The sequence below is a fragment of the Ictidomys tridecemlineatus genome, chromosome 1, assembly GCF_052094955.1.
Source record: "Ictidomys tridecemlineatus isolate mIctTri1 chromosome 1, mIctTri1.hap1, whole genome shotgun sequence".
NCBI classification, from domain to species: Eukaryota; Metazoa; Chordata; class Mammalia; order Rodentia; family Sciuridae; genus Ictidomys; species Ictidomys tridecemlineatus.
Window position 1 is genome coordinate 79,609,278 of NC_135477.1, and position 72,089 is coordinate 79,681,366.

A 72,089-nucleotide genomic window follows, 5' to 3' on the forward strand; every position below is an offset into this window, starting at 1 on the left:
TGGGCACCACCCTGATGGGGTTGCTGGGTACCTTCAGTGCTCCGTATATTTGTGCTTTTGAGCCCCGGAGCATTGGGCCCCCCTGTCCATTTTTTGGCAACGGAGCCCGATCCCTTTCTCCATGATATTGTTGATAAACACCTGGTCCTTGTTCGTTTTTTGATAATGGAGTACCCTCTATGGTGGTTTGAGAACGGCATTAATTAGCCCAATGTCTTCCTCTACGGCATTATTGATTATACCTTAAAATTTAAAGATCCTGGTTTTAATTTCACCATATTCCTATTTTTCCAGGAATGAACTAGTCTATGTCTATGACTTAGCCTGGACAAGGAGAAAATGTTCCAAATCATATATTCTTTAGCTCTGAGAAATAATTAGTAGATTAATTTATTGCTATCCAGGAATTTTAACATGTATGATCTATAGGCTACTATCTGTTTTCATCTCACAATATTATACTCTTTTTCATTTGACAGTCATTTTATGAAAAATGGTAATATAATTTTGTGAAATCAGAAATTTATCTATCTGTTTTTGCTAATGGGAAGGAAGAAATTTTAAAAAATAAATAATTTTTATCTTGAAGATTTCCTTGATCATAATTTCTTACCCCCAAACTCTTCCCCTGGTGATAAAGCACTGAATACATTTGCTATTGCAAATGTGTCCAGAGACTGAGGACATATACAGGAGTGTAAGGAGAGTTGCAAACATATCCAATGGAAAAGTGAAAGATGAGACACTGACAGAGTGAAAATTTGTGCACAATGTGGTATCAGAACACAAGAAGTATATGCTGTGGAAATAAAAGTAAAATAAATCTTTAAGAGCAGGAGCTAGAGTGGCACTTAGAGTGTTGCTTTTCTCAACACTCATGAGCCCCAAAAGATAAACAGAACTAAAACTATAAAAAGAGAAATACAAAGAAACTTCACAAAACTTGGTGTTGTTACACTGAAAAGGAAAAATTATAACAATTTATAGCATTTCCTCTATATAGAACAAAGTGACAGTCAGACTATATGCCCATGACAGAAAGAAATGGACTATTGATCTTGTTTGTAAGTCCTCTAAACAACAGGATTAGATAAGCAAACAAAAGATTGTGAAAATAGTTCATCTGGAGATTCAACCTGTAGCATAGATATTGGGTACTGAAACAGTAAGATGAAGGGAATGATGACTGTGAACAGAGAATAAAAGGGAGGTAAAAGATGCATAATGTTCAGGATAGGCTATTAATGTGTTTCTTATGTGGAGCCAAAAGTCTGCTCTCTGTTAAACTGAGTATAAAAAGCATGCACTTTGGTATTTATTTTTACTTCAAGATATAAACTATTGCATCAGTTCCCTGTGCCTAGTTCATACATATGATTTAACACATAGCAGAAGATTAGTTTCTGGGAAAAATTCAGAATGAATTTTATTTTTTGGCAGAAAATGAACTCTAATCCAGAAAGTACTTAAAACTTCATATCGGTGTCTGTTTATAGTCAGCTCATAGAATTGCTATTACATAATGCACATTTTCAGCTGAAGGAATACTTATTTCCACCTCAACTGTTTAGATCTCAGTCCTGTTTCTGTACAATTCCTCTGTGTTGGGAAAATATTTATAGTGTGAGTCATCAGTCATTCTGATTACTTCCAAGTGTACCCTAACTCAAAAGTGAGCAAAAATAATACATCATACATGACAAATTTAAATTCAAACTATCTGAAAGAACTCCTACAATAGTTCAATTAACCTGTGGGTATTTATGTAAGTTTTGTAATTTTGTTAGAAGAGGTATATAAACCATAGTATTTGGAAAAAAAGAGTCATTTAAGACAGATCAATGGAGAGCAGATTTGCAGACAGACATGGATTATTTTCATTTACTGTTGAAAATCACAATATTTTCTCATTAATTTTAAGCATTATGGTGTTTTATATATTATTTTCAGTAAAAGAACATGAATGTATTTAATTTGTTTCATTAAGGTCTTAATGGGATTATTTATTCTCTTTAAAATTCAATGTTTATGGCAAGATAAGAACTCTATTGTGCACATTGAATTTGATCAGTTTCTCTGTGTTAGTATGTTTACTACATATGGAAGGTCCTCAACTTTCACCATCAGCTTTTTCAGAGCTTGTAAAATTCTGGAAAACGTGGCTTTTATAACTCAAGCTCACACTAACAGGAGAGTAATTGATTAATTCATGGAAAAAAAACAGTATTGCTAAGCATATCACAGTACTTGTTTTAGTTGGCTTCCATATTATCATCCCCAGTGGGAAAACTGCTTAGTAATCTCTTTAAAATCAAACTTTTTTTTTTCAATTGATGAATGTGCTCTCAACATTAAGCGTTCCACCATGCATTTCAACAAGGTGTGATATCTTCCTCAGTCACTTTTTTTCAAGGGAATTTGCTTACCAGAAAAACAGGAAGATGTGTGCTCACGAGTATGATAAATATTCTCCTTTAAAATATATTAAAGACACCACAATAAGATTTTGGTTTTTCTAACTATTCTATTTCAGGAATGGTTCACAAATTTCCCCGTTTTGTGACCTCTATCACTGTACAGCATTTAATGTTACTTTTTTTAAAAATTTCAGCATTGACTTATGCCATTATTACCAATAATATATTATGTTTTATACCAAGTATTCATTGGACTCCCCGATACAAATGGCTAATGGGCAAAATGTGTCTGAAATCTGTATATAGAGTTTTCAGAATATATAGAAATTGTCAGATGGAATGTTGAGTTTTACTTTCTGAGTTATTAGAAACTGAAATAAGACCTTCAGACTCACAACATTGTATCATGGATTGTATCTATCTGAATAGAGACCCATACATTTGGTTCCCACAGGGTGACTATATTGTTACTATGTAGAACCTAGAATTCTCAACCCAAAATTCTTTTTGTGAAGATTGATCATAAGTTCATGGACAAACAACAATAAATATAATGTACATGCATACGTGCTTTATTTTTTTTCTTTCTGATGAGACAATACATAGCTTTAGTCAAGTTAGTTAGCACAACAAAATGTAAGAATCATTGTTTGGTATCCAAACACAAGAAGTATTGTTAATTAGCTAACAAGTGGGATAGAAGAGAGCTTTTAAGGCCTTTTCTATAAATAGGTAGCTCAGTCTACACGTACGAGAAAGTAAAACACAGTTGTGTCAATGAGGAGAGCAAAAATGCATAAAACTCTTGCCTTGATATAATTTCTATCAACAGAAAATTGAATCTGAGAAGGAACTCATACTAGTAGAGCTTATTATGCGAATCAAGTATGGTGGGGATGACTGGGGATGGTGGCTCATGCTTGGAATTTCAGTAATTCTGGAGACTAAAGCAGGAGAATCACAAGTTTTAGACTAGCCTCAGCAACTTAGCAAGGACCAAATAACTTAGTGAGAACTTGTCTCAAAAAAAAAAAATTAAAAGACTGGACACATAGTTCAGTGGTGAAGTATTTCTTGGTTAAATCCCAGGACCCAAAATAAATAAATAAATAAATAAATAAATAAATAAATAAATAAATAAATAAATAAGAAAAAAAAGAAGGAAAAAAGAAGAAAGGAAAAAAAGGAATGGTGGGGACTAACTATTTGAAGTTTCAAACTTTCATGCTACCACCTAATTATGTTGGACTTCTTCTTAATTAAATTCTAAATGCCAATCTTATTAGTGAGAACAGTCTTGATTACTTCATTTTTCCCTCTGAGTGATAGGAGTTTCATATACCCAACAAGGTAACCTAAACCAGAGTACTCCTGTTCTTTCTGGCACAAGGTCCGCAAGTTAATACAGTTGAACACACTTGGTAATTTTTCTTTATCTTGGCACAAAAAGTTGGAGATTTATTGTGACTGTATGTTTTTGCACCTACATCTATTAAGAAGTAAAAGAGAATCAAGAAAAATTTAACATTTGAAATATATAATTAAAAATTATTTGGAGGAGGACATTGTGATATGCATGAACTTGTGAGTTTTTGAGAATAATAGACTTTCTTCAGTTAATTACCAAAGAACTGTTTCTAACTTATATAATGTAGCTTAGCTCTAACAAAGGATTTCTTTCAGAATATTCTCCGATAATCTAGTGAAGTGTGTGAAAATGTATAGTTATTTCTCTTCTAGCTGTTTGGAGTTACACTTGAGTGCTCTTTTTCTAAAACCAATATTTTTCTTTACTTTTCTAAATAAGATAAAATGCATAGATAAGACTTCTCTCAAAAGTGGTTATATTCATGATTTCAAATTTTAGCATTGGAAATCATGGTATTCTCAGATCTGAAGGTATTGGGACCGTGAACATCTAGTGTGTTCGGGTCCCTAGGTAAGGGTCGTGAAATCACCGGGACACAGGGGATGCAGAGCCAAGGCAGCAATTGCAACTGCATGCTGAGGTTTATTTTCAAGTTCATTTTATATTCTTCTTCTAACAAAGCAAGCAATACTTCAGTAACATTTCATCTACATTGCCCAAATATCATGTCTCAGTGGGTACAGAGAGCTAAATTCAGATTGTTCCTGTTCATTTGATAAGTACCCTCCCAAAATTCTTTGTAGACATTATCTAATCCCCGAATGTACTGTTCCCAGGTCCAGTATGCAGGAAGATTCTTTCTCTAGGCCAAACTATGCAGAGCTTGTGGTTTGCAATAAGGGGAAGAGAACTTTTCTTTCTCCTAGCTGAGGCTTGCCTTAGCTGACCTAAATCACAGCCACAGCTATTTGCAAAGTGTCAGGCTGAGGGAGCTAAACTCTGCACACTTAAATCCCAACAATTCCTTCTTTTTTCTTTTGTTTTTCTAAAACAGCTTTCCACAAAGTTAATATAGAGTTTTAAAATGGTCTTATGCACATGCAATATATAATTACAAACAGGATAATAACTAAGCATAACACTATTCTCACTCCTCCAGCCGTATGGGTAAGACTTTGAGCAACTCCTTTGGGATCTAATCCCTCTAACTGTTTTAAAAACAATTCAGCTATTTGTGCAGCATCATCATGTTGAAACCCTTTTCAATAAATTTCAAATATATCCTTTTGTAAAGAATCAATCATTAATCGAGCTGTTTCATTACCATCGAGATAATTTTGTATGGTACTCCATTCGTGTAAGCTTTGATTATATTGTATATTAGTTATACAAAAAGAAGTTGAATTCCAGCCACATTTTAATCTAATTTTCTGTTCTAAGGTGAGTATCTTTTTTCCTTACCAATTAACTGTCTGCTTTAAAATATCTATTTGAGTTCAAAGTCTAGAATCAATTTGAGCTTGGGATAGCTATAACTCATGTGAATCTTAATGCCATTCCTCAACAAAACGTTTTGTTTGTAAAGAAGTATGTAAAGCTATCCCTGAAACTGTAGCAACTGTAGCCACTGCTATAAGACTTAGAATTACAACAACTAAAACTCCCACAAACCGTTTAGTACATTTCAACAATCATCTAAAAAATTCCAGAATCAAAGTATTTACAGGATCTTGGGACCATGGTCTTTGTAAGTTCACAGGAAGCCAAATGTGAGAGTGCTGTTATAACAGCACAATGGAATAACCAGAAGAAATAGAAACAGATGTATTAATACAGGTATACTATTTGCAATTAAAGCATAAAATTCCCTCATCAAAAGTAACATTTTCAATTATTAACAGATATGGCATGGGCACGAATGCAGTTATATTATATTCTTTAAATACAGTAAAATTATAAGAAGCAGCAGATTGACTAGTCCCAGAGAAAGAGCCATTAGACAAAATTACAGGTTTAGTTGCAGCAGCAATCTTCCATAAATGTGTTTGTAAATGACGAGGGTACTTCACTGAAGCCAAATGTGGGTCAGCAATTCTGCCATCACCCCAGGCCATCAATTTGTCATTCCAAATGGTTTCATTCCATCTCTCTTTTGGCGGGATTCTATATGTAGAAGATAAATCACAAGCAGTAATATTCCATTCTGAACAATTTTTTAAGAACATCCCATAAGGACCCCACATGATAATATCCTGAAATATCTTCCCGAATTTACCTAAACATTCCTGCCATATGAAAGGGGAGTATCTCAAGTCCTGATAAGTAAAATCAGGACACTCGGGGAACATAGAGTATTTTTGTTCAGTTATATTATCCCAAGTCATATTCATAGACCATGCAGACAGCTGTTGTAAACGGGTTCGAGAACCATTACTCCAATTTCCAACTAATATCCAATGTTGCCAATCTAGTTGTAAGCAAGGAGGAACACCCAAGCATATAGGTTTACTGTTATTATACTTATAAGTGAAATTAAATGGTGTTCCATTATTCATATTCATATATGTTAAATTGTTCCAAGGGGGAGATAAAAGAGCAGGAGAAGTATATAAGGTAATATGCATGTCACCCCAAGTAACGGGTTCCAGCAAAGGTGGATTGGGAATATAGGCCCAATAGTGAGTATTATTATTTTGTACCTCAGAAGCGGAAGAAACTCTCAGTAATGCACACATGGCCAGAAATAAATTTTCTGGGGTGCAACTCTTCCCCGTTCGTTGCAGCACCTTTTGCCCTTTCCCACTCAGCTTTTTAATTTGACCCCACGTAGGTAAGGGAGAGAAATTTGGACGTCGACGACGTCTGGCCCCAAGATGAAGATGCGCCATTGCTGCCACCAGAACATCAAGCTCAGGATCTTGATTCCTCGGCTGGGGTAGTGGATAGGGTGCCTCCCTTGGTGCCATTCTGATTGTGACAGGTTCGGATCCACTGACCTGGGAGCCACTGCCAGTGTCCATTTTCTTTTGAAACATAAGCATAGCCCTTTCCTCTATAAAGTATAATCCCTGGCTGCCATTCAGCATCTGCCGCAATTATATCCAGATTGGTTCATGAACTGCTTCTAAGGTTTTTTGCTCAAAATGTCGTTCTGCTTTTGTCAATATTTCTCCTTGTGAAAGATTAAGAAAATTTAAAATGAATAAGGCTTGATGTAACAATGCTTTAGGTTGATTTTGTAAATGTCTAAACAAATGCATATTTAAATCTGTCATTTTCCTCTTTTTTAATTTTTTAATTTGTGTTTTAAGTGTAGCATGTACACGTTCTACTAAAGATTGCCCTTGTGGATTATATTCTATTCTGGTTAGATGAACAATATCATATAATTTGCAGAAATCTTTAAATTTTTTACAAGTATAAGCCAGACCATTATCAGTTTTAATCATAGCGGGAATTCCCATAATAGCAAATGTTTCCACTAAGTGTTGAATAACTTAATGGGTGGTTTCTCCAATTTGAGCGGTAGCCAAAAAAAATTTTGAGTATGTGTAAATAGTAACATGAACACAAGAATAGCGTCCAAACAAGGGAACATGTGTAACATCCATTTGCCATAATTTATTAGGTTGAATCCCTCTATGATTTACTCTGGAAGGTACAATCCTAAGATGTAAAGGTCAAGAAATTGGGCAATTTTTAATAATTTGTTTTGCTTGTTTATATGAAATCCTATATTTAATGTGTAAATGTCCGGCATTAGAATGAAACAGATTATGTTCTTCTTGAGAAGTTTTGAACATCCCTAATTTGTCTACCTGAGCATTACCATATGTCAAAAATCCTGGTAATTTAGAGTGTGATCTAATATGATCTATAAATATGCGAGCATTATGAGTTTGTAAAAGTTTTTGTAAAGTAAGAAAAAGATTTTGTAGAGCAGGTTTATTAGAATAGGCTACTGCAGTAAATACATTTCTAACTATTCCCATTGTGTATCCAGAGTCAGTAAGAATGTTAATATCTTGATTATCAAAATCATTTAAAACTTGAATAACTGCAAATAATTCATTTTGTTGGACAGATTGATAATTTGTCATTTGAACCCAATATTGATTCTCTGTCAATAAGCACTTTTAGTTTTTGATCCATCAGTAAATACAGTAACAACATTGTCTAAAGGATATTCACTAGTAATATTATTAATTACAAATCGTTGATGTTTTAAAATGTCCCATAATTTGCCGTAGGGGAAATGATAGGAAATACCTTCGGTATATTCAGCCAATGCTATTTGTAGCATTTCAGTCATTTGTACCAAGTAAGTCCATTGGTCTTTAGGTAATGGAGTAATTATGTGAGAAATGTCATTGCCTGTCAGGGTTATACTTCTCTGTCTTCCTTGTTCAATTAATAATGTAATCTGGTCAGCATATGGCATAATATTTTTAGAGAATCTATGTTTTGTATAAATCCTATTTCTAATTAACTTACTTATTTTATCAAAACATTAGATAAGTATAATGAACCGTGTTAGCCATTTTGTTGTTGTTGTTGTTGAAGAAAAGTCCTAGAACTAAAGCATATCAGTCATTAACATGTTAAAGATGTCTTATTTTTATCTGTTTACCTAATTTAAATTGAACCATTTAAATTAGTGAATTAAAAATATTTGGATCCATTTTTTTTAATTTTTATGAGTGCTCTTTACATATATATCAATCTTTATATCATGTACATGATATATGGACATATGCAAAAGCAGACATACAACGTATAATACAAATGTGCACACATAACACAATAAAGGCCTTGTAGCTATTTTAGGTGAAATTTCCATTGTAATATTTAACTATTTCACAGTTGATCAAAAATAGAACTGATCAGAAAAACATCAACTTAGGTCTGTAGGGTCAAAATTATGAGCTCAAAAAATACAGAATCTAGGAAAAAGCAAGAATCCTAGAAAAAATGACCGGTCAGTAATTAGAAAGTATCATAAAATTTATTTATATATTTTATTTTATTTTTTATAATTCCTTTTAAAATGACCTGTTTTTCCACAATTCAAAGAAGTTTTTGATTTATTGGTTTTAAGGGCTTCAGCCATGGCTGCAGTAAAAACAGAAACTTTGATGTTCAATTCCTCCCACTCCAGCACAAGCTTACACATATTTACTCAATGAGGCGTTTTTCTTTTAATTGCTCATGAATCTCAGGAGGAATATTAATTTGATATTGAGTGTCATCATACATACCAGTGCCAGGTAACATAGAGTATCCTATTGCACGAATAACAGGGTTTTGACTGTTACCATTTTTTCTAGCCTTAGCGGGACATCCTTCTAAAACCCACATGTGTCATTGAAGATATTCAGGTTCCCGTAAAAGAGCACGGCCCACAATCTTCCAATCCTCAGGAGCAAAATTATTGTAATGAGTAGCAAAAGCATTAAGCGATTCTTTTACATAATGAGATTGAGGTCCATACGTTGTCACTGCCTTTTTAATCTGCCAATATGATCAATATCAATCCCCTCATACCGAGGTGGATGTGCCATTCCATTAGCTGGGTCAGGCCTGATTATAGGAAAAGAAAAGAAGGGAGTTTCGTCCTCATCGTCAGAAGGCTCTGAGTCCATTTCCTGGACAGCTTTTAAAGAAGCTGCCAAAAAAGGGTTAATTGCCAGAGGGGCAGAGGGCCTGGTTCCTGATAAAGGCCTAGAGTCTTCTTTAGCTTCTAATTTATTGAGATGTTCCAGAACCTCCTCCATCACGAGTTTGAATTGCTCTGAGACGGAACGATCATCAATCTTCGTTTCTACTTTCGTTTTCTTTTCTGTCACATTACCAATTAAATCAGCAGAAATTTGTGAAGAATTATGAGTCAATTGTTGCATATCTTTTACTACCTCCTCCTTTTCACTAATATCCAGAGGGAGATCTAGGATAGAAGGAGCTAGCTCCTTTTGAAAATTGCCATCATATCTTTTACTACCTCCTCCTTTTCACTAATATTCAGAGGGAGATCTAGGATAGAAGGAGCTAGTTACTTTTGAAAATTGCCAATCAACCTTTCTTCCTCCATAGCTTTAAATATTGTACATAAAATAGACCAGATAGACCAAAACCGAATCGGAATTTTTTTTGCCTTGCCTCATGGCCTTTTCAACATTATGACGAACCCGTTTCCAATTATCCACATCCATAGATCCTTCCTCTGGGAACCAGGGATTCCATTCCCTGACCACCTTAAGACACATCTCTATATCAGAATGAGAAATAGTAATACCATAGATGGCAAGTGAATGCCTAAGAATACGTAAAAAAGGAGAAGATGAAGATTGTCCCATCACCCTGTAATATAAAGAAAAATAACTCATCCTTCCTGACAACCCAGCAAGGTGCCTGTTCAGCACGCCAATAGTGAACGTCTAGTGTGTTCGGGTCCCTGGGTAAGGGTCACGAAATCACCAGGACACAGGGGATGCAGAACCAAGGCAGCAATTGCAACTGCATGCTGAGGTTTATTTGCAAGTTCATTTTATATTCTTCTTCTAACAAAGCAAGCAATTCTTTAGTAACATTTCATCTACATTGCCCAAATATCATGTCTCAGTGGGTACACAGAGCTAAATTCGGATTGTTCCTGTTCATTTGATACGTACCCTCCCAAAGTTCTTTGTAGACATTATCTAATCCCTGAATGTACTGTTCCCACGTCCAGTATGCAGGAAGATTCTTTCTCTAGGCCAAACCATGCAGAGCTTGTGGCTAGCAATAAGGGGTAAAGAACTATTCTTTCTCCTAGCTGAGGCTTGCCTTAGCTGACCTAAATCACAGCCACAGCTATTTGCAAAGTGTCAGGCTGAGCGAGCTAAACTCTGCACACTTAAACTCCAACAGGGACATTTTTCCAGTTTTGTTTATATCAAGCTCAATATTCGAGTAGTTGAATTTTCTCATTTGTAATTCAATCGTTAATATTTTAGGGAAAAAATCTTCCCAGACATTAAAGAAGACAATATACATATGACATGTTGTTTTATTTGTTCAGTAACATGTTCAGTCTTGTTTAAAAATTTTTGGCTTATATTTTATATCCCAATACTATTTTTAAAAGTTGCTAAAAATAATCATAACATTTGGTGTACAAAATAACATTGAGATTTACTTAAAGGAATGACATAATATATTTTCAATTTATTATAATTATTTGTATAATAATTTCATTTGGAGTACATAATCCATTCTATTTCTTAGCAAATTTAAAAATAAATCAAAAGAATTTAGGTAGCCCCGCCCCCATCTCTAAGTGATAGGTTCCAAGACCCCATGGACTCCTCAAAATGCTGAGAGTACTGAACACTATATATATTATGTTTTTTTCCTATATAAACATACCTATGATAAAATGTAATTTATAAATTACTAACAATTCCAGATTAAAAAATATAATAATAAAATATAAAATATAATGTTATAAAAGTCATTTAAAACTTACAGATTTATATTTTTTGAAATCTTGTAAAACAATATACAAATTGTTTTTTTCTAATAGATAATTGTTGACTATAATAACGAAATTACTGGAAGCAAAACTGTGGATAAAGGGGGCTGTAGTCACTCTGTATTCATTAATCTGGTGAAAATGTTATAGAATTTTGTGAAACTATATTTCTCAAATATGCGTATGAAATTGAGTCAGAGTTACATATATATCTTTTTTTAGAATATATTTTTTCCTATGACACAATATCATATGAAATACAGCAAGAAAGTATTATAGTATAAGAATTCCAAATTTATACCAGAATCTCTCTCTCTCTCTCTCTCTCTCTCTCTCTCTCTCTCTCTCTCTCTCTCTCTGTATATATATATATATATATATATATATATATATATATATATATATATTAGTAGTAAACACTCTTCAGAGATAAAAGCCAACTTTCCCTCTGGAGTAAAAGGCCAACATGTCTATTGATTGTTTATTATAAAAGCCTGAGGATCTTTAAACTCATGGTTTTTCTCCTGTAATATTCCATACTAGATAGACAAGTGTCACAAAGCACTTTTTGTGTTATCTTGTAAGAATTAGAGTTCAAGAATTTTGTGCTTGTAAAAGACAGTAGTGTATCCATTATTAATATGAATATAAAGTCCTGTGTTTCAGTGATCAGGATGGATATTCTGCCCCATCCAGGTAATATGGCAGGTTAAACTGTTAGTATATGAGAAGGTTGATATGTCAGATCCTTCACACTTCTTGATAATCCGCTTTAACAGACCCAGACACACATTCACAAACACATATCATGTTGAAAGTGGCTCTCTACAGTTGATGCTAATACTTTGAGGAGGGAAAGAGGGGTGGAGGAGAATGAGATCAAAGAAAGGTTTTCCATAGTTGATGCTAATACTTTGAGGAGGGAAGGAGGGGTGGAGGAGAATGAGATCAAAGGAAATTATAAATGAGGGCCCCATTTCCTGGTATTTGTAATGCTGTTTCTTTAAATTAGCTGAGTAAAATGGGAAATTATGATCTTAGGTTTGGACAAATGACTATATGGCTTTTTTCTATATTTGTGCCCATTTTTTAAATTTACTTATTTATCATTATAGGCATCATTTCAACATTCCTTAAACTATTGTTGAAAGGTGCTATTTTTATATTTTATTGATGATTTATAACTATACATAAAAGAGGGATTTGTTTTAACATATTAGTACATGCACATAATTTGCTCAACCTCCTTTCCCAATACTTTTAGACTTATTTTAATATTTTATTACAAATCAAGCAATATGATAAAATCCCATATAGATATTGAATTACAGTATTTAACAAGGGGATCCATTTACCTATTATTTCATTCATTAATTATTGTATTCTCTATTTTAAAGATAATCCTTTCAAAGTATATCACACATATAATCAAATAAAATTACAAGAATTATCTTTCTAGGTAAGTTATTTCATTTTTAGGCAAAAAATAAAATAGATTTATTTTTAAAAAGTCTACTTTATCTTCAGTTCTTCCTTATAGCTTCTATTTATGAAATTTTATTTTATTACTGTGTTTATGTATTCAAGATCTTATACTATATTTACATATATAACTGTGGTCTTGTGCATACACACATACACACAGACACAGACACATACAGGCAGCATCAGGAATCATAAATGTAATTTCAAATGAAGAATTTGCAATTTGCTAATCCTATAATCTTGCTTAAAGATCAGAGCTCTTCTGACCCTTATTTGTTTCAATTATGATACTGGAATAAGAATTCCTGCCCTTTATAAATGTTGAGGTTATTTAGAGGATTAATTGAGTTCATTTGTATGATTCTTCATGAGTGTTAAAGTATGATAAAATATAGCAGTTTTTAAATGCTATAGTCATGTTCCCTTGCTTTTATCAATCTCTCCATTTTCATTTTACTTCAGACAAAAAAAATCGTTTAACTAACCATTCATTATAAAAGCAACTTTAATATCATCCCACCATCCTGATCTTTCTCCTCTCACTATGTTGAGCAAAGGACATCTCCTTCCTAACACTACTTAAAATATAAACTAAATGCAATTCAAGGACAGGAAAAAAAACATAATATGAATAACCCACATTAAAAGAATGATAATCAATCATAAAAGGACAAATGCATTTATAGCTCCTTTTTCCAATTACAAAGAATAAAATATTATTTTAAAATATATCAAAGTGTTTTCAGTCTTGAATTAAAGTGCAAAAAAAATCAAAGACTACATTCAAGTGCCCTCAAAGATCTAAGAAAACTTTTTTAAGATAAAGACAAATGCAAAAACATGACAATAAATGTAATTCAGCAAAGAAATGAGTGCATTTGAGAATAATGGCTTTTGTGTCCAAGCCAGGTTCATAAATTGCCTCAGTTTCTATCCACTGTATACTTTAATGTTTTCTATAGTCTCGTGGTTACACGAGGTACTTTCAAAGTATTAAGCCTGAAGACTTCCAAATAAGTTAATGGTATAACTTCACACATACTCCTTTATACAGACATATTTCAAAGTTGTAATGATATATGGAAATTTTTATAGCAATGCCAATTTATTTATCTGTGGTTTACAGTGGATACACTGGATAATTTTTTATTCATCATTCTACAGAATTAATTTCCAAAAACTTTCTCAATTTTTCTTCAGTTTTATTTTAAATAATTGAAAATCTGTGCTGAAGATCCCTAGAACTGAGAAAATTTAATTTTTCTTTCTAAAGAAATTCCATCTATCAACTATCAGTTATCAGATCATTTCTTAGTTTTAGGTTAAATATGAATTAGCAGGCAATTTATTGAATTTGACTTGTAGAAATGTGCACAAAAATTTTATGTTACTGTTAAAAGTAACATATTTATGATATTTTAGCCACTGAAGTTTGGAAGAGACACCATTTCTTCTAATAATTTCCATGAACTAAGCCCCTCTTTCCTTTAAACTTTTGAAGTGCAATCTCTACACTTCACAGAAAAATCTTACAGCAGCTCCCTGAATAGGAATTAGTTGTATCCTTCAGTGTGTGTGAGAGCACTACATTTGTGAATCCTATCTTTGGCTAAATGTCATCTGAGTTTAAAAATAGTTAAATGGAACTCTTTTACTAATTTTTCTTTTGCTATGCATTTTTCATTTATTCTTGAAGACAGGTCATGTGTTATTGATCTTTTTTTATGGAAATCAAGTTTATGTGCTCTATATATCGTTATAAGGTTCAAGTCTATACAAATCTAGATATCTATTAAAGTGAGAATGAGTACCATGGAACATTATTGTCTTTAATAAAACCAGTTTGATATTGATGTACATTAGTAAGTTTTTAAATTAATTGGCCCAGTATCCTATTCTAGGATAGGCCACTTTATTCAAGGTGTCAAATTTTCCTAATTAAAACAATGGTGTCAATTAGGCTTATACTTTCCAAACTTAACTTTTTAATGTTCCAGTCTTATCATTGTTGAGACATCCACAGTTATTGCTTATTTGGTTTACTTAGTATTTATTTAATTAACTCATTTTATTACATAGGGGCTTAAAATGGATATTATAGTATCCTAAGTGGAAAGCTAGTATTAATTTTTATTAATAGAAAGCAACCTAAAAATATAATTAAAACAGCTGGATAACCTTGCACAGGCAAGACTTATTGTGTTGTTTGATCTCTTTTTGGGAAAAAGGGATATTAGCTCCTATTAGACAAGTGACAAATATGACTTGAATCAAATCATCTATTTTCTAAACATAATCCAAACACTCAAAATGGAGTTAAAAAGAAAATAACTTATTTTCTGGCATGAATTCAAAGCAATGTCTATTAGGAGAAGGCATTAGGCACCTGCCCGAACACTTTCTCAGGTTTACTCTCTGTCATGGCCAATGCTATTAGGAATTTTAATTGCAGAGACACTCTGATCATACTAATTATAACATTAGCACTGATAATTATTTAGCTAAAATATATTGAGTTCTTTAATGCCAGGTAATTATCAAAGAATTTCATATGCTTTTTGTGTTAAATCCTCATGACTACTGTATGAGCTAAGTACTATTTTAGTTCACAATTAAGGAAGACACACTGAAGTTGCAATTCCATGGAATAGCACAAGAAGGAAAAAAATTTTCTTTTTTTTTCAATTAAGAAAATTAGTAGTATTTTACAAATGTAATTTGCAGAAGAAAAAGAATACAAATTAACTTAATAATAGACACAGTTCTGAGTGTGTTCTCAAATCACCTTGGAATTAAGATTTTTAAAGTGTTTGGACCACGTATTGAAGCCAAGGGTACTTAAATACTGAGCCACATTCCCAGTCCTTTTATTTTTATTTTTATATTTTTATATTTTGAGACAGGGTCTTACTGCCTTACTGAAGACCTCCCTGAATTGTTGAGGCTGTCTTTGAACTTGCAATTCTCCTTCTCAGCCTCCAGAACTACTGGGATTACAGGCGTGCGCCACTGTGCCAGGCCCTAAGGTGTTGTATTTTTGAAGTCATTCAAAAAGCATGAGAGTTACTATATTTCTAGAGCTTAGCATAATGTATGACAAATAATAGGAGAGCAGATAGGTGACAAAGGAGGGAACAAATCAAAAAACTGAAAAAGAAATATCTAAGTGAAGATTTTAAAAAAGACATGAACAGCATGAGTAATGTCAGAACATTTGGAGTCAAGAATTAATCATGATAATATCTAGACTGTGATAAGGAAGCTAAGCCCTTTGATCATCAGTTTTTCAAGACTCTAAATCTTTCCCTTAAGCATTGAGAATGCCAAATCAATGAGTTTCTTTTTAACAGTGATAAAGGTTGAGTATAGTGCTGGGAAGCATAAGCAAATTAGTCATCTACAAGAATGTTTTATTGTGTATTACATGTCTACCATTATCCCTGTATTGAAGTAAATTATAATTTTGATTTATATATTGTGGATGAATTGTGAATATGGCCATGAGATGAGTTTGATTTAATTTTCTTGTAATACAAATGTTATAACAATGGAAATAGGGTTTCTGGATCTTAACCCATCAACAAAACAAATTGATGGAAATTTATTTTTCATTATGTTTTAGCTTCATTTATATTGACATGACTCTATATAGTGATCTCTGTGAATAGACTAGCCACAATTTAGCACAAGGCTATTTGATCTGGGAGCATATATTAGAATATAGATAAGCTGTGGAATTCCAACACAGCTTTGTATCTGAAGACCTTAGAACTTTTTCAATATTCTAGAAATATAAGATGACATTATCTGCAAAGTTTCCCAATGTTCTGTTAAGAAGGAACACCCACATTTCTTCATCTCTGAACCACATATCATTTAACACAGAAATAAAATATACTTTTGATATTTTAGTTAACTTGGAATTTTTTTGCCAAGTTTTGCTAATTATAAACCAATACTTCTCCTCTTTCTGGATATTACATATCCAGAATTTGGACAAAAAAATTTGAGGATAAGAAACAAAATCTTTTATGAATTAAAATGAAAGTAAATAATTAAAATATGTTACAGATTATTCATAAATATCTTAAAGTCCTTCCTTTATTTACTGTCTTTTAAAAATTTTTAGACAGGGATCTAATGAGGTTATTCACCTGCTTCCTTAAGAAAGGATAAAACATCAAATTAGAAGTAGCTAACATTGCTAGAAGCTGGTATTGTCTCAGAGTGAGGACTGTCTACATGTTGCTAATATGATCAAAGTGTTTTATATTCCCTATGTAATTTTACACTGATTGTGTTAGAATCATGTAGACAGTAGTCATGCTGAGATGGTGCCAGCTGAGATGTTATTCAAAAAAACCTCATCAAATTTGAAGCAGTAATTTTAAGGGTGGCAATTTGCTATAAAAAAAACTTTCGCTTCAAACAAGAGACAAGTACCTTGAAAGGATGAAGACCTATTATTCTTATGACTTAATCTGAAGCACAAATAATGAGTGAAATTTTTAATACATAATATTTTTATTATCTTTTTTACTTTTTTATTGGTTATTCAATACATTACAAAACTCTTGACATATCACATTTCATACATTCAATACAATTGGTTCTGAACCCCCATTTTTATCCCAAATACAGATTGCAGAATCACATCATTTTTACCCCAAATACAGATTGCAGAATCACATTGATTACACATCCACATTTTTACATAATGGCATATTAGTGATTGTTATATTCTGCTACCTTTCCTATCCTCTACTATTCACCCTCCCCTCCCCTCCCATCTTCTCTCTCTACCCCATCTGTTGTAATTTAATTCGTTCCCTGTTTTTTATCCCTTCCCCCTCACAACCTCTTATATGTAATTTTGTATAACAATGATGGTCTCCTTCCATTTCCATGCAATCTCTCTTTTCTCTCCCTTTCCCTCCCACCTCAAGTCTCTGTTTAATGTTGATCTTTTCCTCCTGCTCTTCCTCCCTGTATGTTCTCAGTTGCTCTCATTATATCAAAGAAGACATTTGGCATTTGTTTCTTAGGGATTGGCTAGCTTCACTTAGCAAAATCTGCTCTAATGCCATCCATTTCCCTGCAGATTCCATGATTTTGTCATTTTTTAGTGCTGTGTAATACTCCATGGTCTATAAATGCCACATTTTTTTTTTATCCATTCATCTCTTCTAGGGCATCTGGGTTGGTTCCACTGTCTAGCTATTGTGAATTGTGCTGCTATGAACATCGTTGTGGCAGTATCCCTGTAGTGCCTTCTTATAAGGTCTTCAGGGAATAGTTCAAGAAGGGCAATAGCTGGGTCAAATGGTGGTTCTTTTCCCAGCTTTCCCAGGAATCTCCATACTGCTTTCCAAATTGGCCGCACTGATTTGCAGTCCCACCAGCAATGTACAAGAGTACCCTTTATTTCACATCCTCTCCAGGTCTTGTTGTTGTTTGACTTCATAATGGCTGCTAATCTTACTTGAGTAAGATGGTATCTTAGGGTGGTTTTGATTTGCATTTCTCTGGCTGCTAGAGATGGTGAGCATTTTTTCATGTACTTGTTGATTGATTGTATGTCGTCCTCTGAGAAGTGTCTTTTCAGGTCTTTAGCCCATTTGTTGATTGGGTTATTTGTTATTTTATTGTTTAATTTTTTGAGTTCATTGTATACTCTGGATATTAGGACTCTATCTGAAGTGTGAGGAGTAAAAATTTTTTCCCAGGATGTAGGCTTCCTATTTACCTCTTTTATTGTTTCTCTTGTTGAGAAAAAACTTTTTAGTTTGATTAAGTTTCATTTGTTGATTCTAGTTATTAACTCTTGTGTTATGGGTTTCCTATTAGGGAATTTGGAGCCCGACCCCACAGTATGTAGATCAGAACCAACTTTTTCTTCTATCAGGTGCAGAGTCTCTGATTTGATATCAAGCTCTTTGATTCATTTTGAGTTAACTTTTGTGCATGGCAAGAGAAAGGGATTCAGTTTCAATTTGTTGCATATTGATTTCCAGTTTTCCCAGCACCATTTGTTGAAGATGCTATCCTTCCTCCATTGCATGCTTTTAGCTTCTTTATCAAATATAAGAAAGTTGTAATTTTGTAGATTGGTCTCTGTGTCCTCTATTCTGTATCATTCGTCCACCCGCCTGTTTTGGTACCAGTACTGTGCTGTTTTTGTTACTATTGTTCTGTAGTACAATTTGAAATCTGGTATCGATATACCTCCTGATTCACACTTCCTGCTTAGAATTGCTTTTGATTTTCTGGGTCTTTTCTTTTTCCATATGAATTTCATGATTGCTTTATCTATTTCTACAAGAAATGCCGTTGGGATTTTGATTGGCATCGCATTAAACTATAGAGAACTTTTGGTAATATCGCCATTTTGATGATGTTAGTTCTTCCTATCCATGAACAGGGTATATTTTTCCATCTTCTAAGGTCTTCTTTTATTTCTCTCTTTAGGGTTCTGTAGTTTTCATTGTATAAATATTTCACCTTTTTTGTTAAGTTGATTCCCAAGTATTTTATTTTAATTTTTTTTTTTTAGGATTTTGTGAATGGAGTGGTTGTCCTCATTTCCATTTCAGAAGACTTGTAACTGATATACAAAAATGCCTTTGATTTATGCATGTTTATTTTAAATTTTGCCACTTTGCTAAATTCACTTATTAGCTCTAGTAGTTTCTTTGTAGACCCTTTTGGGTCTGTTGGATATAGTATCATATCATCTGCATATAGTGATAATTTAAGTTCTTCTTTTTCTATTTTTATGACTTTAATTTCTTGTGTCTGTCTAATTGCTCTGGCTAGTATTTTGAGGACTAAATTGAATAGAAGTGGTGAGAGAGGGCATTCCTGTCTTGTTCCAGATTTTAGAGGAAATGCCTTCAGTTTTATTATCTTATTTGAATCAGAATCCATGTTCAGGTTCCCTCTTTTTCTATAGTACCAACATTATACATAATACTTCATGAATCCCATAAGGGAATTATTATAATGGGTTTATATTGTCCTGGTAATATCTTGCTCTCTGAAATGTGTTCTTTGTGCTACTTGCATAAATGTCATTTGAGAGTTTTCCTAAAAGGCAGATATTAGTTTGTAGCTGAAGCACCAGAATCAGAATTATTTAATATCTTCAGTTAATGTATGTGTACATTGACATTAGAGAGGCTCTATACTGAAAAGAGAAAATTTACAGATTTTGTGCTAAAAATTAAATGTTACAGTTTATTTCAACATTTTTATTTGAGCTTAATGTTATGATGATTCTTTAAGAATTTTAGGACTCCTGGGCACAATTTTTCAATAAGTTTCAAAACAAAAGTATATATCTTTGTAATTTAAGAAGTATCTTCAAAACAGCAACACAGTCATATTTGAAGAGATCACCTTGACTTACAAGGCTGAATCTTTAGGGTTAAATTATATTCATTATATTTTCCAGATGGTTAAAATATTTGTATTAAAATAGTTTTATTTAAAATGGTTATAATAATTTCCTCTGGGTTTCTATTGTTGTATTTGATGTTGTTTTCTGATATACCAAAAAAGCAAGGTGATACTTTGATTTATCTAGATCCTAAGAATAAAAAAAGGAGAGATACTCTACTTTATTGTTCTTTAAATACTGCAAAGTGTATTTCATATAAGATACCATATTAAGGTTTTTTTTTTTTAAATTTGAAGATAGACTGGACAAAATAAAGCAAAAAAAAAACAAAGAGTATTTTAATTGAATTACTAAGAAATTTCAGTGTGAAATTTTCAAGGTGCTGGATAATAACTTTTCATATTTAAATTGTACTGATTTTGAATTTGTAAATACAGCTAACAGGTATTTTGCCATTTAAAAAATATGGTGCATGTTATTGTGTATCTACATATTTTTTCTATATCTATATAAAATAATTACATCACTATCATAATAAGCTTCTGTAACAGATAAAATGAAACCATTATCAGAAAATTATATACAAATATATTAATTTAATTCAGTAGTTTAAACTTCATTAACAGTTCAGTGAGGCTTCCTACACATGCACAATTGACTTTCATAAAATATTTATTGGGTATTTGATATTGAGCTAGATTTTAATAATGAGAAAAAGGTTACAAGACATTTATTTTAACTTCTATGTTCTTTCCCTCCATGTCCTATAGAATCTCTTTTCACTTCTGAAGGCAGGAGTAAAATTATTCACTGTTTTAGGCAGGTTTTTTTGCTACTGTGACTAAAAGGACTGAGCAGAAGAACCTTAGAGAAAAAATTTGTATTTAGGGGCTTACAGTTTCAGAAGTTTCAGTCCATAAGAGACTAGCTCCATTCCTCAGGGCTGAAGGTGAAACAGAGAATCATGGTAGAAGAGTGAGGCAGAGGGAAGCAGCTCACATGATAACTAGGCAGCAAAAGTAAGAGATCTCCACTGGCCAAGTACAAAAATATGCCCCTAAACCATGACCCTAATGTTCTACTTCCACCAGCTACACCCCACCTGCCTTCAATTACCACTCAATTGATTCTATCAGGTTATTATTTCACTGATTGGATTAAGGCTCTCATAATCCAGGAATTTTTCCTCTAAACCTTCTTGCAATGTCTTACACATTAGTTTTTTCGGGTACCTCACATCCAAACCATACACTCACTGAATAAAACTATATTAATAGCATTTCAAATACTAAATTACTGAAAGCTTAACATGAAAAAGAACCAAGCCTTTTACTTTGTCATCAAAAATTTAAGTGATATCTCAATAAAAAACTCATGAAAATCTACAAGGTTAACAATTACAAAAATAAAGTAAAGGATATGTGCTAATATTAAGATTGGCAAAATGGTATATGCAAATATTATATAAGATTGTATACAAATTATATTTCATTACACTATTTGACATAATCCATTTAAAATTGCACCATGAACATCATAAGACACATAAGACCTGAAGTACTATACTATACTATTTAAAGTTCTTTTTGGGCTCTCAATTAAATAGCTTCTTTGCAATTAAGTTCCATGATTGGTTAAATTGTAATTATTAATTTGCACTTCTCATTAAGAGTGTACTAATTTACGATGAGATGTAGTTTAGATTTGGTTTCACTTGATAAGATTTAATTCAAAAACACAGATTGGTAATTAAAGACATTTCTCTCTATATGGAACAGAAAAGTGTAACTGAGGGTTTTCTGTCTTCTTTCACTTTTTAATATCCTTTTTTTCCCCTTAGAGGGAATCAGTTATAGCTTGATAAAAGATTTTTTTTTAATTTTAAGCATACATCAAATATCTCTGAAGAAAACATGAAAACTTTATTTCTGAATTTATAAAAAATAAGGAAGTACCAGATTTTCTCCTACAACAAATTTCAAAAAGATAATACACCCTGCAGGGCATAGTAGCACACTACTGTGAGCTCAGTAAATCATAAAGCTGAGCAGGAGGACTTCAAGTTTGAAGTCAGCCTCAGAAACTTCGTGAAGCCCTAAATAATTTTGTGAAAACCTGTCTCAAAATTAAAACAATAAATAAATAAATAAGAAAGCTGGAGATGTAGCTCAGTGGTAAAGCACCCAGGGTTTAATTCTGGTATATATATATATATATATATACAAATCAAGACCTAGTTTTGTGGAGAACTTTTTGCTTTATACAAAAGATGAAAACCATTTTGGGGTAAGATATTTTGAATAGAATTCAAACATTTGTGACGTTTTTCTTTAGATAAATTTGTAGAAAAAAATATCACACAAGAAATGGCTAATAGTTTTTCTACATATAAGATCATATTTTTCACAAACAAGTATGATATAGCTCCCTCCTTCTCACATAGGATGCACTTTATCTGTTACTCTGACTAGGACATTCAACAATATATTCAAACTGAGTGCTGATCATGAACAACCTTATATTGTTATAAATCATAAAAGAAAAGATTTAAACTTCTCTCTATTTAATATGATGATAGCTGAGGGATTGTCACATATGAGCTCTATTGTGTTAAGGTGTATTTTTTTCAGTATCTAGGATTTTTGGTTTGTTATTTTTGATACCAGGAATTGAAGTCAGGGGTACTCAACCACTGAGCCACATCCCAGCCCTGTTTTGTATTTATTTAGAGTCTCACTGGGGTGCTTAGCCCCTTGCTATTGGCTGAGTCTTGCTTTGAACTGTATCTCAGCCTGTCTCAGCCTACCAAGCCATTGGGATTATAGTTTGGTTTTTAAAATATATTTTTATCATGAGGATAAAAAGAGAGAAAATATTTACAAACTATGAATCTGATTCTAAAATAAGTATTAGCAGACCTTGAATATAAAGAATATGCTATATTTTAGTTTATCCACATTCCATAGACTTCAAAATGCTAGGCATATTTACTTTTCTACATCCCTATTTTTTCTAGCCCTATAGTTGGTTGAATTGCTGTCTCTCCAAAGTTACATTTACACTTAATTTCCCAACCTATGATTATCATCTTATTTCTGGAAAGGAGTTTTGAAGCTGATGTCTGCTTTGTTGGATTTAAGAGTAGATACTCTTGCTTTCATTTGGCTTCTATTTGCATCACATCTCAATTTTAACCTTTCTCTTTCAGCTGAGGCTGGCTTTGAACTTGTGATTTTTGTCTTTAGTCTTCCAAGTCTCTGGAATTATAGGCATGCACACTGCACTTGGCTTGGGTCTTGTTTTTTAATCCATTATGCCGGAGTATATCTTTTAATTGGAGAATTCAGACCATTTACCATTGCTGTTTTTATACAGAGATATTATTAATTCCAGCCATTTTCATTTATTAGTAAAGTTTATTTTGGTACTGTTTCTCATTATTTTAGCTACTTTTCAAATGAGATTTATTTATTTCTTAACTCTGGAGTTTGTGTTTGATTTCTTCTGTGTGAAGTATTCGGATAATAATTTTCTGTGGTGCTACTTAGTAGTCATGAATTCTTTGGTTTCTGCTTATTTTGAAAGGTTTTTATTTCGTCTTCAATTTTAAAGGATGACTGCTGGATAAAGCAATCCTGGTTGATAGTTTTTGTTTGTTTGTTTTTAACTTGAAATAATTCCATTCCTTTTTGGCTTATTGTGGCTTCTTGTGCAAATAGCAAGTTTATTCTAATGGACTTGTGTGTGAAGGTCACCTGGCATTTTTTTCTTGAAGCTTTTAAAATTCTGTCCTTAATCTGTGTATTAGACATTTGAATAAAATTGTGTACTAGGGAGGCTCTTTGTTGGAACTTTTGTATTTGAGGTTCCGAATGCTTCCTGTATCTGAATGTGCATCTCATTCTCAAGGTGTGAAGCTTTTTTGTTATTATTTCCCTGGAGAGTTATCCAGCAACCTTCTCCTTACAAACTTCTTCAATTTTAATGATTCTTACATTTAGTCTCTTAACATTATCCCAAAATCCTGGTATGTTCTGATTATAGTTAATTATTTTCTATTATTTAATGCTGTCTGAATGTTCAAGGCAGGCCATTTTGTCTTTCAGATGTTTTCATAATGCTCTACTCTAGTAGAGAGACTTTCAACTAAACATTTTGTTTGATTTATTGTTTATTTTGAAGATTTCTGATTTTTTTCTTTTTCAATATATCTATCTCCTTATTTAATTTCTAGTTCATATTCTGTACTGACTTCCTTAATTCATTCAGTTGTTTTTCTGTGTTCTCTTAGAATTCATTGATCATTCTTATTCTTTTTTTCTTTGAGAGAGAGAGAGAGAGAGAGAGAGAGAGAGAGAGAATTTTTTAATGTTTAGTTTTTAGTTTTCAGTGGACATGATATCTTTATTTTATTTTTATGTGTTTCTGAGGATCGAACCCAGAACCCTGCACATGCCAAGTGAGAACACTACAGCTTGAGCCACATGCCCAGTCCTGTCATACTTATTCTTTTGAATTTTTTACCTGATAGTTCATCTGTTGTGAATTGCTGGTGAATTATTAAATTTAGAAGGTATCATGCTACCGCTTTTTCATATTTTTTGGATTAATATTTTTAGTTTTCTGTATTTTGTGAGAGATAAAGTTTTCTTTCACTTTTTTATGTGAGCCTTAGGTCATGGCCTTCTCTTGTTAAAGAAATCTCTCTTGTCTTAGTGTGACCTAGATTGAGATGTTGGAACTCTATCATATGTGTTATATCCACAGTCTTTGCATTGATTTTCTCTCTCGTCTTTGCATTGATTTTCTCTCTCTCTCTCTCTCTCTCTCTCTCTCTCTCTCTCTCTCTCTCTCTCTCTTTTTGCTGTAATAGAGTATATCTGTGAGTGGAACCTGAGTGAAATCCCTGGTCATTCCTACTTAGAGCCCAGCTGTCACTTTGGGTTTTTGTCTCTTTTATTCTTTGTATTAAAATATAGATGAAGTATAAGTATAATTAATTTGTGTGTGAAGTAAAGAATAACGTCTTTGGGCTATGTTTAGTTCTGTAGAAGAGTGTTCATTTTGTATACTCTCCTTGAAGATTCCCAGCATCTTCTAGAAAAGCGGTAAACAAATAATAGCAACAGCTAATGCAAATGATATACAAGATAAAAATAACTATCCAGTGCCTAATATAATATGCACAACTCTAATTACTACAAAAAGAGGTATGGTGGAGTCAACAATTTCCAAAAACAAAAATCATATATAACTGTGAACTACATCTGGCCTTATTGTAAACTGCAAGCGTCAACACAGACCTAATAATGAAAACAACATAAATGACAGGGGTATAAATTATATAAATCAAATAATTCTAAAGGATAGTAAAGATAAAGTTTCATTAAAAGATAAGAAAAACATTTTAGGAAGATAGAAGTGAATTTAGAATATACAAAATGTGAACAGAAAATGCAGAAGAGATGAATCAAGTGATGGTTATAAAGAAGGAGAAAAATAAGAAAAACTAAGTAAAGGGAGAAAGAGAGAATAAGCAAATTTGATTGTTAGCAGCAGAAGAGAGGAAGATAAAGAAGAGGAATAAACCAGCTTGTAAATTTGAACTTAAAGATTTGAGAAATAGGAACTGCAAAATAAATTATTTCAACATAATTTCTGCATTATCTGTGCTGACGTGGAAACCAGGCTTCCCACTATGCACTATATATCATCCTTTTATGTACTCAAGAACTACTTTCCACACTCACTCCTCACATTTATTCATCAGGAAGATCTCTTCTTATTAATCATCACCTAAACACCTTTTAAAACCATTAAACAACTTTCTATAACAGTCATAATGCTACATCCATTATATCGGAAAATCTTATTGACCCATACTTCAAAATATCATTAGAACAGTACTATTTATTTCTACCTACATATTGCCATACTAGTTTAAGTGCAATCTTCTTTTGCTATTTTATTGCCTCTGAATACACTTTTCCAATATGGAGGCTGAAAGGTCATTATTAGTTATATGAAAAACATGTTACTCTTTTGTCATAATCTCTTTTCTTTCAGAGTGGAAGCCAAAGTCTCTTATAACTTACAAAGTAGTCTAATGGAAATTGAGCACTTTTTGCAATATAGTTATCATAAACAGTCTGATTAAGCCTTGGGAATCTTTCCAAACTTAATATTTCCAAATAAGTAAAACTTGAAATATCTCCAAAGGAACCCCCTTTTATGGACATCATTATCAAATATTGAATATATTCAAAAGTTAATGATATAGAGATACATATAATTTTTCATTAATTTATATTAAAGTTTATCACTGGATTTTTCTAGCAGTGAATCTGAGAACTATTGTTGTTTTGATGCAATCATGATCATAAACAACAATCTTGAATACTTTCAAAAACTATATGCGATATAAAAATATTCATATTTATTTTTGTGACAGTTACATGCATTAAGTCTATTATAGTGAGATAATTCAATCCAGTTAAACTTATGTAGTAGCTGCCTATTATAGCTATAAATCACAATACATTATGTTGCCAAAAAAACACACAAATTTATCACCTTTTCATTCTGAGAGTTAAAAGTCCAAAATCATTTCACTTACTAATGTCAAAGTCTTGGTAGTGTTTCACTTTTTTAATATATATATATATATATATTTTAGTTTTAGGTAGACACAATATCTTTATTTTTTTATTTTAATGTAGTGCTGAGAATTGAACTTAATGCCTCATGCATGCTAGGCGAATACTCTACCACTAAGCCACATCCCCAGCCCTCACTTAAAAAAAAATAGTTGTAAATGTACATAATACCTTTATTTTATTTTTTATTTTATGTGGTGCTGAGGATCAAAACCAGTGCCTCACATGTTCAAGACAAGTGTTCTGCCACTAAGCCACCAGCCCAGCTCAAGTATTTCAATTTTTAGAGGGCTTAAGGAACAATCTACGTCTTTGCCTTTTCTGGTTTGTGGACATCTCCTACATTCACTGGATAGGGTTCCTTCCTATCCTATGTCTGCTTCCACTTTTCACATTCTTTCTTTATAATAACCCCAGAGGTAAGTAATGCAGATATTAAGTGGTGCTTTCTAATAAAAAAATGACCTCTAAAAAAGCTAACATGAGACTCAACTTCTACTCTGATAAAGAGAGAAGAGTATAGTATGCTCTGCTCTTTGGTTTGTGATTGATGGCCATTTGTGGAGTAGAAGCACATCTTGAACACTTACTTCAAAGAGGACCTCCAGATTGGAAGCATAGCTTAAAATTCCTGATGAAGTAAATGTTCCTGGAGACAGAAGATTTTACATGTATCTGTGGATTCTATGGAAAGGGGGGGAAATTCCTTCTTTATCCAAAGTATCATATGACTTTCTTACTAGGTACCACTTTATATACAACCCTAAAAAAGGGGATAATTTTATAAAACCCTAAACTCTTTTGGTTTAATATTTTTGTAATATTTATTTTAACTCTCATTGTGTAAATTGAATACATTTTTCTTTGATTATTGTCTACCTTCACTAAAAAAAGTGTCAATGATGCATTTAGAAAATATATCTGTTTGCTTTCATTTTCTTTCCAGAATTGAGCAATATACTTGAAAAAAATGGTAGGCAAAAGCAATTGAACAAATCTGTATCAAAGTGCTAGTTATCTCAAAACTTTGAAAGTGATTTGCATTGAGAGCAACTCTTTCTTGCATATTGAGTAGTTTTGATGTAATGTGTAATGTAAGAGTCACAGTTGGACTGCAATCTTTAAAGGTAAAATAGATTTCACACTTACAGCATTTGGAGCTGGAGTTGCACTTCAGAGTATCTTCAAGGTATATTGTTTGAATAGTGAGTTCCAAGGACACAAGGGCTGGGCTGTGCATCACACTCTCATTCTTATAGGGGCCGGATTCCAACAGCTTGTTCTCAGAATGTTTATAATGATCTGCTCTTAATAAAGCCTTAAGAAGCTTATATTTACTTAATTAATGATGTGCCAGAAATAATCATAAAGCTGGGCTGTATTATATACTTTTTTGGGGGACACACAACCACTGAGCCATATCCCAAGTCCTCTTTTGTATTTTATTTAGAGATAGAGTTTCACTGAGTTGCTTAGCACATACTTTTGCTGAGGCTGGCTTTGAACTTGCAATACCCTGCCTCAGCCTCTGGAACCACTGGGATTACAGGCCTGCACCATGGCACCCAGCTTGTATTATATTCTCAACAGATTGCAGGCCCAGTTATACCCACGAGTATTTTCTCCTTGTGAGCTGTACCTCCTATGGGTTAAATATATATACACACACAAACACACATATATATATACACACACACATACACACACAAAAATTAAATTTAAATTTTTTTCAAATATCAGCTTATTTATTTGCTTAGAGACAAAAATAGAGCAACTTAAAAGGACAATATGAATAAGTTTTTAGTCTAAATCCTGTTCTGAAAATTATATTGAAATGGCATTTAGATATGCAACTTAGGTACACCATATCTGTAGGAGATAAGTATACATCAATGTAAAATCCTCTTGCAGAACAGAGAGAAAAACAGGAGGAGACATGAAAGAGAAGAATAAAGAGAGAGAGAGAGAGAGAGAGAGAGAGAGAGAGAGAGAGAGAGAGAGAGAGAGAGATTGATTCTAAAGTTCCACTGAAGATCTGTTTAATAAGATTACTGTCTGCTGTCTGGGAGCAAAATAAGAAATACATATAAATTAATTAATTAAAGTAAAAGTCCCAAGTTATTTTAATGTAGCCAGGCAGTTTGTCAGTATTCCATGAAGCAGCATTTGTATACCAGGGACAGAGACATTAATCCATTAAATTTGGCACTAAAAATGGAAATGCAATACATAGATCAAATGAAATTACCCAAGATTAAACATGCTCCAAAACCTGCTGTCTTCTCATTCCTTCTACATGTCACTTTATATCCCGTCCAGACAACCAGCTTATGAAGATTTGGTCCTTTTGCCCTAGTGCTGCTTATAGGTAAACAGATGGGAGGTAAATAATCTGGGCTATCAATGGTAGAAAAATAATGGTTTGAGGTTGATGTAGTTGTTGACAATTTTGGTTTTCATTATTTGGATGAAGAATATTTTTTGAAGTCAAATAATTCAAACATAAATAAAGCAGATATATCATTAATCTATTTATCATTTGCATTATATGTGCATTATCACCCATAGAATTTGCTTTTATAAAACACTACTGAGAATTCAGGCTACTATATTTGATCTGTAAGATCAAGTGCTGCGTGCACATGCACGGCTGTGAGCCATTCTGTGTCCTAGCACCTTTGAACCTGCATGAACTTGTTCACTGCTCACCAATCTACAGATGGAGTTCCAAGGCCTGGTAAAATACAACTGTAACAAAAACAGAAAAAATAATGTAAATAAAAAAATTATTTAGAAATAAAAGTCCTTAAAAATCATAGAAATTTTATTTTTAAATATACTAAAATTTTAGTTTTAATTAATAATTCTCTTGCTTAGTATGAACCCTAGAGTAGATGAGAGTTTTCACTAAGATATATATTAAATTTATCAAAAACATAAAGTTTTATGGTAAATATAAAATTTATAAATAAATAAAACATAATTTTGTCTTATATATAAATTTATAAAACATAATTTATAAATTATATGTTTTATATAAATAAATTTAAAACATTTTATGATAAATTTAGCTACTTTATTTCAGCTACTCTCTGAGGATTTTAAATGAAACTTCTCTACTTTAAGAACCTGAAGGATTGAGAAAGGATCAGATGCAAAGAGGAAAATGTGTAAGTCAAAATTGCTATTGGATATGAGCACTAAAAAACTTAATTAATAGCACAAATACAAGTGCATTTTTTTCAAATACTAAACAGTTTGTGTTCAAAAAGTAATTGCCATGGGTTCTTTCCATATACATAGATTCAAAGTTAGTGTGGAGTTTATAGCATCATGATATACTGTGTACCCTCATTATAATCACCATGTTTTTCTACGTCAAAAGCAGGAGAATGTGCTGAGGAAATAATGAGGTGACCCTAGTAACTTTTGTCTGTTTTAGAAGTAAATTGTTTAACCAGATTTCTACTCCCATGCTTTATCATATGTTTGCTTCTAATAGCAAGAATGGCTAAGAAAACAAATGTTTATCTTTTCTAATTCTTGGGTGAAAAAAAAGCAAATCTTATATGATCTAGATCATGAAGTATGGAATCTGAAGTTTAGAATATATGTCATGGAAAATACTAATTTAATTCAACTTTTGCTTTTTCTGAAGGACGGTCAAAGTAGAAAGTGAAGAAAATGAGCATGTTAATGAATGCTTTCTTCCTTGAATCCATAATGGGATGCACATCAGCTTAGGGGAATTTGAAATGGAAGTCTGACTCAGTATTGTGGATGATGTGGAAGAAATAGCCTGGCACTGATGGGAGAAGGCAGGTAGAAAGAAAAGGTTTTGGCACTATTCCTGACTCTCAAAGTCTTATTCAGGATACTGTGAATGTCTCACGTGCTTCAGGTTAGGAACACTGACATACTGATTATGCTGATGAAATGGCATGCTGATGAATGAAATGCTGCAGCCAGGTTTTCAGACCTGATAAATTGTCCAGGACACAGGGTCCAGTGATGGGACCTGTCACACCTGACTGGACCAAAGCAGCAGAGATGAACTAAAATGCAAAGGAGTTTGGGGCAGGTAAGTTTCCTTTTGTTAGTCTTCTTAAAGACACAAAAAGACTAACATTTTTCCCAATCTTCAGGCACCACCTTATGAATAAAAAAGAAAAATCACAATGGAGTGGACAGAAGAGCTGATATACTAAGCTCTTCCAAGGAGATTAAACCAACTCTGACAGGAAGTTGAGAAACAAATTGATAGAAATTTTAAATTGAGAGAAAGCAGTTTAAATTTGAAAAAAATGAGAGAATCATTATTATTATTATTATTATTATTATTATTATTATTATTATTTTCTCATTAGAAGAACAGTGTCTCAACTCTTCAGAATAGTAAAAACTTAAGAATAATCAGATCATTCAGAGACAAAGAAACTATGATTTCTTTACCCATCAGGATATATGGTGAAGAAATTCCTCCAAGGTTGTTGACTCAATTGGGAAAATAGCTGCTAGGTTACAGGCTCTAAATCTCATGTAGCAGTAATGATAGATGGCCCAAGGGTGTGGTTCTATCACAGTACTTATCATTTCATTGCCCACACATCAGGCTTGGGGATTAAAATTTTTAATAGACATATTGTTATCCAAAAATACAATAAAGGTTTTATAAGTGGGGAATAGACAGAACAGTCAGTCAGTCGAGTATTAATTGGTTAGACACTACCAATACATCAGGAGCTCCCAAGATTATTTAAAAATTCCCGTTTAGGTTGATTTTCAAAGAGTAGTGAAAGCAGTGTTGAAAATCAGTCATACCAACATTATTTGATTAAAATATAATATATAACCTATCTATTAATGTACTATTTATTTTGTGTCCTAATAGACTTATGGGCTTTATTAGATAACTGTTCATATTTAAGGTAACAGTTGTTCTAAGACACCAGATTTTTTCAAGATAATTTTGAATTTTTGGAAAACTGTAGCTATTTTTTTTCTATTATGACTGATTCCTAAGGAAGAATTCCAGACTTTTATAATTCTAGCTAAGGAGCTATTAATGCTTCAAAACATTTTAATCATTGATTATACCCAACACCTCCTTGAAACACATAAAACAATTCTAGTTTTACAAATGGGATTGCTGAGGTAAAGTAAGGGTCTATTCTTTGTTGGAAAATTTACTTCATTATTATTAATCCTGAAAATGTTCTTGTTAGTAGATGAACTGCATAAGAGACTTTCTAATTACTCTGAGTTCCATTAAAGTATTTTAATGCTTCATTAAAGCTGACTGATGGTACACACCTTTGATTATTCAGGTGCTGATTAGTTGTAAAAAAAACACTTACACCAACAAAGTGTCAGCTAAATAGAGTTCACATCTTATGATATGTTAAGGCTGTGTCTGCAAGGAATAGATACAGCCGTTCTTAGGAGCTCTCTTTGGAATTATTTAAGAGCCATTTTTATAATTATATTTTGTTTTAGTATTTCCATTAATGTGTAGAAATTTAGACTAGGGAAACTATAAAAAGGCATTTCTTTGAACTTGTAAAATGTGTGAATAAGAAAAGATGAAAAACAATAAAATAAAGAATTACATGGTTATTTATATACTTGTAATAAGCATTCTAAAACCTACATTTAGCATGTCCCTACTAAAGTATCTATTTTATTATTAGGAGGAAATAAATCTTTCTTATTTTTGTGTTAGTTGGCAACATGATCAAAATAAAACAGAAGCAAGGAAAAACCCACACGATTATAAAATTTAGTTTATACTAGCAAAACCTCTCATAACATCAGTTATTTTCTTCAGAGTCTGATGATTTGTGACTTGATGGCATCGAGAAATCAATGAATTTTGATGTACAATTAAGAATCAGAACCAGAATCTTTTCAGGAAATAACTCTTAGTGCCAACAGGCGATGGTTTCCCAACTGCTTTTCTCTTCTTGAAATGCATGTGTGGCATCTATGCATTTTGCAGTTTGCTTTACCTTATCCATTCGGCAGTTAAAACACTGAGTTTTTCTTTAATTCTGTTCCATAACTTCGAGTGATCAAAATTATGAGTGATATTTATTTGAGACAGTTTCATATCTTGAAAGATGGTCATCACAGCAAAAGATCCTATGTCAGGATGGCTGAAATATGCCTCATAACACATTCAGTATTCCAAGAATTCCCTGTCTTTCTTTTTGTTCTCATGGAGAGCTGGGTACTTCTTCAGTGTTCATGAAATTTTCTGCACTGGAGGGGTTAGTGGGATCTTCTCTTTTGGAGGAATTTAGTGTAAACTCCTGTATTGGGACATGAATCAGATAAACTCAACATGATGGTTTTCATGAGCATTTGCAACTCAGTTCTTTCGTTGATTTGGAACTCATGAAAAAACAAATGTCCATAAATTATGTTTCTTCAAAAGCTCGGGATATAATTAATCCCCTTATATTATCCTATGGGCATATCATATTATAAAATTATTATGATATAATTTGAAAACAGTTTCTTTCAATCTTTCCTTTATTCTTTTTTTTTTTTAATTTGTACTAGGGATTGAATCCAGGGGCATTTAAACACTGAGCCACATCCCCAATCTTTTTGTATTTTATTTCAAGACAGGGTCTGGCTAAGTTGCTTTGGACCTTGCTAAGTTGCTGAGGCTGGCTTTGAACACGTGATCTTCCTGCCTCAATATCCCCAACAGCTTCAATTACAGGTGTGTGACACCATGCCCAGTGAGATAACAGTTTCTATCATTAATAATTAGTGGTTAAAATTGTGGGTTTGGGTTTCAGGCTGCTTGGGTTTAAAACCAAGTTCCATCTAAATTAGTTACACAAATCCCTTAATTTGCAAGATGAGAATAAAGATAGTGCCTATCTTAATAGCATTGCTATGGAAATTAAGTTGAACAATGCATATTAAATACTTAGCAAGATTACCTGTCTTTAATAAGTATTCAATATATTAATTATTAGTATTAGTGTCATTTTTATCACTATATTCACTTAAAACAAAGAGTATAACAAGATGGCATTTAATTAATACTTTCTGTTATGCATAAATCATGAAAGTGGATTAAATAAGAATGTATTTAAGATTTTAACAAGGATTTGGTTCATGTGCACTATTTGTATTTTTGATAATTAATTTTAGGAATAAAATGAGATATACTTAGTATGTAAGATTTTTATACATTCTACTATTTCTTAGCAATAGAATTTAGTACCCTTAAAAAGATTAGTAGGTTAGTGTTACTCTAAGAAAGTTCATTTTTAAAAAATGGTCATATATTTTGTAAGATAATAATCCATATATTATGTATAAATCACACAGTTTCAATATTACAGAAATATCATACAATGCAGAAGCCCAAATTTCATTAAAACAAAAATGACTTATCTTAAAGAAACTGCATTTTTAAAATTCTTTTCTAGTTGTAGATGGTCACAATACTTTTATTTTGTTTAATTATTTGTATGTGGTGCTGAAGATTGAACCTAGTTCCTCACATGTGCGAGGCAAACGTTCTACTGTTCTACTGCTGAGTCACAACCTCAACACCAAAAAACTGCGTTTTAAATCCAGTCGCCTTCTGATTTTTTTTCTGTTTTGTTTGTTTGTTTGTTTTTGAAACATTGCTATAGATTTATATGTTTCTCTGTTACTGGTGGGAAAAAAGAGAGAGAGAGAGAAAATATTTAGCTACATTGCTCAACAGCTGCTTTGCAGGATTCCTTTGGGATTCATCAGTGTTCAGGGTATGTTCTCCACCACTTCTGTATTTGCATTGCCACAACATTTATGGCCTGCTTGATAGGAATCTAATATTTGTTTTCTATTGCATAAAATATATGTTACTTTGTTTGTTTATTGTCTGCTGAAAACTGTGAAATATTGTTTACCCTCTATCTGCCTTTCATTTTATAGGAACTGAAAATCAACGAATAATTTCCCTAGAATTTTTCATAACAATGTTCCATACAGAAAGGCATAAAAAACATACATTGGAGAAAATGTAGCCTCTTCAAAAATGGTGCTGGGAGAACTGGAAATCCATATACAGAAAAATGAAACTAAACCCCTATCTCTCACCATACACAAAAATCAACTCAAAGTAGATCAAGGATCTAGAAATTAAACCAGAGACCCTGCATCTAATAGAGGAAAAAGTAGGCTCAAATTTTCATGATGTCAGATGACGCTTTGACTTCCTCAATAAGATTCCAAAAAGTGCAAGAAATTAAATCAAGAATTAATAAATGGGATGGACTCAAACTAAAAGGCTTCCACTCAGCAAAATAAACAATCAAGGATGTGAAGAGAGAGCAGATTTTTGCAACATGTAAATCAGAGAATTAATCTTCAGGATATATGAAGAACTCAAAAAGCTTAACACCAAAACCCAAGAATATAATCAATAAAAGAGCTAAGGAGCTGAACAGACACTTCTCAGATTTTACCAATAAATTTTATTTATATTAGATTTGGTAGGTAGAGAAAGAGTAAGCAGGAATTACTATTTGACAGTGGCAACCAGACATCTGAGTTTCATCTGATTATCAACAAGACATTTGCCAAGAAGCTTCTGATATATCATTCATGTTTCTATTGTGTATCAAGTTACTTGATGTAAAGGTTATAAATTTTTATGAATTGTTATAGAAGTTTAAGTAGCAAAATTAACACAGATATTTTACTTTCTAGTTTGTAAGTAGCTCACATGTGTCTTTCTGAATCCCTTGATAACTCTCTAATAAAATTTAATCTCATTTTAATCTTAACGACAGATTCGCTCAAATATTAAAATGCATCCTCCAGGTTAAACAAATGAAAAGTTAATAGAAGGATTGTATGCTCTTTTCACTTTTGCTAAGTGATTCATTTATCTTAGTTTTTTTAAAGGCATAAACTGAAAGATTTGTTGTCTGAAAAACATACATATACTGTGTATAAATATGCATGAATTTTCACTCTGCTATTAAAAAAGATTCTTCTGATGCAGAACCTTCAGTTACTGGCAACCAAGTTAATATTTTAACTTACTATATTTTATGGGTGTCATTATTAAAATTATTTCCCAAAATGGGGTATCTAATATAGTTCTGTTTTTTGTTTCATGCAAGAAAAATTTCATCCCAGAATATGACAGAAACATATTTCTTTTTTTAAAAGAACAGAAATTCATACCCCAAAGCTCATACCAAATATGCAGCAATGTTTTTGAAATTTCTAAATTATAACTTCAATATTTTTCTTTATGTATTATTCCTAGAGTATATATCCCAAAAAGAAGATACTTTTATTAATGAGCTCTTAACTGCTACTTTTCTGCCCTCTTATTCTTAAATTATATGTTTTTAGTCAGAAGATTTATATCGTTGCAAGAATTATATTTAGCTGAAATATTATCATAGGAAATTCAGTATTAAGATAGTTTTGGTAATTTCTAAGCTGCTTCTTATTAAACAATTTTATATTCAAACAAATGTGTAAGAAATTGCACAGAAAATCTATGTAGTATAACTTCATTCAGATTTTAATGTTCAAAATTTGGCTTAGTCATAGTACACACTAATCAAAACCTAGAAAATTCCTTTCCTTGGTACTAGAGAAATATACAGTTAGTATAAAATTAAAGTGAATTATGAATCTTGGAGCTTATCATATATTAAACAAAATAAGTAATGGAGTTTAATGTAAATTTTCTGGTTGTGTTTTTCTTGTAAACTTTTGTTTATGACTAATTCATTAAAAGCATAGTACTTGATAGGGAACAGAATATTTTTTGTTTAAGAATAAAGTTCATTTCAATACTATAATAACTTGCAATTTAACACATCATTAAGATAGTCCAGGTGGAATGAATAAGGAGTAAAGTTAGGTACCCTACCATTTCCATCACCTGATTCATTTAAAACATAAAGTAGAGGCTAGAGTTTTGTATGAAATTGTTTTCCTGCAAGATGTATAGACAATCAGTTCATCACTGAATATGCCCTCTGTATTTTCTTGCCAAGTAATACATATTTGTTCATTGAAGAAGTACATTGCATAACTAAAATAAAATATGAATCTGTTTCTGATTTATTTTATTTTTCTCAGTCCTGGGGAATCAAACTCAGTGATGCTTTACCACTGAGCTACATCACCAGCCCTTTTTGTTTTGTTTTGTTTTGTTTTTAACTTGGAGACATGGTCTCAGGAAGTTGCTGATGCTAGCCTAGAACTTGCTGTTCTCTTTCCTCAGCTTCCCCAGTCACTGGGATAATGGGCATGTGTCACTGTAACAAATAAACTTCTTCTAATTTTACTTTGAAATTGCTAAGTAATTTGTGTGAATATTGTGAAGTAACTGTTGAAAATGTCCATTTTTAATGAGAAAAGTTTAGTGCTTATTGGATAGCTTAATTTACCCCTCTAGTTCTACCTTGAGATTTAAATATGACCTATGCCGTCGGGGGTCTGTTGCACTATGACTTCTGGGGACAGAGGCCATTCAATGGGGAAACAGAAAATGATAAATAGACAAATATGTTAAAAGTGTTTCTTCTCTGAAGGGATCCCCAAAACTGTCTGCTTTTTACAAAGGGGTCACACCAAATCAACTTCTTTCTAAGGCTAATAATCACTGCCTTCATCTGATGCCTATCAGGTTTTGTCTGCCAAAGTTACTAATTCTCAGTAGCCCTATACTAACCATTTAGACTTATCTACACCATCATCACTCTTTTGTTTGTGTGTATGTATTTATGTGTCTATCTATGTCTATGAGAAGAGAAAGGAAAATTTAGGGAACGACAGAGCCATAGAGGCAAAAAAAGATGGGGAAATAAGAAAACAGTATTCTGAACTTTTTGACATTAGATAACACTAAAGATGTCATGAGGGAGACTTCAAGAGCAAGAAAATATGATCAGAACCCAAGACTCTGGTGCAACCTGGGTAATCATAAATCCAACATTTTCCTAGTTTCTCAGACAATCATGTTTATATTCCAAGAGAACATTTCTAAAGACATAAATTGAAGTCCTGCGGAAATTTCATCTCTGAGTGTGAATTAAATGGTTGAAGGGAAGAATGCTGTAATCAAACTAAAAATGGATGAGTGAACATGAACAGACCCAGTGGTGGCTTTGGACAAACTCAGTTCTTCCCACTTTCCTGCTTATAGTTATCAACAGTTACTGTAAAATGTGCTAGAATGTAACATCCTGAGATCAGGAATGCTTAGTGAAAAAGTCCTAGCTCTATTGTTCCTCCTCTAAAAATAGGATGGCTTTCCATGCTATAACCTGTGAGGATCACATCATTTGAGGTATATAGCCTGGGATTAGGTGTAAGCTGGTGCCATGGGTTGTACAAGGGTCTCCCAAAGGCCCTGAGTTAAAGTCTTAGTCCCCAGGGAAGCAGTATTTGGAGAAAGTGAAACCTGTAGTAGGTGAGGCCTTAGCAAAGGATCTTAGGTCACTGAGGATGTGACCTTGAAAAAAATTTTGGTCCCCTGGTCATTCTGTCTCCTCTTGCTACCCAGATAATGAGGTGAGCATTTGGTTCTATAACACAGTTCCTCCATACTGTGCTGCCTCATCACAGTCCCAAAGCAATGAAGCCAATCTTTCATAGACTGGATCCTCCAAAGCTGAGTCAAAATAAACTGTATCTCCTCATAAGTTAATCACCTAAGATTTTTTTTCTACAGTAACACAAACCTGACTAATGCTATGCCATTTGGCATCTCTCTGCTGTGGTGTAAATGGGGTACTCTCAGTCAGGACCACATCCACCTTAGGCAGCTTTCCCAAGCCTTGGGATACTGGCATGCAATGAACCCTAGGCTTCTCTTGTCAGTTGCTGCTTATTTGTTAATAACAAAACTGCTCCATGTACCTTATTGTATGCATGGAAGTGTATACTCTTTTGAATCAGACAATTCAGAAATCAGTGCATGGAACCCCCTTTACATCCAGGAGTGCAGAACCCTAGGTAAGCATTCTAAATTACCAATTATTCATAATAGTAAATATAACTTAATCTCATAGTTTTGTGATCCACATTGATAAAATGTGATATATTTTGGGGAAATTTGATTGTAAATAGATAATTTGTCTATACATTGAAATGTTGTCACTTTAAAATTATCTCTGTTCCCTTAGTATCCCAACTAGACTCAATGTTCTCTGTCATCTGATGACTCAGAATCAAGAGAGTAATTCTTTATTTGCAAAAACTTTTCAGTCTCTTCTTGCTAAATTATGAACATGCTTATTTCATTTTAGTGTTGGAATGAAGATTTTGGAAGAGTGTGTTAGTGTCATGCAGAGCAATAGATGAGAAAAAATAATCTGAGAGAAAGGTAGGGATAATTATTTGGGGTTTATAAAAGCTCAATTGATCTGTGAAGTAGGCTATATTAATTATTTTTTACTCTTCACATAAGAAAAAATAGCAGTTATATAAATGCATATATATTGTTCAAATTCGTAAGTAAAAATTTTGTGAGGGAAAAAATTTATTAAATTAAAAATTAAAAGAAAAATACTGGTGAATACAATTAGGGAAATTTGAATATATCTTTATTTGCAATAAAGACATCATACCCCATGATAATAGTGTGACTATTTAGAGTGTCCCACTATGATTAAAATAATGAAGTCAACTGCAACATGACTAGGAAATAATTGTAGAATCAGTTTAAAATATACACTTTGGGTAAAAACAAATTCTGAAGAGAAGTAATAAATACAAGGATAAACTATTAATGTTCAGGATCTGTAGTTGAGATAGTTCAGGAAGTCAAAATCACGTTGCACAGTAAGGCCTTAATCAACATTGTTTGGGTGTGTTATAAAATGTCCTAATGACCAATAAAATTCAAGAGACAATTCTTATGGTCTGATATAAAAACACCAAGTGTAAGACATTGAAAAGTACTCCTGTCATATCTGCCTTAAGTCTTTTCATTGATAATTGTCAGTGCCTGTGGTTATAGTATGTATTATATGAAGTAGGATTGGGAGAGGATTTCATTATCAATTATTCCAAAAAAATAAGAGATTGTTTCACTGTGATATATTTATTTTGTCAATTATAGGATATGTAGTTTCAAAACAGAATACGTTTTTCCCAAGAGTCTTCCCTATTTTGCATATTGCTCATTTGGATTTCTTGGTTCTCAATGCAAAGAGAATATGAATTCATAGAAAATAATCTATCTTATTGTATGACTATCACATGTCTTGCACTGTGGTAGTCATACAATAAGATAGATTATTAAGGGAAGCACTGTCTAAGAATGTTTCTATGAATGTGAACATTCATGTGCGCAAACACACATACACACGTGCGCACACACGCCTCTTGCCTCCTCTCCTCCTTGTCTATCCATCTCTTTCTCTCTCTCTCTCTCTCTCTCTCTCTCTCTCTCCCTCTCTCTCTCTCTCTCTCTCTCTCACACATAAACACACACACACACACACACACACACACACACACATTTACCTCTTCAGTACAAAGCAAGGCATGATTTTAAAGTGTGATTGTTTTGCCTAAACTTACCTAAAAACTAAATATGGAACTAAGATTTGAAACGAGGTTCTTCTACAACATGCTGGTCATAAGGAAACTAGGATACAAATTATATGTTTTTTATCTACTAGAATATGACTTTAATTTTAGTAGACTACTTTTACAATCAATTTACCAATCACCATAATCTATTGTCACCTTTTAAAATCCCTTTCATTCTACATAGGCACTATTATTATGCTCCTCATTAAAAATAAGCAAATAAAATAAATTTGTGAGCTTGTATCAGGAAAATTCTATAAAAAATATATAAATTTATGAATATAATCCGAGCATAATACTGGCATTAAGCAGTTGGAATAACACATTGGTTAAATATTGGGTCTACTAGAAAAAAGGTTGGGTAGATAAGAAACAGCTCTGTCTATAAATATGCATCTTCTTGTTCAACAGGCGGAAGACTCTGTGTCTCTGTAGGTTGTTTCTATAGTTTGAGAACATACAAGTATTCCCAGTAATGAATGCTGTATAATACATTTTAAAATTCAATATTTTTAAGCTTCCAGAGTTTCAGAAATGTTCTTTATATAAATCAACATTTCACTAGGAAGTTCTGCAAAATGCTTTTCTCACCACACTAAAGATAATTTCATTTGTAAAACAAATGACATGTCATCAGTAATGAGGACTGAGCTGACAAAGACAGGCTTCACTCCCAGTAAAAAAGCATGTGTAACTGTTTTATTGCACAATTCATAAAAATGAATTGATTTTAATTTTTTTCTGCAATCACACTCTTCTATTATGCTTCATTGAATCTCTCTCTCTGTTCCCTTAACTACATTGTGGGCAGCTTCTATTACTTTTCTTCATGCTCAAGCATGTAAGAGGCCTAGTAAAATTTAGAATTATATTCCTTGTCCAGTTATTATTAGCTTTTCTCCCTCTTGTGCATATGGGCCAGGATTCAGTGAGAATGAGTTGGAAATGACAGACTCATCACTTGCTCTTCCAGAGACTGATGTTTCCTCTTCCCCTATTATCTATTTCTACTGTGCTATGTTCATGTGGGCAGAGGAATATATTTGAGATGTTAAGTGGCTCTGACATATTTACATATCCACTGCAGATGACCCCTGTTTGCTGGTGTTTCCTTTTTGATTAACATGTGCAGTACTTCGTGTAAGACAGAGAACAGAAAGCTATTTATTACATGGATACCTTGTGTAAATACTTCAGGGAACCCTGCAGACTAAAGACCCTGCACAGACTCTAAAGCATTTCCTGATGTAAAACATAATTCTGCTCGTCCAGCTCAGTTCCACAATTGTCCATACCACAGCTTCTTTGCTCAGCAGCCAGCTTCCTGAGGGGTAGATTATAAGACTTCGGAGTGGGCTTTCTTCACAGGATCCACTGACTACAAAGAGATTTCTTTATACTTAGCATTCTAAATAAGTGCAGTGTTCCTATATCTGTGTGATGCTTTTCAATGATGCTCTTCCCCCCCACATTCAAAGAATAATCCAGAGGATAATTAGTATAGTCCTTTAGCAGATATTCAGTCAGAGAAAGATATTTCTGTATATACAATAGTTTCTACTACTTTTACAATAAATTTATCAATTACCATAATCTATTCAGAATAATTATGCTGAATTGTCCCCAGAGTTATGTCCAAGTAGCTAATAGTAGTATAATAAAAAAATTCGATTCAATATAATATGTAGTATAAAACAAAACAATACACTTTAAATTTAAGAAAAAAGAAGCCCATTAATTACAGAAACTATGAAAGAACAAAAAGCAAAATTATACCTAGAGGTGAAACTCTTATGGTCTGTGAATATGATTAGAAGCTTGAGGACTGGAATTTTAATTGCTACCTATAATAAAAGGTAAAATATTAGGCCCAGGAAAAGCAGGCAGCCATAACAGAGCCTTTTTTACTTTGAGACAAGGTCTCATAAAGTTGCTGATGCTAGCCTTGAACTTGCTTTTCTCTTCTTCCCCAGTCACTGGGATTATGGTCATGTGCCACTGTACCAGATAAAGCTCGCCAATTTTTAGTTTGGATTTGTTATGTAATTTTTGTGAATATTGTAAAGTAACTCTTGAAAATTTCCACTTTTTCATCTGAAAGAATGCTTCATACTAGATCACGTTTGAAGCCATGGAAGAGTTAACAATGAGAAGTAGAAAATTCTAGTCTGTACCCACTCCTGGGTGTGAAGGTTGAAGTGTAATTGCATTTCCACTTGGGAATAATCACTTCCAAATAAATGAAAAAATAACTTACCACATGTCCAAACTCAGTATGACCTTAGAATGATGTAAACTAGAGTTTCATATTGTTTAAAGGAATATCTCTAAGTCTAAGGTGTATGATATTTCTATAAGAAAGTAATAAAAGAAAGTAAAAAAATATGCTTCTCTCAAGAAGAAGTTAAAAATGTCTCCTACTTCAAAAGGAAATTAACTATTATGAGGGAGAGTCAATGTTTATAAACAAGAGCATTAGCACTTTCAGAAATTATGTCTATCAGAAAACCTAAAGGAGAAAATAAAGAAGCATACAAATTAACCAAAAATATGAAAAAAAATTACAAAATCATAGATACCAGTAAGCAGTATTCATTAATCAGAAAATATAAAGAAATATACAAAAGAAGCCAATATGCCTTCTAACATGAATATATATATATATATATATATATATATATATATAAAATTAAATCTTAACAGATAACTGTCTAAAATGCACAGAATTATTTATTGAAGGCCATAACTCATAAAACATTGTATAAGAATCTTAAAAAGTAAAAAAATATGGAGGAGAAGTTAAAAGTACAAAGTCTATGATGAGAAACTCTAGATATAAAAATAGATAATGTAAGCAATATTTCAACAAATAATATCAACTCCTTACTGGTTTATAAAGAACACTGAATCCTTATATTATCTGGACATCAAGTTTCAAAGAATACATGTATTCTTGATAATGAGAAACTTTGCACCAATCTATTGAAGTTCCTTTGCTTTTTTCTAAACAGAATGTTTTGCATTCTCCATCTACTATAAAATGGGGAAGAATTGGATTTTTATAACATTTGAAGCATTGAATCTTTGATGCACATTCTACTATATTCATTTGCATATGAGCATTGGGTGATTTCCTATAAAGTTTTAATTTAATTTTCATTTCCCAGGACTCCACTGAGAGGAGACAATTTGAAGGATATACTGAGAAATTTTCAAAGTACCATACTTCTATAAATGCTTATTTGGAGAAATAAAAATTTTAAGATTAAAAAATATACCAAGATATTATTTTCTTTGAATTAGTGGACTCTCTTAACTAATAGTGAAGAGTGTTTCAAAGTAAGAAACTAAACTTTGCAACTTGAAGATAACTAGAACAGATAAATTTTATGGTTACCCAAAGCCAAGAATAGGAAAAGAGTGTATGGGAAAGTCTCACACATGTCCAGTGTGGGTGAGGGACAAGGGTTCCCCTCCAGAGGAATGGGCTGGCTGAGAAATAAAAGTAAAGAAAATAGTACTATGCAATAGCCATAGGGCATGGGAACATAGTTTTATAGTAGGGGGTAGCAAAGTGCCAAGCTGACCAGAGGGGTGCAGCTTCTAACAAAGAAGAGAACCCACGCCTGGTTTATTTATATCTAATAGGCACAGGTCAAAGGATTTGATAGAATTTTCTTTGCATTTAGGTGGAACTTTTGGCAGAGCTGGTGGGAGTAAATAGTATATTGGGCCATCTCACCAGGAGGAGTGCCCCTTGAGTTCTCAGATATCAGATCTTCCCACTCAGTGGCTTGGCTAGTGGACTCTTCATCCTGTCACTCTGATCTTTGCTTCCATTTTAGCTTCTCCTTCTCTGACTCTGATCGCTTTTATCTTCCTCTCATATGATCTTTTGTAATTATAGTGGACCTATCTGAACAGTCAGCAACCTCATCTCCAGATCCTTAGTTTAATTACTTATGCCAAGCACCTTTTGCTATGTAACATTCACAGAATAATGGGATTGAAATGGGGCAATTCTAAGGGGTTATTCTTCTATGATATATTCTATAATAATTTGTAACAATAGTTAGTCAGTATACTTATTGCCCCTAAAATACTATAAATTATGCAACAGGTTAAAAAAGGATTAAAATAAAATGGGGTAGGGGGAAATGAAAGGGAGATAGTTAAAGGAAATGGACCAGATGCAGGGAGGAAAAAAAGACGAAATACTAAGAAAAGACATTGGCCAGATATTTTATGTTGTGTATACGTACAAATATGTGCTAACAAATCTCACCATTATATACAACTACAATGCACTAATGAAATATTTAAGGAACCAGATGTGATTGTGCATACCTGAAATCCTAGCACAGGAGTCTAAGGCAGAAGGCTTACAAGTTCAAAGCCAGCCTTAACAACTTAGCAAGGCCCTGTTTGAAAATAGAAAGGTAAGAGGATGTGACCAGGCCCCTGGGATCAATGTCCAGTGTCAAAAAAATTAAAAATTAAAAAATTAGAAAAGATAACTGTGGTTAATAACAATTAACTGTATGCTTCAAAATAGCTAGTAGAAAATAATTTTAATGTTTTAAAAATTTCTATTTTTTTTGCTACTAGAGATTAAACCCAGGGCCCCACACATGCTATGTAAACACTCTACTACTGATCAACATCTCCAAAATTTTAAATTTGATTTTGACACAAGTTTATATTAAATTGCCCAGTCTGGAATCAATTATGTGATTCTTCTTCCTCAGACTTCCGAGTAGTTTGGATAACAGGTGTGTGTCATCACATCCAGTTTTCTTTTGATAATATATATTGTGAATTTTGTCTCTTCATAGGAATATTCAGCCAAGTAAAATGGGTACAATTTTTTTCCCATTTGATACACATAATTTTATATTCCCCTACTACCAATTAAGATTCTACGCACCATTTTGACTCTTAAATGCAATACTGTATATCTGATTTTTTCCAAGACTTCATTTATCTTCCATATATGGCAAACTTCCTTGATACTTTATCAATGTCAAACATGGAAAAACCAAAGCTAAAGTAACCTAACTATACAGAATATGAAACATGCCAGAATATGTTCAGAAAGGCTGGTGGAGATAACACACAAACACTCTCTCTCTCACTCTCTCTCTCTAATATATATATTTCTCTCTATAATATATATTTTATTTATCTTTATAAATATATCTCACATATATGCCTTTCATATGTATATATTGTTTTTAATATATATCTTTGCATATACATATTTATGTATATTCTATTTTCAGTTTAACATTGTATTAATTTTTATAAAGCCAGAAGCAATCATTTTAATTCCTTTAAATGTATTTATTCTAATTCATAACCTTTGAGGAATGGGTTATAAATATAAATCTCTTAGAGTCAAGAGAGTGTAGAAACTTTAAAAGTTGCTGCAGAAAGCTGAAATAAATGTTAATTGTGAATTATATACATGGTTTTTGTTGCAAAGTCAGTAGTATAATTTGAAAGCCAAATATTAGTAACACATTATTGATTGTGTTATCTCCACCAGCCTTTCTGACCATATTTTGGCATGGTTCATATTCTGTATAGCTAGGCTACTTTATCTTTGGTTTTGCTGTGTTTGACATTGACTAAATATCAAGGAAGTTTGCCATAAATGTAACATTGTTTGTGGGATTGCCAATAGGTGAAACCCCTCTGGAATCAGTAGGAAGTTTCTTCAAAAATCTAGGAATAAAAACACCATACAACTCAGATACCCCACTCCTTGATATATATACAAAAGGTATAAAATCAGCACACTGTATGTATGAAGCCACATCAATGTTTATAGCAGCTCAATTCAAAATAGTCAAGCATTGAACTAGGTACATTTCAACACATGAGTAGATAAAGAAAATGTTGTATACATATTAATATTATTGTATATATATTATATATATATGAATTGTTATATATATTAATAATTAAATAAAAAATTATAAACTATGAAATTTATATATATATACACAATGGAGTAATACTTAGCCATAAAAAAAAATAAAATTAGGCCATTTGCCACTAAGTGGATAAAAGTGGAGGCTATCAAGCTAAGTGAAATAAGCCAGCTCCCAAAAGTTAAAGGTAAATATCTTCTCTGATATATGGAAGCTGAGAGAGAAAGAAAGGAAAAGGCTGTGTGTGTGTGTGTGTGTGTGTGTGTGTGTGTGTGTGTGTGTGTGTGTTTGTGGGCAGGGGGACTTCCATCAAAATTAGAACAAAGATCTGCACAGCAGATGAAGGGGATGGCTTGGCATAGATAGCATAAGGGAAGAACAATAGAATAAATCTGACTTAACTTTTTAATGTACATATATAAAAACACTACAGTGAATCTTACCATCACATGTATCTACAAGATGATAATTTACAAAAAAAACTATAAATAAATAGCATAAAAATCAGTGGAGTAGAAGGAAGGGAACAGGTAAAGGAAGGGAGGAAGGAAATGGGAAATACTGGGGACTGAATTAGAGAAAATTATATTCCATGCTTTTATAATTATGTCAAGATGAATTCCAATGTTACATATATCTAGTTAGAATCAATAAAAATAAAATTAAAACCTGTTAAATATTAAAAATAACAAAATTATAAATGTAATGGACTTTGGAAACTCAACAAAAAAGGATGGAAGGAAAGACTAATTTTGATGAACAAATCAGGGCAAAGTTAAGGGTCCCCAAAATTAAATAAGATATAACATGATTAATCAGTGGATGAAAAATGAAAATAAAATAGAATAGGATGCATAATGGCACTTGGGTAGTAACATCTGAATTTGGATTGTTATCAAAGATAATAAGAATCAGATATGGCTGTTGTAATTAAAGATTCTGAAGACCAAAATCTCACAGGGGTAGGGTGTTTGTCTATCTGGAACTTTGGATTGTCCCACGTTGATACCAAGAATTGGACTAGCAAAGCAGTCTTTATCTTGAGGTAATGAATTAATCATTAAACAAGAAACTATAAACAGGATACAATTACAGAAAAAAGAACACAGACCCATTCCATGAAACTAATCCACAATTGAAAACGATGAGGTATGAGGTATGTGTACACAGTGTTTGTGTTGAAAAGATTGTGCCAACTTTGAAATAGGAGCAAATTCAGAGTGGTTAATTCAGGACTGCGAAGATATAAAGGAGTTCAGAAACTCTTTTATACCTCTAATTTCTGAACTCCTTTATATCTCTAATATTCAAGAGGTTACTGTTGCCTAGAATATCAAGTGAGTTAATTTATGAAGTATTAAGTCTAACAAAAAAAGGAGCAAAAAAATTTTTATGGATTATCTAAAAAATGTAACACCACCCTATACCCTATCTGAACATAAAAACCAATATATATTATTTGATGGCAAACTACAGCGTCAACCAATGTGTAAAAGAAAGTGAAGTTAATAGCCAATAAGCAAGATCAGCTGATACTTACATAAATTAGAGGCAATAATAAAAATGTAGGTGTACATCAGAATTTTTCTAATTATAGTGAAATATGAATCTCTCTGTGTGTGTGTGTGTGTGTGTGTGTGTATATATATATATATATATATATATGACATGTTATAAATCTTACATACTTCATGCATAAGGCATAGTATAACATTTATATTAAGTGTTTTAATATTCCAGAATTACACTGATTCACTGATTTTTAAGACATATAGATTACTTTTTCTTTTTTTTAAATCATGGGCTTTTCTTTATATGTCCCTATGCTTTCTTAACTGTTTGATTCATTTCAGTAGTGTTTAATATTTTAAAATACACGAAGACCTCACACTTAATTCATCAGAAAAAAAGAAAACGTCTATATTGATATATTAAAGTTTTCTTTTATATATATTCCTTGCTAGTAGGATTTCAATGGTTGTAGATGCAGTGAGATCAATACAGGGGAGAAAAAATATATTCTTTTAGCAAACATTACTAGGAAATGTCAAAAATTGATATCATAAAGCTTATGCTTGATCCTGAACTCCTACCCTATGGTGGTGATTGTGCTATTGACATAATAAGTGTTTGATTGAGGAGGTCAGAACACTTGGGAATAACTCCCAGATCTATTTTCCACTGATAGTAAATATGATGGCTAGAGTGTGAAATAATACTCTCAGACTTATGTGTGAAATTTCATAGCAATAATCCAGTATTCTTTAATCCTTTTAAAGAATATTTGAGCTCCCTTAGCTTTGTATCTTAGGCTACTAATATTGGGCATGTTGGGATTTTTATAAATATATTAATATGATTACAAGAAAAGTACCATTCAAAGAGAATATGTTTTTATAAATATGGAATATAATAATAAAAATCAATGTATGATGGAATATACACTTTTGGAAGTGGTAAGATTCCAGAGAGTAATTACATTTGTTTTCATCAGCTCAATCCTTTATCTTTATTTTCAATATATGGGTAACTCAGCTCATGTAAATTTGCCATTAGTACATTATTCAATAAAAATGTTTCTAAAAATTCCTAGAAAGGATAGTAAATTATAAGAAATAGTTAAAACTAGTTAAGTTTACAAATGAGCACGTATGTATCAGTATATTAGTTGCTGAAATTGAAAGAAAGGAACATAACCTGGGTTAGTGCACTGTTGTAATTTCCCTACAAGGAAATTAACTTTACATGGCATGGCAGTATTGTTCTAACCAGGATATAGGTCTCTAATATTTTTGTCACATGCTACATTTTTTTAAATGAGTTTATCAAATGATGGACAATTTTGTCTACCCAAGTTACATTATCATATGTGTGCTTATGTGAGTATGAACATAACATTATCTCCCTGTGTCTGGGAAATCAATTAGGTGTTTTCCCTACTTACTTTGTATTGTGTTTATGTTATTGAAGATTCACAGGGAATTTGAAAAGTTAAATTATCTGTCTAAAATATTTTATAACATATGAGTGACGATGAATTAATACCAAAATTTAGTAGAAACACATATGGTATTAGGAGACAAAATGTTTAAAGTTTTATTACAGTGGTCTAGAAAATACTAAGCATTTAATGGGAGAATTGTTCAGTAGAGTAAATTAAAAGTGGAGATTGAAGTTGCAAATATTCACAGAGGGAATTTGTGTATAATTTCAAAATGCCAGTAGTCTAGCTTAACATTTTAACTCTCAGTCATCTAAGTAGAATCATACTACTTAACACTTGAGTACAGCAGGAGCATTTTAAGGGCCAATAGTTGATAGTTTCATCTTCAGCATCTTCAATTTCAGTGAGTTTTGCTAATAAAGGAAATAAGATGTTTCAATATAATTTGTCACTCTTAAGCACAAGTTTTATTAAAACCATAATGATTTTACATCAGCAAAGTGTTATCTCTTATTGAGAACAATTACAAAGAGCCAATAGTTTATAGTTTCATCTTCAGCATCTTCAATTTCAGTGAGTTTTGCTAATAAAGGAAATAAGATGTTTCAATATAATTTGTCACTCTTAAGCACAAGTTTTATTAAAACCATAATGATTTTACATCAGCAAAGTGTTATCTCTTATTGAGAACAATTACAAAGTGATATCTTTTATTGAGAAAAGAAGAATGCACATTGATTAAGTTGGAGGTTAAATCTGGGGGAGTGGACATATGCAGTGAACTATAACACCAACATTTCAAAGTAGTTGATTGTTGTGAATCCTGAAGTATTGGCTGTAGAAATTACTAGGTGGCATACTATTCTACTTAAAAATTATTTTCTAGTGAAGAATAATAGCCCTTTTGTGCCATATTAAAAAAAAATAATCGTGTCCTTGTATAAATTTTATAAAGATGAAAGATATTCATTCTCAAACAAGACTGCCTGCTCTGAAATCCTACTGATTTCAATTCCTGTGATGAGCACTCACGGATCCCTTAGAAATCTATATAACTTCTCTTGCTTCAGATTTCCCATTCATAAGACACAAATCTAAAAGTTACTGAATAAATTTCTTCACACAAGCCTGGAACATAAAATATTAGCTATTATTGTTGTTGCTCTTATATCATTGTTGCTTCTTATTTAAGAAAATAAAAGTGGCTAAAAGATCTTGGGTATTAAAATGTGTTTTTAATCTGTTTTCAAAACTGCTTCAAGGAACTCTGTTAATTTATTTCTTAAATCACATCATTTCGCTTATTGAAAGGGAAGAAACAAAAATAAGAAACAAAAATTTAGAAAATGAAATAAGCTAGTACAATAAAATATTTAATTTAAAGAGTTAAATTCAGTTTCAGTCAGGTTTCTGTCCAATTCACTGTTTCTCAGATAGCATATTAGAAGCACATCTCCACTTTCAATGACAGAGCTAAAAAAGGACTGATGTCTCAATAAGTTTTAAAATATTTTCCATATAAATAGATGCTTACACATATCCTTCAGATTCTTATACCTGACATGAACACGATGCAGAAGCTGATGGCATGCATACTGAAAGAATTAATTGAAGCCAAAACAGTGCTATAGCAGTGAATTCTTTGCATTTTACAACACCACCACTTTCCTATTCACTCTTCTGTATATTTTCGAGTAAACCTACTCTGCTTCTTTCTGATAAATTTGGAAGCTACAGTGGTCTATTTTAGTGCTTTGGCTTCACCTATATCCTCAGAAACCATGAACTGCAATCACAGAAAAGGTGATTCAAGCTCATTTTGTCAATGCAGAAAAAAAAAGAAATGAATCAGCTCCATTTTGCATGAGTTTGAGTTTTCTGTACTTTTAGATATATGCAGTTGACTGACATGAACAAAAATATATTTCTCCCTTCATTGTAGAAGGTAGTATCTATAAAATGTTTCTGTAATTGTTCTACACACAGTTATTTAAACATTTGCTATTTTAAAATTTATTCTTGTCCTTCAGAATTATTTCATGAAAAATTATATATTTCCTATATTGATAATTGATTATGTGAATTTGTAAACCTCTGTTGATTGATCAGGTGTTATATTATAGTTACCCTCAGATATTTAGTAATAAGGATTTTGAGACCAATCCTTCCTTAGAAGCAGAATGTCTTGCACTCACACACACACAAAAATACAACTTTTGCATACAGAAATAGTCAACAAAAACATTCTCCAATTTCTGTAGGGGAAAACTCATACATGCATTAAACACTTGCACTCCTACCAGAAGGGAGAAAAAAAGAATTAGAGAAACCAAAACTTTTGTGGAAGTCCAGATAGAATTTGCAAACACATTCTCACATGCCTTGTTGTTTTATGACTAATAGCACATACATTGTTTAATGTGTTTAAAATATTTTCTCAACTTAGTACAAAAATTTTAAAGCTCATACAATACTGAGATATTCGATAAATGAAAGGAATATAATTACTTTATAGAAATGTGTATGGCATCACACAGGCACATTTGTATACACATGTGTGTATATGTGTTTGTGTGATATGGAAGGGAGAGATTTTGTATATACTTGGTTTTAGAAAGCTGAATTTCACTGTTTACAACTTCCATAATAGTAAAGGTTGACATTTTGAAAGGAAGTTTATCCAAAGAATTTAGAAATACTAATTTGAAGTGAATGATCACATTTAGAAAAATTCTACATTACTAGTTATCCTTTATGAAGCTATCTTATTACATTAAAATATTTATTTAGTTAATTAACTCATTTATCTCTTGTAACTCTAGAGTACAGATATAGTATTAGAAATAAAGCAGATGTTCTGATTTTATTAGAATGTAAAAAGCTAAAAGACTAGTCCTATTTTAACAATGAAAATTGTCAGAGGTTCTACACAATAAGGTTTTCTTTAACTTATCTTATATCAGAGTTCAGGAAAGAACTAAGAAACAAAGGTTCCATGAGATGGCAAAAAATGATGCACATCAGTTTCTCCTTGCTTGAGTATAGAAAAAAAAAAGGTTTCCATAGAAGAAAATGAGGTTAGTACAGGCATAGTGTTGCATGCCTGTAATCCTGGCAGTTTGGGAGTCTAAAACAGGAGGATCTCAAGTTCAAACTCAACCACAGTAAAAGTAAGGTGCTGAGCAACTCAGTGAGACCCTGTCTCCACATAAGATACAAAAAATAAATCTGAGGATGTGACTCAGCTGTGGAGTTCCCTTAAGTTCAATCCCCAATACTCTACCCCCCCAAAAAAAAATAAAGAAGAGAATAAAGTTAGGATAGAAAAAAATGTTCATGAATTTCTAAAGAGTGAATATTGATAAAGGTATCAGAGTAGACTAACTAGAAGCTCTAGAAAAGATGAGTTCGGTCCCCACCCCCCCAAACACAAATCATCTTCACAGGTCTATGATAAGTGATAATAATGAACATAGGAACAGTAAAAGAAACTGAAAGAACCTCTCTTAATGACAGGAATGGACAAAAAAAAAGATGACCAGCAGCTATGGAAGCACTATTATAAAATTCTGCACACCTTCTTAACTTTTTCCTCTCTTACAAAGCATAAGTCTTGAATTCCTCAATAGGAGTAGTCAAATTTCTCATCCTACTCAGATCTGCTGATGTAAATAGAAACAAAGTCTACCTGACCCAAGATGAGTAGAAACCTTCCGTTCAATCCTAAAAACTTTCTCAGACCTGGTGCTTCTGGGAAAGTACACAGCTAGCACTTCTGGCCTGTAAAACTAGTTGGAAAACATCTTTGGGTATGCTTGAATAAAAGACTATTCTCCTACGATTGGCAGAGGGCAGAAAATGGATTCCTGTCCAAGGTTTGCTACAGATACAAGACACAGGTTGGTTTCTACCATCTCACTAGGGACATAAAAACTGGCACATCCACAACTTAGAGGTCCAGAGGCTAAGAGGCCTTCCCATTGGTACACATATGTAGGGTCAGGTGAAAGTTGAGATAGATCAGAAACAAAAAGAATACCTAGAGAAGAACAACACACCATTGGTAGAATCTGCAGACTGTGTTGTATTGAGGAAAATGACAGCAACAGTAACAGCAAAAACAGGTCAACTATGGACTGTGGTATTTCACTTTTATGTTGCACATCAAACAACCACAAATGCTGCAGCTCAAAGCAACATGCCACAGTAATTATCTTACAGCTTTCTGTGGGTCAGGAGTCTGGAAGTGACTTAGTTGAGTCCTCTGCAAAGCTAAATCCAATCTAAATCCCATACAGGACACTCAATTGGAGGCTGAGCTGACAATTTCTTATAATGTTAAGCATGCCCTTAATATATGATCCAACAATCTCCCTCTTTAAGTCTTTTCACAAGAAAAAATAACATAAAAATTAACAATTTATATGTGTACATGAATGTTGACAGCAACTGCACTCACCTAGCAAATCCTAGAAAGACTCAGATGTCTGCAAAGAAATTTTGGTCTATTCATACATAACAGTATTGCTTAGCAATAAAATGAATTATTTACAATTAAAAACAATGATGACTCTCAAAAAGTTTTTAAAAAAATTTAAACAAGACAGAAATAAAGGTTATATCCTATAAGATTTGATGTAAAATGTATCCTAAAACAGGATAAAATGAAAGGATTAGAAATCTTCAGTTAAGGAGAAAATAATTTCCCCACAAGGGAAACTAGAGATCATCAAAATGTGATACATCTTAGTTGTGTTGTATACACACAACTATATACACTGCCCAAATACACTGAATCCATACCACTGGAAAAAGAACAAATTTTATTGCATTTAATTTGTACTTAAGTAAGTTCAAAGTCAATAACAGGAAAAAATAATTAGAAAAATTGTGTCATTTTAAGCATTTCGATATTATTTTGTTTTAATATTTGACAAATCAATAAATTTGTTATTCAAATCTCAAAGAATTGTGTTATTAATACTCTATGTGTATTACTTATATATTGTGGTACAATAAATTATCACAAATTTAGCAGTTTAATGTACCACACATATTTTTGTTTTCACAATTTCTGCAATTGACTTTCAGTCTTGAGCACAGAGAGCCCAACTTGGAGATACTCCCTTTCCATGTATGTGTTATTATAGATAAGATTCAATTTCCACAGGGTTGTTAGATTCAGAGCCTCAGCTCCTGACTTGCTTGTTGGCTGAAGCCCTTAGTTCACTGCCATGTGGGTCTCCCCATTATGGTGACTTGCCTTCTGAAAAGTGACAGTACTGACATGCAGTCACTTTTGTAGTGTTTTATAGGCTACAAGCATGCTCAGGTCCCACCCACATTTAAGGGCCAGGTATTTGCAAAAGGGCTGATTGCTAGGAGATTCTGACTTGTGTGGGCCATGTGAGAAGCTCCCTGCCACACCAGTAGTAATATAAATGCAATGAATACAATTTGATACATGATATGTAGAAATGATGTGACTAAACTGCATAAGGATAATTAACAGAGTAGATAAAAGTTAAATTAAACTATTTCATATAGTTGATAATTTGTTTCATATTTTAATTTCCCAGAAATAAAACTAGAAAATCATGCATTATATTGCAATCATTGTGATATAGATTTTCTTTAAATAAGTACATTGTTTTATGACTGTGTTTCTGGATATTTAACACAATTTTGTTCTGTCTCAGGCACACCATATGTTTAATTGTCTCCATTTCACCCAGGATTATGCACAATATTACATAAAAAGATATTTTATCTTAGGAAGTTGTATCTTTGAAGGCAATGATATCTGTTATTATAGTTCTGTGCTTGCTTGTGGTTAGGAATTTTTACATATAATTTTATTTATTGTCTGGTTAAGCAAAAACACAAGAATTTGTTTAGCTACTTTTATTAACATAATATCAAGATGTGTGATAACAGATTAGTATTAATTTAAAAGGTCATTCCATATTTGGTCAAAATATTTTATGATACACACTGAAAGGGCTCTAGCAAAAATTGTTAAACAATATTCATTGGCTTTTTTTATTCTTATTTGATTTTTTCTATCTAGAAGACATAAAATACAGTAGTTTTTTTAAAAGCTAGCTTCAGATACTTTTGTTTGTTTGTTTTATATACAAGTTTTTTTTATATGTGTGTGGTACTAAGGATTTAACCTAGGGTTTAGTTTCCACTAAGCTACACCCCTAGCCCTGACATATATATATATATATATATATATATATATATATATATATATATATAAATTTTTTATCTTGGTACAGGGTATCAGTAAGTTGCCCAAGCTCTCCTTGAACTTACGATCCTCTTGCTTCAACTTTCCTAGCTGCTGAGATTTCAGGCATGTGCCACTTCTTCAAGAATTATATTCAATTTTTAGGTCAAAATCTAAAATTTATTTCTTTACATATAATTATTTAATATTAATTTCTATCAGCTGCTTATTTCAATATTTTTGACATAATTTCTATTTACATTTAATTCTATTTTAAGGTCTTTAATTATTTCTAAGTAATGTTCCTTAATTTAGAAATTATTCTGTAAAAAATGGGTTATAAGACTATTTTTCAAATTTAAAAATCAATTGTTTGAAGTCTTACAGTATTTCTAGTCATTTTATTACATTATTCCACTATTAAACATTTTATCTTGTAAAATTATTATTCTATAAAAAAGATATTTATTAATAAAACCATATAGTCTACTTCCCAAAAGCTAACAAAAAATTATTCCTCCCACTATATTATTTTGGAAAGCAGGATTTACTAGAGTATGAATTTGCAGTTATGTTTCTATCAAATTCTTTGTCGGCTTATCAGGACAATAGAAATCCTGGTGCTGAATAGGACAGATCACCATGTCTGATGCACACAGGGTGCTCTTATTTGACCCTTTGAGTCTTAAATAATCGTTTTTCTTTTTTTAACTAGATGCAAATAAAATTATATAAGAGAAAATTTTTAGAATTTGCATAAGTGCTTCAGGATAAAAAAAGATTACTCTTTGTTTTATTTTATGTATATTTTCATTCATTTCATTGTATCATTATCCATTAATTGAGTATTTATTAAGTATGTACATATGACAATATTGCAATCTCTCAATATGTAACAGTGAATTAAACAAAGGCTGGTTCTCATGGAACGTCCACACTGATAATTTGGAACACTTAATAAATAAATAAATAAATAAATAAATAAATCGATCTCAATATTGGTAAAATTCTACAAAGGGAATGTACGTAGAAAGTGGAGATTTGAAGAGGAACAGCAAATAGTAAGAATATTTCTAATTTTCCTCTAATGTTTTAAAATTATTACAGAATTTTAGAATCTACAAGAGTTTAGAAGTCACTGGATCCATGCTCTTCACTATACAGATGTTAGTAAAACCACATACAATAGGGTGGTCAGTGAATCCACCAAGGTCTCAGTAAGTCACAGATTGGAAATATGGCCTGGAAACAGATTGCATATTCACAAGTGCTGTTACCATGTTACATTACTAACTTGTTGCAGAATGTGCCATGTATACTTCCAGTAGACTCTATCTGTCACCATTCTCATATGATGATGAGTGTCACCCACACAATTTTGGAATTTTTAGTGGTATTATTCATATAGTTCTTTTGGTTTCTATCAATTCTTCCCTGTTGTGTGTTTTTCATGTAAATTCTCATCTTGACAAAACACTGGAGACCAAACTTTACATACTCATGGGTATGCATGTGTACATTTGTGTGACCCCCACATCAAGTAGCAAAATAATATATAGATCAAACTGACACATCAAACACATTTACTATCTTTTGTGACTCACCTTCTCATTCAGGACTACTGTAAGAAAATCACCAAAGATGACATAATTTACAGAGGTACTTAGACTATAGACCACCTTTAATGCTTTCAAATGGGCTCCAGTAGTGTACATTTACAAATTTGAGAAGTAAAGATGAGTGGGCTGAAATTGGCTCATTCCTAAGGTTCTTAAAATATCGACATCAGTCCAAGGTTAGAAATGAGGGCTGAGCTCATTGTTGGCTTCAAGGGCATACACATCTGGGCTGTAAAACTATCAATTGGACTCAAATTCACCCTGCCCTTTTAGTACAAGTTGGTATTCCCAGGCATTGGGGAACAGGAAACCTTTTAGGGTTATTTAAGAATGTGCTCAGTCAACCAGAAGCTTTTTATTGTGTAGTCAGTAACCATTTGTAGTCAATAAAAAGCTACCAGTTGGCCTAAATATGCAAAAGTACATAGGTCACTTGTGTTTTAGAGTAGATTTGGTCCTATGCCAGTGTGCACCTGTTTATCCTGCCCAAACATTGTCATGTAGCCTCAGCAAGGCAGTGAGATGAGCATTACACCTGAAAGCAAGCATGTTCATATTTTTAATCACATTGCTTTTAGAAAGATGTTTCTGCTAGACAATAAAGGCATGCCACAGGCCCTACTTGAGTTGCAAAAATAAAAAAAAAATAGAAAAGTAAAGATGCATGTGATCTCCATATACCCTTTTTTCACCTCCATGGAAATAGAAGTTTAAATCAAGGTTGTAAAAAACAACTTTATAAATTGTTTCAGGAATTATAGTGATTCAATATAAATGAAATCACAGCTGGCATCGTTACAAGACTGCTGTGAAGAATCACTTTGCCTAAAGGGGCTGCTATCACTTGGTCAAGTGTTGTTTAAAAGTCAGAAAAGGGCTGTGTGAAAAAGGTATCAGAAATGAATAAAATAGAGAGAAAACTATTGGTACAGTATGAAAAATATAAAATCCTTTAAAGTAATTGCAGTCCAAATTACAAAATTTCTCCAGGTATCATATAAAATGGCTCAGCATGATTTATCTTATTTTCAGGTTGGATGCTCTATAAAAATGGGTTCAGGTTCTGTTGCTTGCATGCAAATATGAAGAAAAATTAAACTCACCATCAGAAAACTAAGAGTGAGAAACTAGGAGATGCTACCATTTGTATGAATTTGAAAACAATATCTGATACTATCTCAATTATCATTAGTTTTCTAATAACATTTGTATATATAAATGTGGAATCACAGAACAATAACCCAATATTTTTTTTAATAAATGATAAAGACTTTGCTGAGAATCCACATGATTTTCTTCATGTCATCAGCTGTGTAAGGATAACTGAAACTAAGTTTATGTTTTGTAACTCTTAACGGGAATCTTTAGGGCTTTGTTCTTCAGAGTATGTTCCCTGGAAGAACAAGAGCAGCATCACTGAAGAGCTAGGTACCCTGAAGAAAAGCTGTTTAGATCCTAGACCAACTGATTCAGAATCCACATTTTAATCTCACCCTCATTTAATTATTCTTCCCTTTAGAGTTTGAGAGCACCTGAATAAATGAGTAGGTGAATGTAAGACAAATTATCTTGATTAAATGAAGACTATGATTCCAGGATGGACTTTCACTTAAATGTGTTTCCAAAAGAGCTTTTAATTCAAACTGGAGAAATGAGTAAAAAAGGCCTTTGTAATAATTTCTACTAATAGTCATCCTCTTATTTATAAAAAACTACTTACTCCAGTGAATTCAGAGCTTTTAGAAAAAATAAACTCAAAATCACTATTCTAATTAAATATTCATTTGCTATTGTGCTGTATTTAATCTGCAAAAGATAAATTAAATCATGTACATTAGAGGCATTTAATGAATTTATCATTTCCTTCCCTTTCTCAAAATTTGTTTACATTTAGATAAAAGCAAAGTAACAACCCAAGAGGAGTGAGCAAATTGTGTATGAGGGTGGCACTTGAATGATACATTTACATGTTTATTTCTAACATATTCACAGGTAGTTCTAGCCCTCAAGGTAATATAAGCAAGTGACTCTTAAATTCTCCTTATTTAGGTAAAACACCTAAAATATCCTGGTTGTTTCTTTCAGATATGCTTTTCTACTGCCAAATATGGTGTCTGCTAATCTGAGCTAAATAAATATTATTTTAAGGAAACTGGGGATAGGAAGGAACTAGACTGAAACTTATTTTTTTTTCTGTTCACCTAAGAAAAGACAGAAAGGAATTGGATCTGATTGTTGTTATCTTTTAAAATTTATTTATTTTTTTTAGTTTTTGTACTTGTAAATGAACAACATGTCTTTATTTTATTTATTTTTTATGTAGTGCTGAGGATAGAACCCAGTGCCTCACACAAGTAGGCAACTGCTCTACCAGTGAACCATACCGCAGCCCTCTGATTGCTGTTATTACTGGAGGAAAGTTAGGCAACTGCCAACATAATCGAAACTTAAGAAATCTAAGTCTGATTTGGAGAGGAAGAGACATTTTTTTGAGAAATGCTACATTAGAGTAACCAAAAAGGGCTCTCTGTACTTTAAATACTGGACAGAAAAAGTGAAGTACAGCATAATATATGTTATCAGACACAAAATCAAGAATAAAAAGAAAGCAAAATGTAACTAGGATACAAAATACATTGTTATAAGTTAGGCTCTTTTTAATTTTATTTTTAATAAATGTAAGTGTGCAAAATGCTAGGAACCTAGCAATTAAAATCATTTTGATTCTGGAGTGTGATAGACAGAACATTGTTTTCTCAAAGATGTGCTTTTCAAAATCCCTGTGAATGTGTTGAATAACATGGCAAAAAGAACTTTTCTGGGATAATTAAGTTATGAATATTAAAGTAGGGAGATTATCCTGGATTATATAGTTTGGCAAATCAATCATGAGTTCTTTAGAGAATTTTCTCCAAATGGAGCCAGAATTGATGTAGCAGATGAGAAATTTCAAGTGGGAGAAGCTTTGATGCACTGTTGCTAGCTAAGATGTACAGAGACACCTGCAAAGACCCGAGGCAGATCTCCAGAGGGCAAATGTGGGGCTCTAGCTTCTAATCATCAGGAAGCAGGGACTTAAGTTCCATATTTGCAGATGCTAAATTCTGCCAAACCAAATGGGCTTGGAATTTGGTGTTTCCCAGATTTTTCCAATTAAAAAAAAAAACAATGAAGAACTGACCACATTTCAGTTTTGGCCTTTTGAGATCTAAAGCAGAGGAATAAGCCCAACCATACTGTGCCTAAAATGTGTGCGTCCTTCAGCTACTTTTTTGTTGTTATTATTTGTTTTGGTAGCAATAGATACATAATAAATAAGTGAATCTTATATATAAATAACTTTAAAAATACTCCTTATTGATTTTAATCCACAGTTAGGTGTAAGAAGCCCTTTTTGCCCAATGCAGTAACAATGAAAAAAGAAGAAAAGAATATTAGTAAAGATAAATAGAATAGCCACGAATAGTTTTATGGTGTGTGTATCATTTGATTTTCTCTAAGAACTAGTAATTAACAGAAAATGGTTAACATAATTTCTAACTAATGTACAAAATTTATTGGCTTTTATAACCTAAAAAAATTGCCTTGTAGGAATATTAAGAAACATTTGTTTTATTCACAGTAACTAAATGTTCTTAGAAAAAAAGACATGACCATAGTGAGAATTTTTCTGAAACTACATGGAGAATAGAAATGTACCAAAACAAAGCAAAATGAGTTGACCATCTTGATGGTGTAACTCTTTAGAAAATTTTTAGAACCTACTATAAAGAAATTCACAAGTAAATTCAGAGTGAAAAAAATAAATCACAGAGACACACACAAGAGAATGGCTCAATGCTGGCATTCTAAGAGACGAAGCATGCTTTAAGAAGTCGAGTAATTTCTTAAGACCCATTCTTTTGTCATCTGATGAAAAAATTGATGAGTGATCAATTTAGAATTTTATATATATATATATATATATATATACACATATATATATATAGAGAGAGAGAGAGAGAATATATACATATACATATATATATATACATATATATATATACTTATTATATGTATACATATATGTATATATATATAATATATACACTTTCTAAACCATAAAGTCAAATGGTTGTCAAAAATAATTATTCTTTTTACAAAAAAAAAACCCTTTTAAATACTAAGAATCATATTTCTGAAACATTATCTTTAAAGCCTTTGGCCATGACCAGCCTCAGAGTCAGCAAATCAGGCTGTTGGACACACATGTGCAAGAACAGCAGTGAAAGTTCCCTCTCCCAGAACTGGCAGTGCTCTCACAAATAAACTATAACACTCCTTACATTTTTGACAGTATTACCAAAGTGTAACTAGACCTGACTAAAATTATTTTTTCTATACCATTAAATATATCACTTTAGGTGACGTTTCCAAACTCTACGCAGTTATTAAACCTACCAAGAACAAAATTAATGCAAGCCAACATACTATTTGACTGCAGCAGCAATCTTACAATAGGTTTAATTGTCATCTCAATCAGTATCTAAAATTACTAACAATCATCTGATTATTCAGCACTATCCCTTGATCCCTCCTGACTCATAAAATATTCAGAAACATATTCTAGGGAATGTTAGGAAAAACTTAAGTAATAGATCATGAAGGCCATCCATAATTTTACTTATTAGTATATAATATTAGATTTTACAAATTATTTTCTAACAATACAAATTTTAAACATTTAAAATAAATATTCTATCTCTTACCATACAAATTTAGAGATTCTTTGGGAGGAAAATAGCTCTAATTTGTCAATTTTTACTTGTTAAGAAAATTAATTTAAAAACACATTTACATTAATAGCTGGAAACATCAGGTAAAAATGACTTAACTTTCCTTAGACAATATTAACTAGAAGTTATAGCAGTGTCTCTCAAACAGAATTGCCGTGGATTTATATTAAAATACACATTACTGTGCCTAACTACCACCAGCTAATTCATGAGTCTTGTGAGAGTAGGGAAGTTGAGTTTTGAAAGGGGCTAATTATTTTTATCATATGTTTATCTAAACAAATCTTTCAGTAACACTATACTATAAGTACATTAAATAAGTTATCAATGAATTAGAATTAATTATATTTTGATATGTTTTATATAAAGTACTTTACAATGTTGAAAATTAACTTCATAGTAATGAGTGATTGAAAGTTTTTTTTACAAAATTTTTGTTTATTAATTTATTTTAATGTGGTGCTGAGGATCTAACCCAGTGTCTCACACATGCAAGGCAAGCACTCTACCACTGAGCCACAACCCCAACCCGAAAGTTTTATTCAGCATAAGTCAAAGATAATGATTTGGAAGACTTGAACTCAGTGGAAATCATGGCTCAAAAAGAGCACTGAGTGGGAACAAGGGCTAAAAAAGTAAAGCAATGCCTGCATCTACAACCTGAAAGAAAATACAAAGAAAATGTGTGAAAACTTCATGTTCTATTTCCTGGACATAAAGAACACCGCACTTTCTTTAATCATGGAAACAAATGCCTTAAATGGTACAAAAGATAATAGAATCAAATAACTTTTTGTGCAAATTTTAAAATGAAGTGAGATAAAACTGCATGTTCCTAAGTCAAAGTAGTCTGCTACTTGCCTTGGAGAATTTCCTTCATCTTACTCCACTTAAATAAAATGATAAAACATAACTATCATTGTTAACAATACAAGACCTTGCCAAGTTCAATTGCTGTAAAGTTTCAGTTATTTCTGGATGGATTACTTCTACAGATCTACTGTCCAACATTGTGCGTATATTAAATATACTTAAAATTATATTTTGCATAAGTGTACATAGTACACTAAAATTTTGTCAAGGGTATATCTCATATGATATATTCTGACCACAGATTTTTGAAATAATAATTTCTTTTCATTTTAAAGAATTTTTTTACCTGGGGCCTGGGGTTATGGCTCAGAGGTAGAGAACTCACCTTGCACTTGCAAGGCCCTGGGTTCATTCACAGCACCACTTAAAATAAATAAATAAATAAATAAGTTTTAAAAAAGAAATTTTGCACCTGAATTTTATTTAGTTTTATTCATTTTGTGGATATAGAGACTTGCTAAGTTGCTCAAGCTGGTCTGGAACTCCTGGACTCAGGCAGTCCTCCAGCCTCAGCCCCCTGGGTAGCTAATAATATAGGAACACAACACCATGTTCAGCCAGAATAATTATTTCTGAAATAATGGTTTTATATGAAAAGTTTTAACAGCAAAAACATTGTTAAATTCATCAAAACTATCTGCATCATTATGCTAAAGAATCTTTGTCTATAACATTTGTTGCACTGTAATAAGAACATAATAACTTTCAATATGAAAAAGACTGGAAAAACAAATTCTATAATTTGTTTCTATACATGAAGTATATCTTTTCAGGAAATTTCAAGATACTAACATTTTCCTCTCCCTCTTCATCCTATCACCATCACAAAGTAGAGATTAAAATAGCAAGAAGGGGAAATTTGGAACATAGGTGTATGTTACATAATTTTCTGCTTTTGAACCATACTGCTAGTGATAAATAATTTGATAATCTTTTAAAATTAGCAATAATTTTCCCAAAATTATATATGTAGCTATGCTTTTTAAATCACTTTAGAGACATATATTTGTGTTCATTTTGATTTCATGACTTTTAATACTTAAAAGAATCATAAAATGGATAATTCCTTATTTTGTTTTCTCTATTTAGGGTAAATTCAATATATTTCTCTAATTTTATTATGCATTATAATATAGGAAAATGTTCAAACTTTCATCTAGCAATAGGTATAATATATCTAGACTTCACTTAGGTCAATTTTGAATTTCCATTTCTTCCTTCATATTTTCAGCATGTATCGAGAATATATTTATATTGTTCATTAGGCATAATGAAATGGGAAAAGAACCAAGAAGAATTGGGGAGGGATTGTATTCTGTTTCATATTCTTACATATCTCTTTCAAAAGTTTACTACTATTCATTCTCCATGAATCCTACCATAGTTATATTTGTTCTGAGGCTTAGCATCCTTCATACACTAAATATTAACTGTTTTCTACTGGGTATATATTTTGCTACAAAATACAAGTTTATCACTCATGGAACTTGATGATGTTGATAATGATTATAAAAGGATGGGAAGGTGAGGATAATTATGATGAGGACAATAAGGATGACAACAGCTGTTAAGTGTTGTATTCTTGTTGCATGCTCTAAATTTAGATGACAGATATATCCATCCATACATACATCCATACATACATGTACATATATAGTTTGTTTTGTAGTCATTTCCATATGGAATACTCATGGCAATCAATAAAATATATTCTAATGTTTTTCACATTTGACATTTAAAAAATATATTAGAGATGCGCAATAATTTAAATGTTGAACAATCTCATTTTTGAGATATATATTTATGTGTTCAAATATTAGCTCTCCTGGCCTCAGCACCAATTTCCATGTTCACCACTCCACTAAAATCCTTACAAACTTTATTCAAAATGATTCTCAAAAATCCTACTATCTATCTATCTATCTATATCTATATCTATATCTATCTATCTATCTATATCTATATCTATATCTATATCTATATCTATATCTATCTATCTATCTATATATTTCTATTTAACGGTTAATGAAGCAGATTCACAGACATATAATTGCTTAGGAAAAGCATGAAGAATTCTATCCCATTGACCAAAAACATAAACTGTTTATTGAGACATTGCTTCCCATTAATGAATGCAGCTTCAACTTATAGAAGTATTTTAGAGCATTTAACTATGACAAAATATGGACACAGTTTATTATATAATAAAACAAAACTATTAAATTAGAGGTGGCTAAATGAGCCATTCATAGTTTGATTTTTAATTTGAAGAAATCACATATATATGATAAAAGCAAATAACATTTGCAATTTGATCACAAATTATTTTAGACCCTTTAAAATGTATTCAGGGATATTTCAGCCAAATTGTTGTAGATTAGAATTTCCTAGAAACAGTGAATATTTTAGGAAAAAATGTGTTTCTCTGTTTTTAAGAATAATGCTCTCCAGAAAGCATTAAGTTTGAGAACCAAAGATGATTTAAATCTGTAAGTGATTAGAAAGATCTTTATTTTCTTGGAAAATAAAATTCAAGAATTGTCAGGATTAATTATCTTGAAGGACACAATTCTGTACATTCTGTCCGATCTCAGTGTGGCAGCCATGAAAATGTTGCTCAGATCTCCTGCTGCAGAAAACATAGTTGACTGACAGCCCCAGCTGCCACTTATGACAGTCCACAACCCTGTTGTCTAAGACTATATTTCTCCCTGCCAATTACTATATGTGGTGGGGATATTAGTACTACTTTAATAGGTACTTTTGGCTTGAGGACTCCTCATCAACCTGGCCGAAATTTTCTTAGAACTGCAGAATCTGACTCTGCCTATGCAGTTGATCTCCCTCCTGGCTTCCTTCACAGGCAGAGAATCTGCACTGTTGTCCATGGGCTCTCCTGGCCCACTTCTGCTCCTTCTTTTTATTATTCACCTCATGTGTCTTTCTTTACCATCCTATTCCATCTTGATGTCTGCATTACAGAGTGATCAGATTAACACCAAATTAATAAACCCATGCTTGGAACTCATGCTTATTTTGAGCAACACTTTTAGGACCATTTGTTGAAGGCAAGCTTGTTGACCTCAGTAAAAACTTAAGAAAGAAACTGATAGGGGCTGGGGCTGGGGCTCAGTGGTAGCACAATTGCCTGGCAGGTGTGAGGCACTGGGTTTGATTCTCAGCCAACATGACACTGAATAAATAAAATAAAAGTCTATCAATTTATATTTTAAAAAAAGAAACTGATACATTGTCTGATGAATAAATTTTGAACCTCCAAACTTGAGAAAAAAATATCATTCTAATAGGTCAATCTTCTTTTAAGAAACAAAGCTCAATTTTTTAAGTTCATTTCTTTGCAAGTTAGGAGTAGCAGTGAGCACTAAAAGGAGATAGAAATAATCAGTTACATCCTTCACATAATTTGTTGTCAAATTTGCTGGAAACAGACACTGCTAAAAACTTATTTATCATATAAACTTTGTGAATTTAAAATTTTATTGCTAAAAAAAAATCTGAAGTATGCTTTTATTCAGGAAGTAGAATGAAAAAACTATCTTTTTAAATATCCTTCAATTTTTTCCCCTTTCCCCTCACAAAGTCTTATATGTAATTTTGTGTAACAATGTGGGTCTCCTTCCATTTCAATAGTTTCCCTTCTCTCTCCCTTTCTCTCCCCCCACTCATCTCTGTTTAATGTTAATCTTTTCATGCTCTTCTTCCCTGTTCTGATCTTAGTTGCTCTCTTTATATCAAAAAAGATATTTGCCATTTGTTTTTTAAGGATTGGCTAGCTTCACTTAGCATAATTTGCTCTAATGCCATCCATTTCCTTGCAAAATCCATGATTTTGTCGTTTTTTAGTGCTGCATAATTCTCTATTGTGTATAAATGCCACAGTTTTTTAATCCATTTATCTATTGAAGGGTATCTAGGTTAATTTCAAAGTCTAGCTATTGTGAATTGTGCTGCTATGATCATTGATGTGGCAGTATTCCTATAGTATGCTATGTGTCAGCCAATGAAGTTAACATTTTAAAAAGTGGGAAAATATTTGTGATAAACAAATGAGAATGTGAATGGAGCATTAAACAAAGACAACTAATTCATTGTGAAGGTATCAGGAAAGGCTTCCCTTAGGAAATAATGCTCAGTATATGTCATGAAAAGTGAACAGAGTTAGTTAAGGAAACAGAGTGGAGGAGGCATAAAAATAATAGTATTGTCAAAGGGAGCATTGGTGCAAAGAACTCAGAAACCACAGGAGAAGAAAAGAGGAAGTGGAGAAAATGAGATGAGAATTCTTTATGTGAAGAGGAAAATAAAGATTAGGAGAGACCCTGCCTACTCTACTATGTGGAATTGGGTTCTTGGGTCAGTGTGAAATTATTCATCCTTTTTTCATAGGAGCTTTTGAGTGTGAACTTACAAGACTCCTTATGATAAAGACAAGCATCTGACAGCACTGGCAGCTTTATTTTTCTTAATAAAATTGTCTAGTGTTTTCTCTTGAATTTCTTAGAATAAATTGTTTAGAGCAAGCATCATTTTTTTCAAATATATTTCATTCGTATATACTATCATTGTTTATTATTATTATTATTATTATTATTATTATTATTATTGTCTATTTTACCTGTTGTCACCTCTGATTTATATTTGTGGCACATTGGTATTATCATGTTTAAATTATCACTATACTTGAAGTGATTTTCTTAAACAAAGTGTATATAATTGAGTCATGTCTTTTAATCCACTCTACCATTGTCCATCTTTCAGTTGGTGTGTTGAGAACATTTACATTTAATATAATATTGATATATTGGGATTATACTTGTCAATTTATATTTAGTTTCCTGTTTCTTTTCTGTTTTCTATTTTCCTGCTTTATTTTTTGTCTTCCTGTGCATTACTTTAAAAACAATTTTATAATTAAAACCTCTCTGTCATCTCAGTGTTGGCATGTATTTATTATCTTTTTTACATTAACCTCAATCTCTTTCTGATTCTTGTTTTTGTTTTGTTTGTTTAATTTTTTAGTGCTCAGAATAAAACCCAGGGCCTTGGACTTTTAGGTGAGCCCCCTACCAGGGATCTACATCTCCAACCCAACAAGAATTTTGTTTTTAATATTTATTTTTTAGTTGTAGTTGGACACAATCTTTATTTATTTATTTTTTATATGGTGCTAAGGATTGAACCCAGGGCCTTGGACTTTTAGGTGAGCCCCCTACCAGGGAGCTACATCTCCAACCCAACAAGCATTTTGTTTTAAATATTTATTTTTTATTTGTAGTTGGAAACAATCTTTATTTATTTATTTTTTTTATGTGGTGCTAAGGATTAAACCCAGGGCCTTGCACGTGCTAGGTGAGCACTCTACCACTGAGCTACAATCCAAGTCCCAAGCATTTGTTTTAATTGAAATATTATCATTGCACTATATAGCTGTTTCTCATAGAGGCTTTTTGTTTTAGCTCTCTTTCTGATACTGCTTTAACGTGAAAGTATGATGCTCTTACTTTTCACTGAAAGGTAGTTATAGAAGTGAAGTTTTCCAATAAACCTGCATGGATATCTACAGGAGGAAGGCTCTTACTGCTCCTGGGAAGGGCTGGGACTTCCAGCTCACCACAGGGCCTTCACTGACACTACTGCAGACCAGGCAGGTAGTGAGTGGACTTGTTTCCATTGGGTGGTGGTAATCAAAGTTCTTTTTATTTTTTTCAATAGACCTTCTCTGATACCACTCCTATTAAGAAAGATAAGCAAATTCTTAATTATTTCTGGGTTGTATGGACCTCATGTGGTCTACATTGTCAGTATTAGGATGGGAGCATTCTTAATTCATAATAGTGATGAAAGTCCTGGTTTCCTATCTGGACTTCTCTTACCAACACCCTGGCAAGAAATTGATGTATCTCATCATATGTACATGAAAGTCAATGGGATTGCTATTAAGTCTTGATAGCATTACTGAAAACAGAGCCATAATATTGTCTATTTGTTAGGCTGGAAATGAGTGGTTATTTTGTAAGTATTTTCTGTTTTCTGGGCTGTGGCTCTTGGTCTTTGGCTATAAAGCATAGGTATTTTTAATTTTATTGTGGTTGTTTTGTCTGTACTCACTGATATTTTTAGTTTTCTGCTTTATCCAACATTCAGTCGTGGATAAAAATGTCAAAATTAAGAACCAGGGACACACCACCATGATGCTTTGGGGGTTTTATTTCTAATGTAACAAATTATCCTGACATCGTGTCATGCATGCTGACAGAATACAGGAGACTCCTAGGCCAAAGACAAGAGCTGTTTGCTTTTAACACAGCAAACTGCATGATCTTTAGCATACTTTTCTCAGTTTTCTTTTAATTCAAATACCACAAGTACAATATGAATGTGAATGGGACAAGATAGAGGCCTGCTCTTTTGGTGGTTAGCATTACAGTAAAGGAACAATGAACTTTAATAACTGGCAATGCTTTTTGCTCCAGAGAAAGATACTTTATATATATTTCAAGACTATAATTAAAATGTATTGTACAAAATGTTGTTTGGAGCAGAGGGTAGTACATGCACAGCCAGTGCAGGCTTATCTGTAGTGAAATGTTTTGTTATTGCATTTGTATTGCTTTCTTTTCCTCCAACTAAATTTCTAGTGTTGCATACTGGTTTCAAGGTGCAAGTGCAAAATTAGTACTATTTGCTTTGTATTTTTTCTTTTCTTCTTGCCAACCTACCTTCCTGCTAGCCTGCCTACACATCTTCCTTCCTGCCTTTCCTTTTCCCCTATGTTTTGATCTTGTTATTGATGTTAACAACAGTTTGTAGTCTAAGATAATTTTGAGTATATTGGACATACTGTCACAGACCTATTGGTAACTCACACGGTCATTCATCATACTGCTAGGCTCTTTGATTTATGCAAACTTAGGTATGCAAATTTGTACATGGGTCCACTTTTTTATATTCTTCAGTTGTGTTTTTTTCTAGATCTTCTCTACCATCTACTTTCTTTGGTTTCCACATTATTTTCATCTACCATCTGTGTCAGCTTAGACTCCATAATCCTGCAGAAGGCAACGTCCTGAGGCCTATGTATGTTTATTATCTTTAAATTCCACTGTTTTTTTGTTTCTGCCACAGATTACTTCTTCATATTTGTGTTTATGATATTTTTATTTTGTTTTGTATGTTGTTATGGCTTTTTAAATATTATAAAATGTACTACTTACATATTTTACCTGTTGGAGTGGAAACAGAATGTATAATCAGTGCTAGCAGTGTTATTTTGATTAAAATTTTGTTTCACTGCTTTAATCAGGAACAAAACATAGACTTTCAATTTTGGGGGAAAATTCAAAATCATTATCTCATTGGAAATTATGGTGTAATCATTGTGAATTGGACACAAAACTGTACCTAAATAAATAGGCTAAAGTAATTCCCTCCAGAAATACTATTGAATGTCCTATTTAATGGAATCCTTTCAAATGTTAAATACCATCCTTTGGATTTCTCTTTGTATTACTTATGATTTCACTTTGTGTATTTCTCTTTAAAACAGAAACTCTTGATTTACAATTATCTATTCAAATGTTAATACATCAGCAAATGTATGTTATTTTTCACATGACCAGCAGTCTACTAAATGTTGCAATTTTAAAAACACAAAAAACCACATATGCATGTACACACACACACACACACACACACACACACACACACACACACAAATTCCTGTTCATTAAACTTATGAACTGTTTGCCTTTAAAAAAGTAAACTTTTAGTGAGTACATAATAGATAAATCAGGAACATCCTCAAATATGTAATGCCTTTAAATATATCAATGAGCACAAATTTACCTTTATCAAAATGTCTACTATGTTTATGAGATAAATCAAATAAGGCTAAGCATACTTATGTCTCTAGACAGCATAATAGCAAAGGATAGATAGGACCACAAAATCTCTGTACATTTTGCTAAACAAAAATTACACATAGTATCAATGCCTGTCTTTGGACCTTTGATCTTTAAATCCATCAGTATTTTCTTTTCCTTTTAAGCTTATCAAATCTGCTTCATATCAGCACTTCCCCACAATTCAGGATGAAAATTTTATATAATCACTGAAACATATGGCCATTTCAATGAGCACAGAATTTTAATTTAAATCTTCTCCTCCAAGAGAATGATTTCTGTAATACTGCAAGAGAATAATTGTTTTTTTATTCTAGAAAATTAAATGAGGTGTGTTGTTCATTGAACTTATTTATGTAAGGTCTATAGCATGTTTGGATGTTTATTGTATTTAATGTAGGGTCATTATCAATGTACAGAACCAACGAAAACATGCCAAATATAATTTCTTAAGCCTTTAGCTGATTTCCTTTGTTAGTGTCTGCTCATGAAATATCTCAGGCAACAGAAGATAATATGTTCCTAAAATAATGAAAGATAATTTAACAGATTAGTTGAACTTTGTATAGGAGCAGGTATATCATGAAGATATTCTGTACATGTAAGACATCACTATCTATTTCCAAACATTAAACCTGAAATCCAGAAAATGTCCTCCATTTATGTAATATTTTCTCAGTCAAGAAAAATTGAGGTCTTTTAGGGGGAAAAATAAAGGACAGATAAAGTTTAGATGATATTGGCATCACTTTTTCTGGAATGATTTGATTACATATGCTTGTAGATTCTGACAGGTTTTATCTAGAGGTACATCAATATCTTTTGACGGTATAAAATTTTAAAACAATATAAAGTGCAGACATGATATTTATATGCAACACACATATATGCAGATTGTGCTTTTGTGTATTTTAGGAACCTGAAACCATTGGGATATTGTTCTGTTTTCTGATTTTCTTTTAAATAAGAATTACATATTAAAGAAAGCTATGTGAAATAATATTACCTATATAGTTTATACATTTTTTCATAACTGTTAGTAAGCCTTTTTTCTTTGAATCTTTATTTGGTTAGTGTCTTTAAAACTGAATAACACAATTATTTGCTTCTGTAGCTGGTAATAAGCAGGTATATTATAATGCAGATTAAATTTGAGTCCCTTTAATTGTTTCTGTGTATTTTCAGATACTTTAGATATTTAAATTTACTAGATAATTATGCTTAACATTTAAAATAAAATGAACTAAACACATACAATCCATCTGGGGATAATAAATATAACATTTATATATTGATTGGAAATAAAGAAATGGATTTTTTCAGAGCTGTTGTGTCTAGTTTATCTTTCTATCTAGTTGGAGTACA